This window comes from Saccoglossus kowalevskii, chromosome 5 (assembly GCF_978046115.1).
Source record: "Saccoglossus kowalevskii chromosome 5, keSacKowa6.1, whole genome shotgun sequence".
Taxonomy (NCBI): domain Eukaryota; kingdom Metazoa; phylum Hemichordata; class Enteropneusta; family Harrimaniidae; genus Saccoglossus; species Saccoglossus kowalevskii.
In genome coordinates this window covers 35,256,649-35,328,265 of record NC_140645.1, presented here as the reverse complement: position 1 = coordinate 35,328,265, position 71,617 = coordinate 35,256,649, and the positions used below count along the sequence as shown (strand labels likewise).

The following is a 71,617-nucleotide window of genomic DNA, read 5'->3' as shown; positions in this document are numbered from 1 at the left end:
TATACCCTGTTGACCATAGTGAATGGGCTTCGCCGACTGTCCATGTGCCAAAGCGGAAAGGGAAATTTGTGTGTGCGGTGACTATAAACGCGTAATAAATTTAATTGAGAATGATGGCTACAAGTTACATAATTTTCAGTATTTATTTGCTTAACTTGCACAGAATGGCATTGCACCTAGAGTGTGTTCTGTTCTTGATTTATTGGGGCATTCAATCAGCTGTTTTTGGACTACAAATCAGCTGCGCTTCTGGTTATGGACACAAATAAAGGTCTACTTGTACCAACACGATTGTGTTTTGGGGTGAAAACTGCTCCAGTAATATTTCTAGCAACTATGCAACTATTAAAGGCTTTAATACTGTAACAGCAATTACCAAAACTGAAATGTCAGATTTCATTAAGGATGTAATAAAGCATTATTCTATTTCATTCTACTATGGACAAGATTTTATCCGGTATTCAAAATGTGTTTTGTTACACCGATTATTTTTTGATAGCGATGGACATGCATGGGCAACATATGCGTACGCTTATTGAGGTTTTTAAACGTTTAGACACGTTTAATGTACGACTCAATCGTGAGAAATGTAAATTATTGAAGCCATCAATCAAATATTTGAGACATATACTCACCGCGGATGGTATCAAACCACTTCAAAACAAAGAGGAAGCCATTAAAAACGCACCAAGACCAAAAAATGTATCGGAGTTGAAATCATTCTTAAGATTAGTGAACTACAATGGAAAATTTGTACAAAATCTTAGTTCAAAATTACATCCGCTCTATTCACTGTTACACCATGGAATGGAATGGGATTGGAATGTAAAATGCGAAGAAGCATTCACATATGCTAAAAACATGCTGGTTAGTGGTCATGTATTAGTGCATTACGATCCTTCAAAACCGCTAATATTAAGTGTAGATGCCAGCCCATGTGGGTTAGGTGCCGTTCTGAGTCATAAATTGGATGATAACACAGAAAAACCTATTGCTTATGCATCACGAACCTTGGCAGCGGCCGAGAAAAACTATGCACAAATTGACAAAGAAGGTTTAGCAATTGTGTCTGGAGTAAAGAAATTTCACTTGTATCTTAATGGTAGAGAAATCACACTTATTACCGACCATCAGCAATTGACATTTTTGGACCGGAAGCTGGAATACCCCCTCTCGCTGCCGCGAATGCAGAGGTGGGCTTTGCTTTTGTCAGAATATCAATACAAAATAGTCTATGGATCATAAGAACAAAATGCTAATGCTGATTTACTTAGTAGATTACCGTTGTCTACAGTTATTGCAGACCCAGATAAAAAGAGTGTACATCAATTGACAATAGATGAGTTGCCTGTCACTGCCAAACAAACCGCTGAACAAACGCGAAAAGACATAATATTGCCAAAAGTATTAGATTATACATTGTCTGAATGGCGGAACCATACAGATAACGAGGCCATCAAACCATATTTCGTGAGGCGATATAAACTCACTTTAGAAGATGATTGTATTTCATGGGGCAGACGAGTTATTACTCTGAACACACACACTTGTTGGATGAGCGTCATCCAGGTATGTGTCGTGTGGAAGCGCAGGCACGGTCATTCGTGTGGTGGCCTGGTATCGATCAGGATATTGAAGTTGTTTTAAGAACATGTAACGAATGTATTGAAAATCATAATATTCATAAAAAGGTTCCCCTTATGTTGTGGCCTTGGGCTACGGAACCTCGGCAAAGAATTCATATTGATTTTGCTGAAATAAAAGGTCAATTATTTCTACTGGTGGTAGACAGTCATTCCAAATGGCTAGAATCATTTCCTATGAGTAGTACCACTTCAACTGCAACAATCGATGCACTGCGATCTATATTTGCCAGATATGGATTACCACTCCAACTTGTAAGTGATAACGGACCACAATTTATAACGGAAAAATTCTCAACATTTCTGGAGAAAAATGACTTCAAGCATACGTTATGTCCACCATATGTTCAAACATGTTCAAACTTTTAAAACAATAATGAAAAAATTGTGCACTGCCACGCCGATTGGCAAATGCGTTATTTCATTATAGAAATACCCCTCATACAACAACTGGGAAAACTCCATCAGAATTATTTCTGAAACCCGCTCCTAGAACTCTTCTTTCACTGGTAAAACCTAGCCTACAGCGAAAAGTTGAAAATTAACAAACTGCTAGCAAAGCACAGCATGACGGTAACAAATCAAAAATGCGATATTTTGATCTCTATTAGCCTGTAAAGTAAGAAACATGAGGGAGGGGAAGAAAAATGTATTCCTGGGACAATTGTAAAAATCAAGGGACCATTAACGTATTTAGTAAGAGTACCAGGAAACAATAAACGATTTGTTCATGTTGATCACCTCTTTCCGGATGACTATCAAAATGTCAGGTTTGAACAAACTCAACAGTCAGAACCATATCCTGATCAGCAGTGCTCTATGAGTAGTGAACAAATTATGCCGAATAGTAGGAGGAACACACCAAATAGTGTTGTTTTGCCTGCAAAAACTGAGCAGTTACCAAATAGTCATGAAGTATCTATTTCGCATCCTACTTAAAGTATTCCAAAGGTAAATTTAGACCGGATTCCAAAAACCAGAATACCTGTTGCCACACGTTCAGGCAGAATACTTCGACCTCCAGTTCGATTTGAGCCATGATTTGTTATGGAATGATTGTTAGTTTTTGCAATGTTACATTTCAAGTGTTTTCTATTTTGAATATAACCCTTATGAATGCTTAATTTTTAGCAACTGTCTTTGATGGAATTGATTGCATGTATTGTGTATTAGAAAAAGGTTTTCACTTTGCTATGCGTTTCTTGTACTTTTATTCATTGAGTTAGAGTTACATAATCACGTGCCATGACCATGACCTTATTAGCTAATCACATTACGCCATGTATTTTGTCATGAGCTGATAACGTGTTACGCAATAAAAAGTGGCACTTCACCGCTAACCTACAACCCGTTAACTTGTGTGTCTTCCTCTTTATTCTAATGCGTTAGTTTTAAATTAAGTTTACTTTGTAGCAATGAGCTAAAAAATACACATTCCAATAATATGACACAAATAGACAGGATTAGCCATTTCCACGTGCATTGATGTCACTTCCTGTATTTAGGTCACTTCAAGTTATTTATTGACTATTACATTACCATATCACCATTGTAATGACCAAATGTGTTCGAGCCGTGACTAAGGTCCACTCTAAATGTAATCGGTATAATGCAGCTTTGTAAGTCGCATTCTGTATGTTCCAATCAAATACATACATACGACACTTGCTGTTAATCTTGACGTACACAATTAAATGCAGGTGAGTATTTGTTTTTAATTATCCATCATTTTAATTAGGCTGTGACATTTACTGTGACACAGGGGATTGGTGCCTATAACATGGTATATAATCAAACACGGTTACTATTGAATTTAAGGTCCAACTAAAGTAAAAACGTGTTTTATTACTTGTTATGATCGCATGTCCATATTCTGGTGGCAGAGACATACGCTATTGGATTCTTGAAAATAATACTCCAATCCAGATTTGACACCATCATAGTTTACGCTCTTCCGGGACTACCGACAAGAACATACATTGTGGCTTACATATTCATATAGCGTAAGGCAAAGTCTAATGGCTGCCATGCAATTAGTTATAGGTAAAGTAAAAAAAACTACACGAAATATATAAAAAAGATTTTTGAATAAAAGAAAATTCATTTACTTGGTCATTGTAACCATCAAGAGAGGGGGAAACGAGAACTATCGTAATTGCGATTAAGGTGTCCTCTGTCATTTACTAATCCTAACCATGCAATACACTACTGGTAACAACTGATCAGAGCGTGGCGACAACTCGGCGTAGTCACCAATGATGGTTACAGTGAGTGTAAAGTATTAATATTATCGGTGAGCACTACACGATGTTTACAATAGTGCAACAATGTTAGCATTTTTATTTTGAAAACTGTCTCCATACGTCAGAAAAGCACGGGACCGGCCCGGGACATGCTTTGTTACTAGAGGATCACAAACACATCTACAATACGTTAAAGTTTAGCACAATTTCGATGTCAGTAGATGATGTAATTTGTACATCGTTAGAGAGAAGTGTTCCAAGATGATGTTTTCAATACTCACGATGATAAAAAATTATTACCGGCGGATAAACGGGGAATTTATTGTCAAATGTACACCTTGGTGACAATACTTTATAAACATATGTTACGTTTAAATATGCTCGAGACTAACGCGTAAACACATCCATTTGTCCGATTGAGCTATTAAAACGTTGTACGAATCCCTTGATATAGGTCAATCACTCAACATGGCCAGCATTGTTATATAATTGCACGTGTCAACAACACGTTTTGCGGCATATACTCTATATTCTATGGTAGGGTCAAATGTTTTAGATAATATATATTGACTTAATTTGAATCAATATGCATACAATATAATTTATGAAGCAAATGCACATTCCAGGAGACCTAGGGTGAGTGAACACTGTATAGAATTACACACTTACATAATCTACTATGCAAAACGTTGTTCATAATAGTAATCTATATCAAAGCTTTAGTGAAATGTAAGCATTGTCGTAGATGTGTGATGAGTAAACGCACTATAACTCATTCAGAATTAATTACAATTCAAATCATATGACAATTCTCTCCATGGTCAATGCAATATTAAATCAGTCTGTTAAAAATGTTTTAAAATATCACTGAAATATGTCATGCAATCATTTGTAGCTTCTAAGAACTTAAAAAATATGAATGGTTTGAGCGTGTTGTTGGTATATCATCTTCAAGAGTAAATAAGCGATGGATATTCCAGAATTCAAATATTTTCTTCATGAACTGGCACAAGCAATTGACGTCGGTACGTAATGTGGTAATGTAACTATATAAACAACGTAACATTCAAGCAGTCGGATAACGTTTTCGCACAGTTTCTTAGCACGGACTAAGAGGTTAAATGCCATGGCACGTTCTAAGAAATGATTCGTAAATGTTTAGCTCGGGCTAAGCGCCCAAACACTATTGTATTCAATGTTCATTTTGTTTTAGAAAAAAAATGAACTACCGATAAGACTCTGTGCTACTTCCTGTTATTCTACACTCTCTGAATTTGTTTTGGTATTGTTTTATAACCATAGAACTTACATGTATATCTTCCTAGTTACTGTACTGAGTAATCTTAGTTAAAATGACTGAAGATTTTCTTATATTCGTAACAGAATTGGGAGCCTCTTAGCCCTTTCTAAACACTGGTGTAAACACAATTTGGTCTAACCGATAGGAAAACATGTGACATTAGCTTATTTCATAACCCGTACACTGAAAGCTAATTATTTGAGATATACATACTCATAGTCGCCGTTTATTTGTTCTCTCGATGTGTACATGTAATTATGTTAAATTGTGTTTCATTAAATGCGTATCACAGAAAGCCTTAATAACACTTGAGAGCGACATGTGGTCCAATTAATTAATTATGTCTGCATATTGCATTTACAACCAGCTTATTATTTTGTTTTTCCCGTGTTCAAATAGGCCTTTTCAAGAGTCTGAAGAGACTTTGTCGTGAACCCCACTTATTATCAATGAAAAAAATCGAAGAATTAGAAGACGCCTATGACTTGATTGAAGCTCTTCTTCAATGCGGTGCTATAGGAGAAACAAATTTGTCTCCTCTCTCCGAACTATTTGGCAGATTGAAAAGAGATGACCTTGTTCAGATCGTGAACAAATACGAAAATAGCTGCAGTGGTGGCAATAATGTACCAGGTGAGACATATGACATTGGCATAAAGAAATGCTATTCTCTTCATTTGAAATTGCGATGTTATATTGGATGCACCGTTGAAACTACTGATTGCGACATTAGGAAGTTACGTGCTTTAGAAATGTATCGTTAATTTCCATTTTGCTAATAATATTGTTGATTTTACCACAGTAAAAGTGCGACGAAACAGTTGTTCAGATCTTGAATCTACCGGCAAGACACCATGTACCGGCAAGTATACGACATTGCATAAACAATCTAACTCTTTTATATAATCCTACAATATTTATATTTGACGTCAACAAACACGGAATTTGCATCATCCAAGCCATAAGACATGCAAAGTTCCTATACTCTGAAAGAGTGATACGAAATTAGAACTGTTTCTGCCATAATATCAAATACAAATATTAAATGAAAAGGCAAAGGAGAAAATATAAGTAAGCAAATAAACGAAGAAATTCTGACAGTGAATCTAGCATTCACAAAAGACCTGCAACACAAAACTCTTAATAGAGTTCACATATTAAATATCTTATATTTTAGAAAATACACAGCAACTTGTTGAAGTCATATTTTGCCCATTAATTTTTAATTTACAATAATGCCAATTTAGCTAACGTGCCTTGCTTATTTTTCAGAAATACCAGTGAAAATAGAGTTTGAACATTTGTCTGCCGAACAAAGCACAGAAGATAAGGGTATACAGACAGGGGAATGTGAAGGCACATATACAGAAACCCAAATTTCACCAAACGATAGACCAAACGATAGACAAGCTGTTGAAATTGTGCAAGACATCATCAATATGGTCAAGAGCAAGGGCAATAACGATCATGAATGGAGAGCATTGCTGAATGATCTGTATGAGCTGCACTATTGCTGTACTTATTTGAAGTCAAAGACAGGCTCACTGATCCATATAGTGCGCTGTCGGGGATTGCGATCCATGAGGTTACTTAAATTATTAGCAGAGAGTGGACGACTCTCGAAACAATTGCATGCTATCCTTGTAACAGATGAGATGACATCACAGGCAGCAAGCGTAGGCACTCAAATAGGTATATCGGTTACGATCGACTCGTCAGCGTTTGATAAAGCAGTGAAACATATTCAAGGTATGTGTTTTTTGGGGTCGCAGTATGCTAGAAATACACACGTTCTAATTGGTGGATTGGTATCACAGGCAAGCCCTCTTAATTAGATGATATTTTTGCAGGTGTCAAAAGGTCAATATCACAAATAGACGTAAACAAATATTGTAAGTCGGAAATACCAAATATTTTCCCACATACAAACAAACTCGACATTATTTTCTCCCAGGTTTTCTGACAGGTGTATGAATGTTCCCATGATACTATAAGTGTTCAGGCATCGGCAATCGATGATCAGAACAAATTGGCAATAATTATAGGCGACAATTGCGCAATTATTGTTGGAAGACATACATATGGACAGACATGTCATACACACCCCATGTACTAAATATCTTAGCAGACTTAGCCGTAATGGTTTTTATAAAATGTGTGATTATTCATGTATAAGTAGTGAGGCATATAATATGCAAAATATGCATAACCATGTGTATATCAAACAACTTTCGTTAAAACAGAAAATGACACAATCTGGTAGACGACATATTTATTCAAGAATAGTTTATTCGAAATAATATGTTTGTTTCATTATATTAACTTATTTTCTCCTTAAGCAGCAGAGAGTTCGAACATTTATAGGTGAGACATTAATCATGCGTATTGTCGTCAAATCGTCGATTTCAATATAAAAAAATGCATTATTATAACCATATAATGTATATAATGTTTACATTGTAGATACACTACACTGCGATACATTATTATTGTATTATAATTTCATCACATTATAGTTGTTTTATTGTTCATACAGGCACATCAAAGGTAGCAGCACCACTCAAGGAATACGTAGTTCCACCGTCATTCGGATCATTTGCTGAGAAAATTGGCAGTAGAATTGATGAAAGTAAGATTGTAAGATTGTTGTAGTCCACAACCACTCGTAACAATCATATGTTTGGTGTAGGTTTGTAAAACACACAGTAAGGTTTGATTTGATTTGAAGAAATACCAAGATATCGGTTAAAATTACAATCATCAGTGCAGACGAATTATAGCGTCCATGATCATGTGCTACAGTAAATGATACTAAATTAGATAAATCAAATATATTAACAATGTAAATGCTTAATACACACGACTTGTTATCAGACACACAGACCAATCTATATTGTATAGTGAATACAATACATTTGTAGATAGGGAAGATCATCTGATGTACAACTTTATTGGGAACACTAGTTTTACACAGCCAGTATGCTTATTATTACTAGCTAAATGTTGTTGTTGATAATTGTCGCCTTGGCTCCGTACTATAATGTGTGATTGTTTGAAACAATAAACAATCACAAATGCACAAGTCCACAATGCTGTTTTACAGTTGCTTTCCTGAAAATGAAATCGATGTGCAGCGGTATATTAAACGAGGATGAGCTCCATGCATCGAAAGAGCCGCATGACCTTATTTCAGTACTGAAGAGGAGAGGAGTTATTGGTGAAAGGGATTTGGATTATCTTTGTCATCTATTTGAAGCAATCGAAAGACCAGATCTCGTCACTGACGTAGAATTATGTGATACTCAATGCATCAGAGGTAGGAAAAATCAGTAAACAGCCTATATAATGTAATACAATTTAATTATATGCAATGTGATATAATTTATGTATTTGTATGTTAATATATATTTATATCCATGTGCAGGACAGAAAGGAAAACGAGCCTCTGTAGAAATGGACGTTCCGTTAAAGAGAAAAACTTTAGGTAAACTTCGTGCTGTTAATCCAAAAATTGTCAGCGACATTGATTTTAATCCCACATGTGTTGTATTAACGTTTTGAAAAATGGCATGTAACACATAACATACTTGAAGGCAACTTTAGAAGGAACACCGCATCTTCTTATGTAACTAAGTGTCGTACGTTCGTAGGAATTATGTACAATATGACACCCAGTTGGTGTAAATTTAACATAACACAGGAAAAGTCGGAAACTTACTACTGTAGTGTATATTGCAAGAAACTTATACATGCTTTTACGAATAATGAGTTCATAAATAAGGTCGTGTTGACTATCATCTTGTAGAAGTTGGTAAATATGGAACAGACGAAGAACCTTATATTAATCCTGGAATGGTACCATTCTATACTCTTGCTGTAGAGTTGGACGATGCCATAGATGATGGTAAGTGATACAACTTGTTGTGGTTACTGTTGCTTGGTTGGTACCATGTTTGTGTGGCTTGAAATAGAATCAAATACACAATTGACAGAAATATGTTTTTTTCTAATATTTGTATGCTAGATGACAATTACAATAAACAAGCATTGAATGTCACAGTTATCTCTCATGTCATGTTGCAATTACAGTCAGTGTATATTATGGGGTTCTCATGAAGTGTCAGTTGATTGTACAGCTGATTGGTACGGGCTAGTATTAGTATTATCCACGAACCGAAATCCATGACGCCACTAATATCAATCAGCTCTATATATAAGTGATATCAGATTATTGTATTACATGACGAACTTGTCAAAACTACGCTTACGAATCTTAATATATCTCAATTTCGGTGTGATGTGTACGGGCACCGTTGAAGCCAATGGTTTTAGTACCAGATATATTACCTATTTTAGCAATCTGATGTTGTATTTTTTAAGTTACGAAAACATCTAGCTACAAACACGCCTTAGTTTAGAAACCACGCCCAAATCGAATTTGCTTTTCAATTAATAGTTAATAGAACTTTGAGTAACGGGAAATGTTTTTCGATTTTGTTGAACGTTCATTTTTAGTAAACTGAATCTTTAATTATCAGATGACCGAACTTCGAGTTATGAGCATTATGGATGTGTATTGTTGTTTAACGTTCACATTTTGTAACTCAAACTTTAATCAACAGTTAACTGAACTTCGAGTTACGGGTTAAACCGAACGCAAATCTATGTTTCAATCAATCGAAGTTCGGTCAACTGTTAATTAAACATTGAGATATAATTTGGATGTGTGTTTTTTAAAGTCGGAGTGAATTCTAAAATGTCGGAGTGCTAATTTTTGTAACTCGATGTTTTCGTAACACGATGTTCGTAACTCGGTGTCCGTAACTCGAAAACTTCTTGTAGCAAATGACCTCTTCATCATATGTACAAATTCATCTGCACAAAAATCGCGAAACTGACTATGAGATTATTTAAACTATACGCTTTGCAGAATTATTGACACAAAAATATATAAACATATTCTGATATCTAGCAAAGTAATGAGTAAATTTGAATCTGTAACGTTAAAATTTCCGAATAATGTTGAACCTGAACATAAATGTATGTACTTTTCGTAATGGAATTTTAGCCTTGGTTCTCTGTCAATAACGGGTAAAATATTACAATTTCATTGTCAATATTGTTAATAATTACGTGAATTTTTACTACAAAGTGATCACCAATTGATAGCAAGATAGCAGGAAATATTTCTTGATTCAGAGGTGCAAAGTACCGTTGTAATCAAAAGACAACACGTAGTCAAATCTAGGACACCGCGAATATAACAGTTACTCATATGATTCGCCCGTAGCAGAGCATACAACCCTTGAAAAATACATTGTTTTTATTCACCAAATTCGAATACGTGCTGCGACGACGACCTTCAATTTCATTATTTATACAATGAATTCTTGCTATGCAGATACGCTTACTAATATGAAGTCTACTTGCAATATATCTCCAAGCAATGTAGATGACATTACGTCACCAATAGAGCTGATCCTTGCAATGAAGAATGCTGGCAAACTAGTGGGATACAACATGGATTCCCTGCGGCACATATGTGCAACTATTAATAATACTAAACAGTACTAAACATTACGATGTTTCATATGTACTGTACCATTATATGCAGTGATCATTGTGGACCAGTACTGATGACCAATACTCCACCATTATCGTGCACCATTATGGAAGAGGTATTTCAAGAATGTGTGTTCATTTAAATAGTTTTTTTCCCAATTTGATCAGAACCTTTTGAAAGCCATTTAATCCATTTATACCATCGTATCCCTCCAGGATTTTTTTTACAAAGTGTATTTTCAGTTTTACGTAAATTAAATATTGAAGCCGGTTGGTTGTCTCGTCACAAGTAAAATATCAAAGTGACAATAAAACCACTCGCCATATATTCTAGATATTGTGGGTAATTTGTAACGCGATTATCTAATGGGGCAACCATTGTGTAGGTTTTTATTCATCTCTAACGCTTATTTAGTGATGGCCATTGTAGCGGTGGGCACTCATTGTTACTACCTAAATTTGCATATATCTTTAAATGTTAGCCTTAATGACAGTACGTATTTTGTCCCAGATATTGACATAAAATCACGTAAGTGAAATACATACTACATTTTCCACATCCGATATGAGGAACCATTGAGAATTGCTAATATAAAGAAGCACTCTTTCTAATTATCTTGAAAATGGGAGGAAGAACTCGGTTTCAGAATCAACTTTGTTGAAGATGGTTGGAAATATATATATATATATATGTATATATATATATAGTCACATATTTCTTAGCCGGGCAATAATTATGACGGTCTCAATGTTAAACGCAGTGTTGGACAGTCACAACACATTAACTGTACACAAGTTCGTCACTGCAGAAAAAAAATAATGTTAAGGTTTGTGCAACTGACTACCTCGACCAATCAAATCTGTGTAGTTTGATTTAATGTCAACCGTAACATTAACGTCAACAATAATTTATATTTAGCTCAAAATATTACTATAACAGATTGTTGAGAACCTATATAGGTGCCAATCCACATAAATATTAGTCTAACATCTTCTATTCGTCAACGCATTCGACGCAGTGTTAACTAGGTTTTTTTCTCGTGATAGCTCTGTATTTTGTGTTGGGATATTATAAGACATGATAATAACGTGATTATAATGTAAACAAAAAATGATAACAGTTGTAAAGGAGAACGTCACTTTTTTAGAGCATGAATAAGAGATGAAATTCATCGTGTATGTACATGATGAGGTAAATACACCCAGTCGATTAATAACTCAAGCGATAAATATTTACACGAGTAGAATACAGAAAAAACTGCTTAAAATGATTTACATTCAATATGTCTAAGTAAACTGCGATATTATACACCTTTACGATCACTTGTTAATTTACACATATCCACTCCCGTAATTATTGTGAAAATTGTAAATTCTAAGCCAAGGTTGCTAATTGAATGGTGACTGAAACCATCAAGTACCTTTCTATGTGTGATTCAGGTTTATGATGTTAAGTTTCATCACCAACCACCTCGCAGTCATCTTCGCTAGCCAAGGCCCATTCATTCGGTCATCGCATCACCACTACTGGTAGAGTATTTCCCTCGCAGTTTTGTTTATGAAGGTGCTGGTCATACATTTTTGATATATTGATTTAATTTCCCTATTTTAGCGGATTTACGTGGTTTGAAAATTCTATGCCGGGACAGACTTGAACACGTGGAAGACTTCACACATCCCGCTGTATTAATTCTGTCACTTGCAGAGACTGGAGTTATATTTGATGATGACTTGGATTTCTTACGGGGAATCTTCCTTAGAATGAACAGAACTTATCTTGTTGAAATTATAAACAAACACTATGCAGCACATAAAACAGGTCAGATTTTTTGTATGTGATTATGTGGGTACTGGTGTTGAATATAAGGGAGTCGAATTTTAACAGCACTATGATATAAACGTGGACGTGTAATATCGTACATGTGTCAGGATATGACGAAGTCACACCAGTGCCTGGCAAAGAATTTGCCAGCGATGTTCTGTCACACGCAACGTAATATTACCGTAATTGGTATAGTACAGGTGTGATGGTTCAAATACCAAAATGACAACAGTAACAGAAAACTTCCCTGGCGGCGATGATAAAATACGAACACGGAGCCAACAGATGAGGTTTCAACTGGTACTGGTATTATTATACTCTGCAAACATCAAGTACAATAACGCGGTAAAACTCCACTACTCCAATGACTAGATACTTAAACTCCAATACAATTCAACGAGATCTCCGATCTGATCTCAGTGCTGAACAACTCCCCTATATATACCCACACTATATATACATCAGCATACATAATGAGTCTGGAATTTATTACAAATTTCTAGAATGTTCCATTACCTTCTACAGTGTTCTATTACCAGCTTCTAAAAAATTCCACCCAGACACAGTACGGTTCTAGAACATTCTCAGTCACACGGAAGTGGTAAACAAGTCGTATGCGACATGTTCAAGTAAACAAGCTAATTTGTGCAGATATATTTATACAACTATTCGCATTAGAAAAATATTGTAAACATAGCAATTGGTATAAATATGTTTTTAAGCGAATAATTTGGCATCGCAGCAAATGTGCAAAACAGATAATGAATATCATCATACATATGTCATCGTAACGCCATAAGTTACAGCGTGCCGTAATTTTTCATTATTGCACTAGTTGTTTTCATCCTACAACATTGAATATTTGATGCTGGTTTATATTATAACATCGATGTTAAACTATATCGCATGTGCGAATCCACTATCCCATAATATTACTGCGGTTAACGCAATGAGAAGAAAATAATCGTTGATGTCATGGTTGCTCATGTAATAATGATTTTTATTGTTAGATTGGACACCTGCCATCGTAGGCGATGACACTACAGCGGAAATACCATTCGTTCCCGAACAGGAGGGTAGTGAATATGGTAGATATATAGCTGACTTCTTTGCTCTCGTTGTGAAACTGGCATCTCTCATTGATGATGGTGAGTGCTTATTTTATATATGTCAATTATTAGTGTACCAAATAGAAAAACCTGGTTCTTAATGATTTAATTCAAGAATGGTAACAAGGTAAGTGTCAAAACAAGGTAAGTCTATAAGCTTCTGATACATATGCTGTGTTAATAATGATGAGATTGTTTATGTGTGTCAAATTTCATTAATATATCAATACATATCACGTATTGCCAATCAATGGCTACTACCCTGGTACTAAACATATAATCATGCATGCGATAATACCATGTGCTGCCCATTAAACGCCACTTTCTCATAGGTCGATCGATAGCATGTGCAGCCCTATCATCAGACAGTAACTGGGCAATGATTGAGGTTAATACACAGACACACTTAAAAGATTGTGTTTGACTGATATCTATTGTTTCACCGCACATGCGATGTTCGTTTAAACCAGAAATCTTGGTTAATTTCATTAATTTCGTGGAATTGCATGTCGTATGCTCGCGAACATTCTACGCGTAAATGAAATAGATACGTCTATAATGTACTTACCACACTGTAAACGTTTTTTTTCTCAGACTACCACTGCACGTATATTAAATTTTTTACCTTTCGAATTATTTGAGCCAGGACGTTCTGATGCAATTGCCCGTTTTTTCCTGTCATAAAAACAATAATGAACCTCGCACAATGGTATATTGGGCGAGAGAAGGCGTCTAAAAGGAAGTAAATGTGTGATTCCAATTCAATTCGAATCAAATATGACACTGATGGGGATTCATTATTGTTATTATAAATCAAACAAATTTAATTAATTTTCCTAGTTTTTGTTGTTTATATAAATATACTTGCGATAGAGGTTTTATTATCATGTGGTAATTTAAAGCTATGAAGACATAAGCATTCTGACACACAATAACAGTGTCAGTGCCATGTTTTATTCTCACCAAATTAAGACATTTTCATGTCCACATAGAAGTTTAATTGAACTTGTGAAGTCTTTATTTTAAACTGTAATACATCTATGTATGCATTCATGGTTACTAATAATTTTATAAAATTTTTTTTTTGTTAAAAACGCAAATTACATGCAAATTAAATGCGGGTCATTCCGAAATAGGGAATGTTAATATTGTTTTTTCTTGTTCAGCACAACAAAACTCATCCTACAATTTTCGTTCTGGGAGGGTTGTGGAAAAGGGAAGTCATAGTAGACCTCTCAAGCGTATATATAAGATCGAAATTATTATTGTCAATAAACTCATTGAAAATAGGATATACACATCCTTGTGCAATATTGTTGTTCCAGGACTGTTGATCGGGGCTGCTGCACGCTGGCTGGTTGCCACTGAAACAACGGACATTCAAATCACCACGCAAGTGTGTAAATTTCAGTTTTGAGATGACAAAACAATTACTCGCTGCAAGCTTCTGGGTTTGTGAAGATTCGATCGTCTTCCTCAATTGTCACATCTGAGTGACAAATCTTTATATTCCCCGTGGTTGCATTTAGTAATTGCTTAGTGTGTATCTATTACACAGAATAATTGGTTTTGTGTTTCTATCACCTCTTTTGTATTTCCGTTGGTGTACATTTCAATTTAAATAAGTGAATCCTTTGTTGCTTATAGTGACTATTGTTATGGATGTAGGTAACGATTTAGTATGATGTCACTTCTATTTTACAGAAAACGTCAACATATATGGTATATTTATATTTTCATACATTTTAAATGCATAATATATGCTAATCATTCACACTGTATATTTCAGTAACCTTTGATGGTCTACGGTATTTTTGTAAGAAGTACATGACTGCACAGTTGATTACATATTTCAGACGTCCAGTGGAATTACTTCTTGGGCTTGCAGTAATTCACAAAGTGACACACAAAGCAGTCAAAATTATCCGGGATTTATTCAGCATGATGGAGTGTGAAGAGTTACTGAAATATGTCGAGACGTTCCTGTTTGATTGGCGTAAGTCAGAATATTTTCTCGAATATTTACCATTTTAGTCATGAATGTAAAAGACCACACGTAATTTACGCGTTTACAAATCAAAAACCCAAATTTGTGTGCATAAATTTCAGACAATATTTTAATGATGAAATATTATTCAGATGCACATCGATTTGGAGATTTACTATTATCATTTTAAATAGTACTTGGAAAAGTTTCGTTTGATCATCAAATATAATTATAGTAATTATTATTATATTTGTGCTCATAAAACAAGGCGAATTGATAATGAGGTGAATAAATATTGAGATAATCTCTAACTTTGTGTTGATCATGAAAATATAATGACTAGTTCGGAATAATTGGCACTACGGTAGCAAACGTACACATACATAATTTACACATTATACATACATTTTGGCTATTAAATGATATTTTAAATATAAAAAAACAATTTGTTGATTGACACTAATGATACCGTATTTTATAAACTGAACTCAATTATGCGTGAGTCTGTACAAGTGACGTCATCGGATATGTTATCCATGAGTTGATAATTTAGCCCGTGACACAACAATATTTATATACTTTCATTTGTGCAATGCGGTGGCGTGACGGGCGTGGCGTAGTGGTGGCGACGTAGCGTAGTAATGGTGGTGTAGTGGCATGGCATACTAGTGGTGGCGTAGTGGCGTAGTAGTGGTGGCGTAGTAGTGCCGACGTGGCGTAGTAGTGGTGGTGTAGTGGCATGGCATACTAGTGGTGGCGTAGTGGCGTACTAGTGGTTGCGTAGTAGTGTGGTGAGATGTCATACCATGCCGTACCTTCTTTATTTGTGAAGCCTAGTGAAGTGCGAATGTTCTGAAAAAAATGCACAAAAAACGGTATGTTCATTGCCCAAGATTTGTTCAATCTACCGGAAACTGATAGTGTTGTGATTGTTGAAAATCAAAATCATCTAGTTTGGGACAATTTCGGATACAACATTCAACCTCTTACCTAAACACATGTCTCCCCTATAAGACCAATTACCTTCGGCCTCTCATCCAATCATACATCTCAACTATGTGCCCAATCCCATATGACTAGATGCAAAATAGTAATCTTAGCACATCTTAATTGACCAGTGATAACGATATCTTCCCGCCTAAACTCAGAATATAGTATATAATATAGTGTATATTATATACATATATTCAGAATTCAGTACATAAGTAGATCATTATCATGACTGTATTATTGTTTCAATAAATCTGTTACACTGTCAATACGCTGTTGTGTTTTCTGTATCCTGTCATCACCCATAGAATATTATTCCACATTAGTGATGAAGAGGGACACCAGGCGAGGATATTTTTTGAATTCAAGAAAGGGTTTAAAAGCTATTTTAATTTTAGCCTAGTGACAATACACAGATATTGCCATCATAACTATGTTTTGTCAGAGATGCCATACAATATTTCAATATAATAAAATATATTTTAGTGATATTATATGTAAATAGTTGTCAAAATGTTAGTACAGTAAAAATAACATATATTATAGGAAAGTTTACTGAGACACTTTTCATTTTGAAAATCGAATGCAACTATGCAATTAAAAATAGGATTTCTTCTATATCCATTTCTTATTTTGTTTCTTTCGATATAGAAAACCAGCGTATCCACAGCATAAACATTTCAATGTGTATTCTTCATAAAGAGAACAAAGGTTACGTACGCTCAAAATGTGTCAACAACGTGCACCTTATTCATAAGTTGTTAGAGTGGTATAAAAGTTGACATGTGACATTATACCAACCATCAATAACATTGTTTGACGAACAATAAACCAGTTATGGGACGTTTTATCGAATTAAGATTAATATAACTTCACATATGTGTACTGCGTTTGTAATTGTTTTTTCCTATTTTTATTTCAGCTTCGGACGAAACATACTTTATAGGTAAGATAATTTCATTCTGTTCTAGCAATCATAATATTTCTCATTTATAACACAATTGTAAACTGGAAATAGTCCTCATATAGTTTTCCATAAAATATTATTTTTAATTTTATAATACTAATAGAATGTTCATTATGTGTTCATCTCATGCTCATATATGTCATATACTAAATAAACTTCCATATTCGTGTCTAAATTGAATATACTAATATTATCTTTATTTATGCAAGAGAGGTGCAGTTCTTTTTAAATGCATTAAATACATTACAGACTTAGGTGATACAAATTCTTTTGAATAGCGTATTTTTGACATGTAGTATAACATCAGGATTTATAGAAATTATTGATAATACCAATAGGTCATTATAGTGATATACATGTATGAAAAAACATTAACATTAACCAGTATGCTCTCAACAATAATAATTAGAAATGATCTACTTATTTCTTAATAGAGGGGATTTCCACTGAAACATTTAGAAGATTACACAAATAAATAATTGTCACATAAAATTGTCTAATACTTATTTTAAATAATTTTATTTGTGTTCAGAATATTCGCAATAAACCATCAAATGGTAATCGTAAGCTGCTTACTTCATACATGAAAGTGAGCATGTTATATTAGGAAGCTATGCAAAGTAGTGATATCTGATGTTAACATAACATGGAAATGCATTACACCCCGATATGTCAATACAACCCCCTATAAACTGTAAATTTGCAACATCTGATAGTTTCCAAATCTTGAGACTTTTCTGGAGAACATTGTTCCACAAATAAACGTCTTGTTCTATATTAGAAATATCGACACTCCCAATATAGGGGTTTGATCAAAATTATTTGTTTTTAATTTGTGCAGAATTGTATCTATACGTTGAGAGAGCGCCAGTTTCAAATCCCAGAGCTAACAATATATTGACGCAGAGCATTTTTAAATAATACAGTCTAAACACGAAATATTTCGATTTTTAAATTCAAAAGTGTGTCATGCATTTGTACAAGCTGTTCATATGCGACAAAATGATATATACAATGTAATTCACGTGGTCAGCTGTGCTGATAGTTTAATAACCGAAGTCACTCCCAGATGAGAATAGGCAACCCAAACCCTTCAAATCCGGTATTACAAATAGTTATATCCAATGATCCAGTACAATTATTGCTCAGAAGACGAAGTGTTTGGTTTGATTGTGTGTACATTAGTCCTTTAGAATTAGCAAATATTTCAAATTTTTTATCGACGGCCGAAATTTTACCTTTTCACATCACAAAGACGTCTTAAGGCCAGAGAGCGCGACACAGTCTTTAACATTTGTACATTTGCTGGAGTGTTTTACTTGATATTTAGTTTCATTATTTGTAATAATAATCAAGTGAATTGACGCCTTAGTTGTAGCGATTACAATTTTCAGTAATAAAATGCCCCATACCAGTAGCACCTCTTGACGAATACATGGAAGTTAGACCCGAAAGTCGCGAATTAAAGCGAACTGAAATAAACATGTTATGTGCCAAATATGAAACGTTATTATTTAGTTAGTTTTCATACATGATACATTATCTGAAGATTAAGATATTTTATATGACCATAAATTAAATTGACCTTCTCTAAAATGATCACCAAGATTAAAATTCATCCTTGCATAGTATATCTAATCACATATCCCCAACATTTGTTGTATAAAGCAATTTCTCAAACAAATCGTTCCATCACACTCTTGTAATATATATCCTTCTCCAATTTGAAAATATGCGTGTAATTGTGAAAAATAATTTTACCCGAACAACTTCAGTAACTTGGCAACGCAGGGGATAAATCATGTCAAACACATATAAATAATTTATCATCACATCAACCATATTGAAAGTGTATTGTTAATTTCTTATTTATTTCTCAGTTTTTATCTCTGCCATAATTCTAGTCTATTTGGATATTCCTACAACCGTATTCTATGTACACATTTTATAAAACAGAATTCCAGACGTCAGTACACACTTATGTATCACGTTTCAGAAATTACCAATGGTATTTCACAATCTTTGTGAAAATTTCAATTAGTACCGCTGCTCATAAAGACATTACGCAAAAATCTCACTAGAGTACTTGTTCAGTTTGTCCTTATCTGTAATATGTGATTCGCGGTGACATGTGTTCGTTTTTTCACTTATAATTATAAATTATACGAATAACTATAAGAATTGCCGAAAAGCACCATCATGGCATTTAGTGCAATCAAAGAATAAGGGCTTTTACCAAATACAAACGTGTTAATTGAGCGTTTAGGCACTGCTTTGTATTCTGTGAGAAAATACCCATTATGTTTTAGACCTTTAAGGAAACAATGATGGCAATTTTGTAGCTTCGAGCTAACATGCTTTCATGGAACGAAAAACATATTTAAATCATATTCATATATTTATAAACATGTGATAAGCCACACACCAAATACATCAACCATTCATATAAGCATATTACTATTTAATGTCTCAAATAATATCGCTTTTACTTAATTTGGAATCTTGAGATTTGTTCTTTTGGATTATTATTATTTTGATATTTGTAAACTCGTAAATGTAGAAGAACTAACATACAATGATGCCAGAAGTGTTGAATTCATGAGTAGTTCTAATTACCATTTTTGACATATTGATATAAGACGTTCTGTTGTGGATAAACATTCTGGCATCAACTTTCACAACCAAATTATGCTTTTGTTAATTATATACAGCTTTGCAAAGCGTTAGAGTAAAATGTATTGTTAAACTTTTTATAGTAATTTTCAGTAAATTGGGGGTAGAGCTCCGAAATGGCAGTAAAGATTCTCTACATAAAACATGCAAAATCACCTGAGTGCCCACGAACCTGCATCTACTCCTTAACTATAGAATGCTATTGGAGTGACATAATCTAACTTTCTCTGATACACGAACATATAAAGTTGAAGTTAAGAATAATTAATCTTTGTTTTATTATTCAATCTCACCGTCCGACAACAAATCATATAATTAACTGTATAGTATATAATTTAAATCAACGTCTTTCCATCTTAATTGTGAATGTGGAGAAAATATTCACCTCATAAATAATATTTTTCGTAAATAATGATGAATTGAGTTCTGTATCAATTTACTCATACAATCTTTCTATATTCTTGTCATGTTAAAACACAGAACGTAAATTGAGACAAAACACGCGCCCAATTATACATTTCTCAGCATTATCAATTGCACCATGTCATGTTGAAGTTAAGAAGAAAAAAACATATGATCAACTTCATATGAACATTTTTGCTCTTTATTTAATCCCATATGAAGCGTGTGGGTTTTGGCCATTCTCTGCAAGTTTTGAATGTCAATTATCAGCCATCTCAAGAGCTAAATCACTAGACTAAACAATGTCAATAGAGTGTTACAAATGCATTTAGTAGTGGCAAATCGAATTCTGCATATATATGTTACTAACGCATGTTTTTTGTTCATTTACTGTACCTTTTTAGACTCACCAAGTCTCAAAACCTAATATGACATGCAATAACGTAAATAAGCGAGTTGTATTTTCGTCGTAAAGGCGTGTTGGTTGTTCACTCTCTAGACTACCACAATAATATTTGCTGTTTTACTTAACAAAGGAACTCTTCACTAAGCTCAAAGGAAAGTTCATTGGCTTAAAGTAGGACTCAAATTGTGTACGATTGTTGTAAGCCGAAATTTTGATATGTTAGAATATAACAGTTTTTAAAAACACAAACACTTTTATGCCAGTTTTCATATTCCTTATAGTTAGGAATCAATGCTGATGATTTTTAATCAAGGTAGACCTCAGGATTCAGTATGACCATGTCCACTATACGTTTTGTTACTATGTTATGTATTGAATTACTATGCTAATCTAACTATCAATTTTGTAATTTTATAAACTCAACGGTGTGGTATTGTAGTTTGAATCAACACACCAAATATACTCGACATTATATTCAAGCATCTTTCTAAAAAAAATTACCTTTATTTTACATGTTGTACATGAAGAAGAAGACATTGAAGATGAAGGTATGAAGTATTTAATGTTGCTGGAGCGATATCACGTGTTCCATGCGTGATTACTTCGCATTTATAAGGTTATAAATGAAAAATTATGTGTGTATCCAGAAATGTATCTTATATTCAAGAACGCCAAGTTAATACATATATTTAGTTTATTTAATTTATGAAATACCTCGGCAACCAAGTGCATAGTCACAAGTAGATATCGGGAAACAATATAAGCACTTTTGGATTCTGCATACAAAAAATTCAGCCAATCACAACGCATACATTTTAACCAACCAGATTCCCTCTTTATTGACCTATCACAAACATGTAATATATCTCCTTTCAGCCAAAATTCAAGAACGCGACATTTCCTATAAATTGAGAAATTGTCCTTGTACTCGTCGGATGCTGTTTTATGTTTGTATAATAAGCCTAGTTACTACCCCAAGCCACGGTTATCTGGCCCCCGTTTTTTCTATTCACCCGAATCTCTTCTATACAATTCTACACAGTAAAAATTAGGTCATGGTTACTATAATTAAATTAATTAAATTGTACTCTCGCATTTGTTCATGCTAAAGCACATAAGGTAGATAGAGACAAAATCACTCGTCCAATAATATCTTTCTTAGCATTATCCTATATTTCTATAACAATAATATTCATCGTACCATATTATGTTGACTTAGAGTAGAATTTGTGAACGTCGTATTATGAAGAAATTTGTACCAAACCCCAGTTTGTAAGAAAAGACATTAGTAGGAAAAAAACACAAGATCAACTTGTATGAAATTTTCTCTTTTTAATCCCCAGTGAAACGTTTTTTCCATTCTGTGCACGTTTTGAACATCTGTTATCAGGCAGCTCAATATCTAAATCAATAGAATAGAAAAGCCAATGTCAAAACAGTAGTGTTAAAAATGGATTACGTAGTGGCACATCAAATTATGCACATTGGGTATTCTCTAATGCACTTTTGGTTTATTTAGTGTACTGTTTTGGACTCTAAACCTAATACTACATATAATAATGTATATAATAATGTCTTTTTGGATGTTCACTTTTTGGACTCCCTCCAAAATATTTGCTGTTGTACATAACAAAGGAACTTAACACTAAACTGAAAGGAAAGTGTATTGGTCTAAAGTAGGATTTAGGTCGTGTTATAATCCAAATCCCCCTTTGAAAGAGGTGTAAGCAGAAATGGTCATATCTTAGAATATAACTTTGTAAAAACACAAACACATGTAACAACACATTTTTGCAGATTTTCATATCCTTTACAGTATATAGTATTAGAACACATTCTTAGAAGAATTTAATTCGACGCTATTTTAGTCGTGTCTCAAGTTCAGTAGCAATATGGTCATGACCACTACACGTCTTGTTACTTTGTCATGCATTGAATTACTATGCTAATCTAAATATCAATTTTGTAATTTGATAAACTCAAGGGTGTGTTTTAGTAGCTTGAATCAACACACCAAATAAACTCGACATTATATTCAAGCATCTTTCTAAAAAAAATTACCTTTATTTTACATGTTGTACATGAAGCAGAAGACAGTGAAGATGAAGGTATGAAATATTTAATGCTGTGGAAGCGATATCACGTGTTTCATGTGTGATTACTTGGCAGTTATGAGGTTATAAATAAAAATTATAAAGGCATATTAAAGACTCGAATTAACTTATTGTTTCCAATTTACTTATTCGGCGATTATGCTATTGAGATCATGTCAGCGCTTAGTTCATAGTCTCCGATATTTATTTTACATGTTGTACATGAAGAAGAAGACGGTGAAGATGAAGGTATGAAATATTTAATGTTGTGGAAACGATATCACGTGTTTCATGTGTGATTACTTGGCATTTATAAGGTTATAAATAAAAAATTATAAAGGCATATTAAAGACTCGAATTAACTTATTGTTTCCAATTTACTTATTCGGCGATTATGCTAGTGAGTTCATGTCAACGCTTAGTTCATATTCTCCGATATATTACTTAAAGCGGGCCCGTCGTCGCGCTGCGCATGTCCAGAGTTTTTATTTACAAACACCTTTTGTTACCCACAATGCACCTCGCTATTTTTTTTCTAATTCAAAATGGCGGCAAACTACGATTTAGCGATGATTGAGGAAGCACTGCGAACAGTTGAAAACGTTGATGAACCAAGGTCCTGCAAATGCAAAGGTGCGTGTATGCGGAAACACGGACGTGGAGCTTGTCCTTGCAAGACATGGGACGAATTGTGCAACGATGCATGTAGTTGTGGTAAACACCGGCCATGCATGAATAAGGCATCGGTAAGCGAAACTTTATATTTTTTTTCACTCCATGTAAATTTTACATTTGTTTTTGTACATTTTAGGTGGATCATGTATTCATAATCACGTACCTCAAATGAGACAAACATGTAATAGTTATCAGGTATTGTGATTAGCAACTGTACACAAAATATGATAATACAGTCATTGCGGTAAATCACCACCTAGCCAAATACAGTTCTGTAGCTCACGATTCCTGGTCTTCGGGTTCCAAGGGTGGGTGGGTCGCACAGTATTCGGAACACAGTTATCACAGCACACGCAGGGTTATCCACTGCCTAGCATGCGTATAATAATAGCCATTTTAATGATTGTGTGATTTAGTGATTGTATTTGTTATTTAGCATACTGTTTTATATGTTTTGCTTGTACCTTGTGACCATTTCCTTTTTATAAAATAAAAATAAACAAATAAAACAGATGTCAAAATCATTACAAGCAAGAATTTATAACTTAAAAAAGATGCTGCTAATGCAAACCTAACACAGTAGTTGGAATGGCTTGTGTGTTTTGTTTATTGACAGTCATTGGCCTTGTAAATGATAGTCCAGGAAGTTATATAATCAAATGCACATACTATGTGTCTCTTCTTGATATTCCATGACACTGTATTTATCCAATTATATTGATCATGTGAATACTTGTAAGCTTGCTTTGTTTATTTTGGAATTCTATTACATGCTGCTAATATTTTATTGCCTGAATGTCACACTGAGTTAGAGTAGTAGTGTTTATTGACACAACTATGCTCTTGTGGCTAAATAATATGATCTTGTACTCTTTTGTAGTATTTGTTGAGAACATCTTCGGAAAGAAATATTGATTGATAGTGATTGATCCCACCGAAATACTGTACACCCACAAAACAAATTTTACCTCGCCTATTTATCAAAAATAGTTATGGTACCCCCCCCACCAATATTTTGTGTGGGGTACAAAAGGAAGTCTTTCTTTAAATTCATCCTGTAAATTGTTTGTATCATTTTCTTGGATTTTAGTTTCCAGTGCCCCAACATTTTGATTCATAGATTATAACTGATTTGTTTAATATGTTAAATAATCTCAATTTTAGGTCTATATATCTAATACTCTAGAGAGATTATTTTAAATGTGAATTGATTTGTCTGTTTTTGTAGCCAGATGTGACATTACATTTTTGAAACTTGCCATATGATTTTATTACTATTCCAAGATATGTATAAATGTAAATTTAGACTTGTTACATGCCTCAACTGTATGAAGTTTGATGTTCGCCACTATGTTGTTTTATATAAATTTAGATTAAAATTGGACCATTCAGGACTAGTCATGAAAATATATTTTTCTCTTTATTCAACATACCATTATAGTCACCTAATATGACAAACACCCACATCATGTACAATTACCAAGGGCAATAATTTAGACATATACCCTTTGTGTACACCTCTGAAATTTAGTTTATTGGTTTGTGGGGATATTTAGGGTGAAAATAAAATCATAAAATAAAAGTATATACAATATGGATTAGATGATATGCTGAATGTGATTTTTGTTCAACTATGTTTACAGTAGAGATTTTTAATTTATGCTATGAAGCATAATTTACCTACATTTCAATATGTTTTTCCCATGAATATATCATTTATTGCAATAATAACCTTTTCAGTTTATTTTTTACCTAATTCAATATTTTTTGTGGCTGTAAACTAATAAAAATATTATTTCCAACCATTATGTTATCCTTGTTTTTTAGGATTCTACATCTGAAGACTCAGATGGGGCTGAAGATGCAGTAGCAGTGAACACTCGCATCCCTCAGAGAAAACGACGACTAGTGGTGCAGAGACAGGTGCGGCACAGTGAGGAGGATAAACAAAGAGACCACAAAAGAAAAATGCAGGTAAAGATTCTCCACAATTGGTGTCTAATGACCAAATATTATTCCCAATTTGATAGCGCTTAAACATATTTTGTGACCTGGAGACAACAAACCGGAAGCTAGGACATATTTTGAATGTTCCAAACGCACAGAGTTGCAGTGCTGAACATCAATGTTTCCAACTCTCAACGCAAAAATTCCCCTGAAATAAAACTGCCACCTTCTTTCAACTAACTTGTACCAGCCTCTGACAATTTGCACACTATTCTGCCTAAGCAAGAATAACGAGCATGCAAATTATCTTTGGCTATAGCATAATATTTTTATATTTTTTGGGAGTTGAAAAACTGTCATATTACATACACATACCATCTCTATTTCAGTCTGTTTTTTCTGAAAATCTTTTTTAACTAAAAATTCACGTTTCTCAGCTGTCTTAAATAGTTCTTCCAGCTGCCCTTGTTTGTAGCCACCCACACTCACTCCACTATCTTTAAAAAGCTTTTTCAAATATGTCACTGACTTCCGGGTTGCATGTCGACCGGTGTTCATTGACGTTTTATATTTTTATCCTACCCTCGCCTGTTGCTATGTAGGTTACGCATGTGCAAATAGAATTACACCGCGTCTGACAATAATTCAGGAATAGGGATTTGTGCTCATAAATGTTATTCTTTTTTTAAATCGCCCCTTTTCAGAAGTGTATTAAGACCTAAGTGCAGAATTAAAACCACCTATTTCCATTTTGTATGAGCAGTACTTGAATTTGTTATTCAACCCTCCCCCAATACAAAAACTATGTTTACTGTGTGCGTGTTTCAATTACCCATGTCATTTTAGTAAGACTGAAGTCAGTGGTATGATTGTTGTTTACAGTTGCAAATATGAAATTTCTTATTTTTCAGGAATTTGTTAGTGGTCTACCAAGAAAAAGGCTTGAGCATATAACATTAGAGTTGTTCAGACGTCAACCAGGTGCGTGTGCTGACTTGGTCTTACAAGAAGGCTCAGACCCAACCATCAGTAATCCACCTCCAGATCCACAACCTGTTCCCAAGTCTAATGAGACTACCCCACCATGGTGCAAGTGTGGACAATGCATAAATTTGCCAACTCAGATTGAGAACAAATGTTGTGTTGTCAGACAAGGCCAAGAGTGTCTTACTAGTACTTGGTTATTCCAACATTTAGTATTAGATGGTGATGTCCTTGAAGTAACAATGAGAGTTGTGGCTGATGTATATGTTGAGAATCCTCATAGAGACAATGCACGTTTTCGTCACTATGCATATAGGCAATTTATTTCTTGGCAACATGGACGTTTGGGGAAAGGTAACCGTCGTGTTGTACCATCATGCTGTGTTTGGGCAATAAGGCGAAAGTTTCCTAGCCCCAATAATGTATATGTTGGCTTTAAAGAAGGTGCAATACAGGATTGATCATGTCTGGTCTTGATTTATATTATAAATACTATTCAGTTAGTCACATTGAATAATGCACTTTGTAACAACTGTATATATAAATAAGAGAATAAAAGTAATTAGCAGCTAGATTCCAAACAGAATTTATATGATAGTTTAATCTCAATAGCCATACTGTAAACCGCTTTAATTTTGCTTGCTATACATTTTTACGAAAACCTGAAAATCATGTTTAAAACAGTATCATCGTTTAAACCTGACGACGTTCAAAGCTTTGGCAGGCATTTTGAAATTGCAAAACGTTGCACAGATACAAATACCAGTATGAGAGAGTCAATACAAAAATTATGTGGCTTTAAATTCCATGCAACTTTCACAAAATTCAATCGCCGCTGATGTGCCTCAAATAAAAAAAATCATGAAATTTTCTAGCCGCCGAATTGTAACGGTTTACAGTATTCTCTGGTCACATTGGGTTTTAAACTTAGATATTAGCAATAATAGAGTTCCCTTTGATCTATGTGGTCAGATGACTAACATGGCCTTTCAAACTGCCAAATTTGTTCAGCTGCTGTAGTCATACTTCTATGTAGTGTACAATATAGAAAAATAAATAAACTTTTCACATTCAGTCTTCTTGGTTGGCATTCGATGTTATTCATGGTTTTCTTACTACAGCACTTCTGGGGAACCAGAATTGTAATTGCATATTACAGAGTATGACATGGTAGGAGTGTGTACAAATCTTTTGCTGAGCAGTCAATACAGGAGAAGGGACAGAAACATGCACACTGCATACACAATATGCTATTGACCTTTAAAAGGAAAGTCAAGGCTAACAACATAATACTCATGTAAATAAACATGTAAATAAATATTTTCAGTTGGGTTTCCATGACAACTATTTTAGAAGCACCAATACATATATACTACCATGTTCTAAACTTTCAGCCAATTTGAAGTTTTAAATTATAGATGAAATCATTTTCTCAATTTCTGAAAACAGATTCTATGATGTCAGACTTTACCCATAATCCTTTGCTTAAGAATCAAGATGGCTGACTACATAATACTGATGAAAAGTTGAATATCTAGAGAATGAAAAAATTGCATTCTCCTACATTTATAGAGCGTTTTCCTGAAGGGTCATTATGTTGTTTGGCTTGACTTTTCCTTTAACAAGGTTATGATGAATATCATTTGAAAGTGCATTTATTGATAGAAAGTATTTATTATTAAATGCTGGAATCACGAATATTCAGTCTTGACCCACTTTGTCTATTGTGATTATTTATACACACACTTTCTATCATACTAAACTGGTCACCATATTTAACAACTGTTTCTGGCCTTTACGCTGTAGTATGCACGAGCATAGGCAAGCCAAAACAGGTTTTGATTGTATACAGCGCCATCAGTGGCTGTTCCTGGCCCCATGCGTCAAGTAGTCTGTAATAGGGAAAAGGAAACAAATTTTGAGAAAACTTGTCAGCCTGAAACTAGTTGCAGATGGTAAAATTAATGTGAGAAATAAAAGCAAACAAATACAGACTTTTCCTGCACGTTTTATTATAAAGCAGAAAACCCTCCATACATCAATAACACGGTTAATCTTATAAATTATGTTGTTCAAGGTCTATTGGTATTTGTTGATTGTATTATAGGGTCATAAGCAGTGTTTAGTGAACCTATATTTTTATTATGATTTAGCTGTTAGCTTTTAATGTACTAGTGAGGCGCATATGAAATTTGGCCGGTTCCAAAAATATTGCTGCACATGTTACTCAGTACAGCCACAGGAAAAATCGTGCCATGGTTGTACTTAGAAACATGTACAGCAAGATTTGTTTGTACTCAGTCATTGTTAATAAGGACTTCATTAGTACAATATACAACTGACCCATAACAAAAATACACAAAACTTATAAATACAGGGATCAACAAGGGGTTTCCAAGAAAGTGGGAATGTTACGTTTAAAAAACCTGCTCCGGTTTGAAATAAAAATTTCAAGATTTTTACTGAAACTCTGGGTGGTTTCTGGTTTCTTGTATCAAAACCCAAACTTGTTAATGACCCAGGGCTGATTTGCAGCAGAATCCAGTACTAATATTAACAAGTAACCTGTTGAATGCTGTGTGGGTAATATTTTTATATTGATTTTTGTTGCATTTGCAGCAAATAGTTACCAAACAATGAGAAATCTATAGGATTGGATATACCTCTCAGCTGGCTTCACATGCATAGTTCAAGACTGCCTAACCGGTGCTTATACCAGGATTTAGTTGCAGCACTGTGGTCTGTGGTTACAGCTTCATTTTCCGAGTAATCACAAGAAATTGACATTACAATAGAAAATAAAAGACTGGCACTCCCATACAATTAATAGCAAGTGAAATTCCTGGAATTGAAACATAGATTTTGAAGTCACTGGTGTAGGCATTGAATAACTTCAAGTTGGCATAAAGACGAGGTAGTTTATTTAATCAGTGCTGAACTAGAGGTTGAAATTATAATTAAGTTCGTTGTCATATAATTTGTTTATTTAAATTTCTCCTGAATTCAAATAGAATACACTGGTGAAAGGATGTTTTTGAGGTGTGGTTACATTGTGTATGGAGTGGTAGGGTTGGGTGTCATATAATTTTTTCATTTTCAACTCTCATGAAATCACACAGAATTTCACTTAATTTATTTTCGATGAAAAGTTTTCAAGCATACGGTGTGAATCAAATTTTCACTGTGCTGTGTCAAGTCTCAATAGAGTATGAGGGAAATGGCATTTTCACTGGAATTTATTTTAGCGGAAAAATGTTCACAGTGAAAGGAAGTATTCCACATTATTATATATATACTGCAGTTTATTTTGATTCGTCCCTGAAATCAAAATCGGTACTTCCACACCCCATATGCAAATGAGGTCTGAGAGCGAATAAAGTAGTCCGTTCAAGAGTAGCGTTTTTCGAAACATAGCAGAAATAAACAATATTTAGAAGTACGATACTTTACGTTTGGGTACATGAATATATTTGCCAAGTGAAATGAAATTTGAACAACAGTAATGGTACTTCTAAGCAGTAACTTATTTTGACTAAGACTTGCATATCACCCATGCAATGATGTGTTTGGTATTTTCACGGTCAATATGCAAATGAACATGGTATTGGCGATTCGCTCCACTTGGATTGCCCTTAAAATCACTTTAATTTTGTGTATCTGTGTGTGTGTGTGATTTCTAGTGTTTTCACGTATTAATTCTTCTGTGATTTGTTTGGCTTGGCCGATTTCGCTCAAACTTAGCAGGTAGGTCACACCTTCACCCTAGTTATCAGGAAATGTATCTCCTACAAATTTTGGATACAACACCTCAGACATAGCTCATTTTGCTCAGCTTGAGTGTGGGCACAAGGTTACTATTGGTAAAACCTGAAAACAAATTCTGACCACCGTTTCCATGGAAACAGCCAACAACTGAATTTTTTAATACCTTCACGCCAAATGTATCACACCCTACATTTCTATGATTAAAAAGCATGCACGTAGCTCATTCTAATCCGCTTGAGTGTGGGCAACAATTTACTGAGATTTGTTTTGGCTTGGCTAATTTTGTTTATAATTGACAGGCAGGTCGTACCGTCACTAATTAGCAAAACAATCCTGGTCCACAGCTACCATGGCAACAGCCAAAAACTGTTTTTTGAATACTTTCGACCCCAAATTTATTACCTCCCACTAGTCTTGTATTCATGCCTTTTATTTTGGCTACGTTGCACACCGGTAAGAGATCACCGACGCCAACATTGTTACACTGTATCAACGTAATCCCGACGCAACTTTGAACTTTGAATGAACTGTAAATGCTGCCTGCAATCTAGAAAATACTATCGGTTGGAAATAATAAATTTAAGGGATTGTTCAGTTACTCTGGCCTGGGGGGGGGGGGGGTCGGCAGATTCCATTTTGTCAGCAGTAAATCTTAGTTGACCCACCCCTATCAACAACAAAAAGTGGGCGACCCCCTAACATTATATTTTAAAACATGCTGACCCCCCCCCCCCGAAAAACAAAGAAACATTTAACAGTTTTGGCTCTGACATGATTACAAAATGTATGATGTGCATTGAAAATATCGTGGTTTGCCGTATTTTTTAGTGTTTGCATTTAATAGACCAGTCACCTTAGGAGGGGAGGGGAAGCATAAAGCCAAAAAACGACTACAGAAAAGGCTGCAGGAAGTAGGGAAATCTATGCTGCTAAAGATAGTAAATAAAAACAAAGCTGTGGAGTACTCACTTGATAAACGCCCTTATAAGATAGGAAAAGAGGATTTGAATCTAGGCGGTTTGAAAACTAATTTGGATTTAATATATCTTTCATATCTTATAGACCAGGAAAGCTTTACACCTGAAGCACAGTCTGTGCTTATGAAAACAAAGGACACTTTGATTTTTGTATAAATTTGTGTTGGATTTTGGTATTTTACAGAGCAAAATATGCATATTTAAAAGTTAAAAAAACAAAAAAAACTATTTATTTATATACATGAATTCATTTAACTTTTTTGATTTGCTGAACAAAAACTGTCACTGCTCTTTGTACTAATTGCTGTGTTTTTCCGTCTCCAGCTACAATTGGATAAATCCAGTAAATATCTTATACAATGGTGACTTCAGACTTTAAATAAAATAATCTGATATCACATGGACTTGGGATGTGTTCAAAACTTAACTGTATAATTGCATGGGGCTCTGCCGCATTGCATAATCTGTTAGTTATTTGTCAACTTCAACCCCAAAATATTTAGCCTATAACATTTTTTGCATCAACAAATTTATAGGCAATATGGGTAATAGTTATTATTAAGAACACATTTGTACGATTAACTTTTTAATCTATTGTTCTGAAATAAAATTTAAAAAAATATATGCATAAGCGCGTGTGTGAATTGTGGAAAACAGGGTGACCCCCCCCCCCCAATCGCAAAATCAAAATCAGGGTATCCCCCCTACTGATCCACCCCCAGGCCGAAGTAACTGACCAATCCCTAACAACAGCATACGTCCTAGCAATAAAATAAAATGACTTCCAAGGACTGAATGTTTTTTTTCGAACTTTGTATACGGTGCCCGGTTTTAGTTATAAACCGACGTTAACTTCACGTTCATGTCCTACCATGGCAACAGCCGAAAACATATTGCTAGTTTTTTTTTAGTGGAGTGGATCGCCAACCGGCTTGTTTTCATTGGCAAAATCGTTCAGCAACATGTTTGGCATATTAGGTGTACATCACATGGACTACTACGATTGAGAGAACTTCATGTATGTTGAATGAGTTTTATAAACCCCGAAGGGCTCTTGGAAGATCCACCCGCAGTAAAATTAGCGATTGCCATGGAGGCGCAACCATCAACATCAAAATCCCAGGAGGTTTCTGCTGGCGACGTTACCCAGTTCCAAATAAAGATCACCAACGCCAAATAAGCAACATTTTAACCGGTAATCAAGATTAATTCAATCCACGGCTAACAAGCAACATCACAAGTGAAGTCGTAGCGTGAAGCTCAGCACTACTGCTGACAACTGCAGTCATGCTTGCGTGCCTTCACCATTGTATTCAAACGAATCACGTGGTGTGCCGTTCTCTTTCAAACCCGGGATTCGATCAATAGGGGAGTTTCAGTAAATAAACACATTGCAAATCATGCAAATTCAACATTTTCAAACAAGTATACTAAAACAGAAATGCTCAGCGATGCAAAAGAAGGATAGATGTTACTTTTCATTATACACATCTCTGTTGATACAATCCCTCACATATTCTATTCCCAGTTATACCTGCGTAAATGGATTAGCCTCTTTTGATGTTGACATTCAGACTAAAATCACGTGACAGGCTGTTAACATTGGCTGTTGCATACACTTTCGCCGGTCTGGAAAATGTGTTTAGTTAGCTCTCATTCAAGTAACAATGCAGATTTCCCAGTGGGAGTGAAACTATTCGACTCTCCCATTAAAAAATAGGGGTGTTTTGAGCAAAAAAACGAATAACCCTGGAGTGCACACAACACACTGAATTTCGGAACAAATCTTGCATTATTTACAGCAGCAGAATACCACAGAAATATCAGACGAAACATGGAAACACTATATATATATATTTCGGCCTGAACCCTCTCTATTGCAATTCCAGGAATTACCCCCCATATGTGCAACCATTTTCCACCTTGGTACCACCCAAGCCTGAAAACAAAATCTTAATACCACGCTGAAGCGTTTGGTAATAACACTAAAGTAATTAGATTCTGTTAAATACCTGGTTAGATGTAGTACAATCTGATGTAGATGATCTTGAAAATCTACTCAGGTGTTGTGAAACAAGATCTGACAAGCTTGGTGGGTCCAAAAGAGATCATCTCCTGTGGATTTGGCGTGGATCATTTTCAGCAAATGATATTTGCCGAGACATATGCCCTTCAACAGTGGATCTCATCCTGAATATAAGTTCTTGTAGCTCAGTAATATAAGTATATTGTTTTGGAACCAATACAGCTGACGGGTAGAATCTTTTTGACTGTTTTGAATAGTTGATTTTGAACCTAGATACAACAAGCAGCCTGTCGGCTGAGATAGCTCCGCTGTTAGCAATGCACATTTAAATTAAAGAACAGAAGATATCATTAGAAAATGAACAATATGTATAGTACATTGTATCAAAGCAACGGACCTTGCTGTTTTCAACAAGAATTCAAAAATATCACTTTTCATTCACCAAAAATGACAAAAATAATCATCAAAATTAAGTAATTGAAGATATCACCTCGAAATTAACAAGGTCCACATGTAATACCTATATATGTAATATAAAAGCAATCAGACTTGTCGAAAATATCACTTTTTACCAAAAATGACAAAAATATTCACCAAAATTAAAGATATCATTACAAAATGAACAAATCTGAGAGAGGTTCACATGTAGTACCTATGTATGTAATATCAAAGCAATTGGACTTGAGGTTTTCAACAAGAAGTTGAAAATATCACTTTTTACCAAAAATTACCAAAATATTCATCAAAATTAGAGAATTAAAGATATCATTACAAAATGAACAAATCTGAGACAGGTCCACTTGTAGTACCTATGTATGTAATATCAAAGCAATTGGACTTGCGGTTTTTAACAAGAAGTTGAAAATATCACTTTTTACCAAAAATGACAAAAATATTCACCAAAATTAGAGAACTAAAGATATCATTACAAAATGAACAAATCTAAGAGAGGTCTACCCAAGGTACATATACACCAAGTATCAAAGCATTCAGGCTTGTAGTTTTCAAGTCGAAAAAGTAAAACATTGAGACGGACGACGGACGGCGACGGACAATCACTCATATGATAAGCTCCGCTCGACAAAGTCGACAGCGAAGCTAAAAAACATGTCCAGTCATACAAAGTATGGAAGCAAGAAATAACAACAGTTTTCTAAAGTAAAACTTTGCTGCCATTCCCAAATTCCACCCATGACCACTTTGACCAAAAATTAATAGTAGTTTCGATTTGTATAAGTAGCGTCACCAACATAAAAATGGGATACCAAAAAACGTTATCATTCAACCCATCTATCCAAAATATCCTGGACACGCTATTGAATTACAAAGTTTAGTAAAGAAAGTATTTTTTACACATGAAAAATTTATCAGATTCTGATCAATGAATGAGATCTGCTTTTTGTTCAGTGGAAATCAATTCATTAATACAAGATCAAATTTTGTCACTGGCAGTGTTTTGTTACGTACTTTGGTTGTCCATCTTCACTAACAGCTTGTTCACGTCCAGCATGCATGTTAAAGTCTATGGCAGCGAGCTGGGTCCTAGCTTTATATCCAACAAATCTGAAAGAACCATACATGGAACATTTATTATTAGATTTTATTGAGAGTAGCTTGATAAGTCACAAGTTTTTCTACTACAAAGTTGCATATGATATTATACTTTCGTGTACGAGTGTCGTTTGGGAGCATACATCAACATGTGGCTATGAAAAGATTCCAAGAAACCAGTATGTCTGATGATGTAAACCAAAAAATACATATTTTAATTAATCATATAAAATAGCAGAAATGAAAATGTGTAACAAGTTCATGTACACTATGTTTAAAATCCTGCGCTGAAAGATAGTCATAAAATACAATGATATTGTCCACCTGAAGTTAGTGTAGTACCCAAGATTTTTCAACAGGCGCTTATGCTCTCCAATATTTCTAAGGGCCAAATGAGCAGGTGATCCTTTTTCGAGCCAAGGCCTACACTGGTTTTCTACAGACAGGAGTTCATGAACACATCCACCATATGTACCATCAACATTCAATAACCACTCATGTTCATTAACCACATGATGCAGAATGCCAAACCAAATTGCCTGCAAAAGATCAACATGATATTTGTACCCATGTAATTATAATTATTATAAGCATACTGCATCTAAAATTTCAAATAAATTACTCCTGGGTCTAAATTCTCTAGTATATTAGAAGAATAAACAACACTCTAGTGGTCAACTAAAACACATAAACTAAATATAACATATACCTTCATTTTCCTCTCATCTAACTGCAGTTGCCCACACAAGTAGTTCTCTACAATTCTTTGATTTTGATGCCTGAAAACAAAATGCTAATTTGTTGATCATGCTTATCACTGTCTCCTGCTATTGATACAAGCAAGCAGTAACTAGTCTACATTTTCGCCAAGTTCTTTTTAATGATGAAGTGCGCAGACTGTGGTGCAACACGAAGTATTCGTTTATGCCAAGGAGACTTGCATTTGTGCCGATCATGTGAATCTAAACATTTCCCTCGTCTCGAGAAGTCAGGCAAAGGTGAAGACAAAGGCAAGATGGCGGACAACAGTGATGAGTTACCACATACCAGCATAGAAGACAGACTTGATTCATTATGCAAAAAGGTAGACAAATTATCAAGTATGCAAACTACACTGTGTGAAGTACAAAAGTCCGTGAACTTCATGAACTCTTTCTTCGAAGAATTTAAAAAAGAGATGAATGCATTACGCAATGAAAACAAATCACTGCGAGAACAACTTATCACAACAGAGCGTAAGCTGAACGGGGCTCAGAATGAAATTGAATCCCTGCAACAGTACACCAGACGCAACAACCTAATAATCCAGGGAATACCTGAAAAAAAAGATGAAATCACTGACGACATAGTCGTCCAAGTAGCCGAAGCCGTAGGAGTGCATGTTTCTGAACATGACATCGACATCAGCCATCGACTTCCACGTAATCGCGAGCAAGCAACATAAAATATAATCGTTCGTTTCACACGTCGAACAGTTCGCAATCAAATGTACAAGAACAAGAAAAATGATCTAGGAATCGCGGGACTACGAGACACAAACAACAAAATATACATAAATGAACAACTAACTGAAAAGGGCAAGAAACTTTTTCACGAAGCCAACATTAAAAGGAAAGCAGCCAAATGGAAGTATCTATGGACTGATAATGGAAAGATATTAGCGCGAAAAGAGTCGGGATCGCGCGCTGTGAAAATCTCGTCCTTGCAAGATGTCCAACGTATAAATTAACCTACTAAGGTAACTTCAGTCATAATGCCTTTGTCCGCTAATGAATACAAATTACTCCAAATGTAATTATACTTGCAACTCCTATTCTCCCGAAAATTTCAATTCATTAAAATTTCAAAATACCTGCTCTTTTCTACATCTCAACATTCGATCCCTCTCAAAACATTACGATGATTTTGTTACATTTCTCAATATATTAAATAACAATTTCCTTTTTTTAGCACTTAGTGAAACATGGTTAAATTCACATTCAAACCCTGTCCTTTTTAACTTGCCAAATTATAATTTAATCACTTGCAATAGAGAAAGTTCCCAGGGTGGGGGTGTATCTTTATACATTCACAGCTCTCTGTCATTCAATCACATTAATAATATTCAAATTAAACATTGTGAATCGATCTTTGTGGAATCCATTGTCAATAACAATAGACTCGTCATGGGTGTTAACTACCGAAAACCTAACACCTCTTATCATGCATACATTGACAGTTTAGAAGCATGCCTATCCCAGGTGTCAGCTAGTGGTAAAAAGTGTATCATCCTCGGTGACGTCAACCTTGACACGGCACATAATACCACACCTGTTTCTAACTATCTCACCCTACTCAATGCTTATAATTTCTCCCAGATAATCGACACTGCGACTCGCGTTTTTCAACAATCCAGCACAACAATAGACCATTTAGTAACAAATATCACTGATCACTTTATTGAAAGTGGCACGATCCTAACGGAAATTAGTGATCATTATCCAATTGTTGGTATCCTTAAAAATTTAAAATATGTTTTCAGTCAAAAAAACGATATTTACAAATACGACTTCCAAAACTTAAATTCAGAAGCCTTCGTTGCCGATTTAAGCACTACTTCATGCCGATCTGTTTATGACTGCTCTGATCCGAATACTACCTATGCCGAATTTTATGTCAAATTTAATAATGTTTCTATAAAGCATCTTAAACGGAAAAAAGTTCGGGAAAAAAATTCTCTAAAAAACCTTGGCTAACTAGAGGACTATTGAAGTCAATCAGCACAAAACACAAATTATTTATTAAAATGAAAAATAACCCTAAAGATCTCCAAAATGCACACGAATATAAACAATATAGAAACGTCTTGACTAAGTTGCTAAAGTCGGCTAAAAAGTCTTATTACTCAAATAAATGTGTTGTTACCCGCGGGAACACAAATAAAACATGGCAGGTTATAAATGAGGTTCTAAATAAAACAAAAACAAAGTCAGCCCCGCATGAATTAAATTCATCCAACGACAAACTCTTAACGAAAAGTTCTGATATCGGTGAAGAATTTAATAAATATTTCACAAATATTGGCCCGAGCCTTGCCGCTAGTGTAACGAACACGTGTGACTTTCGACAATATCTAACCGGGAGTCAAATTAACTCGTTATTTTTCCACCCAGTAAGTGAGTCCGAAGTTTTCAATCAAATCAAATCCCTTAATCCCAATAAATCAGCAGGACATGACGAAATACACCCTAAAACATTAATTCATTCAGCTAAAATTATTGCCCGACCCATTGCTCACATTATCAATTGTTCGTTAAGCCAAGGTGTTTTTCCTGATGACTTAAAAATTGCTAAGATTACACCCATTTACAAAAAAGGTACCCCAACAGAGGCCAGTAACTATCGCCCTATTTCAATCCTACCAATCCTTAGCAAAATATTTGAATCTATTGTGAATAAACAATTTATAAGTTTCCTTGAAAAAAATCACATACTATCAAACACGCAATTTGGTTTTCGCCAAAAACATAAGACTAAACTCGCCCTAGCTGACCTGGTCACCAACATCGCAGATAACATGGACACTGGCTGCATTACTTTCGGAATTTTTATCGACCTGAAAAAAGCATTTGATACAATTAATCACAAAATCTTATTCCACAAACTTGAACATTATGGTATCAGAGGTCTTCCGTTACAATGGTTTGAAAACTACCTTTCCAACCGACAACAATCAGTCAATATTGATAACACACTATCTTCTTTCAAATAAATAAAGTGTGGTGTTCCACAAGGATCGATTTTAGGCCCTATTTTATTTCTAGTTTATATCAATGATATTACAAATTCCAGCGATGTTTTCGATTTTTGTCTTTTTGCAGACGACACAACTCTGTTTAAATCTGTCAAAGACAACACAATCTATTTCTCTGACATTAATGACGAATTCCAGAAAGTCTGTGAATGGTGTAATGCTAACCAACTAACTATTAACACACAAAAAACAAACTACATGATTATAAAGTCACCACAAAGAACAGTTACTACAGATGGCAGTTTAATCATTAATGGGTCGTTCGTTCCACAAAGTATTTGGGCGTGACAATTGACTGTAATTTAACGTGGAAACCTCATATAGATTTTCTAACTAAATTAATCTCCAGAAAAGTGGGTATTATCTCACAGATTCGGCATTATGTCCCAAGATCAATTCTTCTTCTTCTGTATAATTCTTTAATACTTCCCCATATTTCTTACTGTTTAGAGATTTGGGGAAACACATACTCGTCTTTCCTTGAACCAATCTCGCGCCTCCAGAAAAAAGTCGTACGTCTCATCACATTCTCCGACATGCATGCTCACACTGCCCCCTTGTTTAAAAAACTTGGAATATTAGATGTTTACAAGTTATGTAAACTTCAAACATGTCTATTTGTGTTTGATCTAAAAAATTGTCGTTTTGCACATACAATAAATCATTATCTGGACCCAATACCCCACAATTATGCAACACGTTTAGCAATGGCTGATAGTTTTTATATCCCCAAAATGAATCTAACGTTATGCCAAAAAACAATTAAATTTACTGCAACACGCCATTGGAATTCCCTTCCTATATGTATATGTGTGTGTATGTATATGCATATATATATATATTTTTGTTTATTGTTACTATTCTAACTTTGTATGATTACGTTGTTCTCCAAGTAATTGATAAAAATGCTTCAATCAGTTTATTTTCTTTCATCTCTTCTGTTAATTTAAGATTTTGAATCTATTCAATTATTTAAATGTACAACTATGTACCTGTATATGACTTATTAATATTATTATTTATTGTTTATTTTGTTCATTCTTTATTAGGGTCATGGACTAGACTAGTCCATGACTATAAACAACTATAAACACTATAAACAATTTATAAAAAATATCTAAAAATATATATATATCTAAAATTCAAATTATAGACTTATTTACATAATTTTATTTACTCATCTGTTTATATATCACATTTATTTGAATATTATTATATGTATATAGTGAAATAAACTTCATTCATTCATTCATTCATTCATCAGATGGAAATAATTACATGAAAACGGAAAAATAGAAAAGCTTAGAAGTTGGCTGGTGGGGATTAAGTCAATGAAAAACTATACACATGAAACATGTTGTGTACAGGGCCATTGCAAAATATAGCAATATTATGTGATATCATTTGTGTACTTCATCAACATTTGTAACCCACCTCTAGAACCTTTTTAATGATATTTTGTCCACCATGCCACAGGTCCCATGAATGTTTTATATCTGTGTACTTATCACAGTTGCCTGAAAAGAAGAAGACCATAAGCATAATGATTGGTAGATCATTTAACTTGCAAATTGGTATGATTCATGATTTCTTGATTCACCTCCACATTGCTCACATAACTGCAACATTATCAAAATTGTTAAAGCTGATTGCCATAAAAAAGGATGTTCACTGAACACAAGAAGTTCACATGACTAAAGCAAGTCCTTTCGCAATGTGTTCCAGTTTGCTTGGATGGCAGGTGCAGCATAAATTTTCTAAACACGCAAAAAAGTAGTTTCTGAAATGCGAATATACCATCATAACGTGGTTGAGATTGCCGTCTGCCATTTCTATGAGTGTCAGAACAAACCCATTCAATTGTGAGAGCAGTTCCAACCAGAGAATGGCTGTAGGTGAGTTTTTTTTCACATTCGTTACGACAGCACACATCTCCATGAAGCTTTTTCACCAGGTTAACAATTGTATAAGCTATACACTTAGGAGCTTTTATCATATCAACAGCATCAACAGATGAATCGTCACCACCATCATCATCATCATCATCTTGAGTGACTCCATTGTCTTCAGTACCATGACAATCAAAATTAAGAACAACATCCTCAACAGAACAGTTTTGGATATTTCTGTAAATAAATTATATATAATACATTGAAAGCATCGAGATCATATGGAGCAAGCACATACTGTATTCATTATTAACACTTCACGGTCAAGCTACACTTCGTTACTGTCAATGAATGAGCAAATATGGAAGAGAACCACACCGCTAATTCTAAGTAGCAGTATTGTGAGAAGTAAAAAAATCACTTTTGACCTCAATTTTGCCAAAAACACAAAACAATTGAGATACAGATAGATGCACAAACATTGCCACAACAATAAGTATTGCAAACCTGATATTGCTAGCTGGTATCTCATTGTCACATTCATCACCATCTTCTTCGTCACTTGCAGTTAGCGTTTCTTCAGGATCAATCCTATGGTAATAGGTGAAAATATATATTCAGAAAGCTGACAAGTAAATGCATTCAGCACTGGCAACAACAAAAATGGACCAGAGACGACAACCCCTTCAGCGTGTTTGTCAGAATAATGACTTTTAATAATTGTGTGCTGAACTTCATTCAGCAATCAATATCAAATATATTGCCACACTGGATTGTAAAAAATGTTACATCTGCTGATTAATCATGTGTATTGATGATAAATAAAAATTGTACTAGCATTACACTTACATGACTTCACAATGCCTAGGGCGTACAGGAGTAGACGAAGCAACTGGAACAGGTTCTACAACTGTGAAAAAAGGATAGCAATGGAATTTATCAATATAAGCATGTACAGTACCAAGTATATATGGGGCCCTGTATGAGATTTTTATGGAGTGTGCTTTATATTTAGTGTTAAAACTAAAATATATTCAGCTCAGAAAAAAAAAACATTGCTCAATTTTACAAAAAAGCATTTCATAATTGAAATCATATGAGAAGCTTAGCATATCTATAAGACACACAATAAATTTAACCAGGTCTATGGTAATAAACTTGGTTTATTCTATAAACAGGGCACTGATAAATCAACAAGTTAAATGTCAATCAGAGTCACATTGATATGGCTTATAAGTAAATAGTGGTTATTCTGATTTATTAAAAACAGATAGTAGCTGAACTACAGATTTTAATGTTTCTTTTCAATTTCATATCAAATAATAACAAAACATACACACATTGCTATTACCAAGGGTATATGTATGTAAAATATCAATATTTTAAATATATAAGTAAATGAAACAATGAAAAATAAACAACAATTATCTAATAAACAAATGATTTCAAAAACAATTTATACCTAGTAGTTTATAACATTTAAAACTCAACAACACATTGATTAAAAACTGAAAACAATTTAAATTTTTACTAACTACATAGAAACAATTTTACATATTAGAAAAAATAACAGGGGGAAACATATAATGAATATAAGTATTAGAATTTATTGACATTATAGGAATTTCAAAATCAAAATTTGACAAAAACTCAGTTGCAGAAAAACAACCCTATACTTTGTAAATAGAAATACCTGAATCTTTGACCTTAATAGGTGATAACACTATGAGAACAAATACATAATATTGAATGAATGACTCATTTGTATTTATCGGTAAATTATTTTAATTGGTAAAAGTATATTTCAATGTTGCGAAACAGAGTGAATAATATACAGGGAAATGCAGTCCTTATTCTTTTACTGCACTATATATATACATGTATGTCGAATTGTTAGAAGAAAAAAAACACTCAGCGCAAAACATTTGTTAGTACATGTGGTATTCTGGGGTGAACCCGTAGCAAAAGCACGCACACAGAGTACAATGACAAGACACAAACACGACCAAGGCTTATAGAATACTGACCACATTTTATTGAATTACATTTCTTTTATAGCAGCGCATGCCAGATGTACTGGCATACCAGGTGTACATTAATTAGCATATCAATAGTGTGTACAAATCACTACAACTCTCTTCACCTTTAAATAGTAAGCTCTACAACAAATTATGATTAACCAGTATTCAATTGTTTATATGCAATACATGAATAACTATACTTTTACAAATACAAATTACAATTGTTAGTACATACAATACTTGTCTAAATATATACTTTTTTTAATTACTTTTATTTATTATTCAATTTTTTTAGATAAGAACAATTGTTTTTATTTATTTTATTTAATCTATACATTTAATAAGTAATCTAATAAATATAAATAATCTGGTCTAATATTCGGTTTTCTTCTTCGTGTTGACCTTCTAAGTGGTCGTGCTTGCTGTGTGTTTTGTTGCGTAATCTGTGCATCTTGCACTTCAATATTTGGTGCATTGTTTTCCGCAGGGAGTTTTTGGTTATTAATTTCATTCATAATTCTTTCTAACTCTTCATCTTCATTATACTCGTCCATATCAAGATTATCTACATTTGGACCATGTTAACTTTTAAAGAAGGATTTATCATCGAGTAATTTGTTTATTATGTGCGTTGCTGGTAGTCACCATACTACCTTTGGAACGCACAACACGGAATATATCTTTCTTGTACCTTGGTTCATATTTTGTTCGTTTCGTATTTTTCACAAACACTCTCTCCCCATCAGGAAATGATGTTTGCTTCACTCTAGCATGTTTATCGTGAAACATTTTATTTTTATTCATGCTACGATTATGTCTCAACATTATACTCTGATCACCTTTAGATAATTTCGTATCGAGATCAAAAGAAAGAAGTTTATTTTTAATTTTTCGATTGAAAATAACTTCTGCTGGACTTTTTCCAGTTGACGGATGGGGAGTCGAATGGTAGTTCAACAAAAATTTTCGGATTTCAATTTTCCAATTTTTTCGTTTTACTAATGAGCAACGAATTATTTTTTTTATTTAATTTAAGTTTTTCATAAAGTGTTCTGCCAACCCATTCGCTCTAGCGAATTCGGGGGTGATGTTTTGATGTTTAAAACCAGAAACCTTTGAATATGTCTTGAATTCTTTTGAATTAAACGGAGGTCCGTTGTCACTTTTAAGTTTATCGGGGTATCCATAAGAAGTGAACATGCGATCAAGCTTTGGTATAACCGCTGCCGAACTTGTTGAAATGACGAGCTCTACTTCTGGAAACCGCGAATACTCGTCTATAACTACAATTAAATATTCACCGGACGGCAGAGGGCCATACATATCCGTTGCTAGGGATGACCATACTGTTTTAGGTAGTTTCGTTGGTTTTAATGGTTCCTTGACCTTGGTGTCAATATTAAGTTGACATGCACAACAATTAGACACTGCAGATTCAACGAGAGAATCCATTGCAGGGAACCAAATTTTCTCTCTTACAAGGGCCTTTGTTTTGGATGACCCCTAAATGACCTTCATGTGCAGTCGAAATAATTTGATGCTGTAGTGAAGACGGGACTACAATTTTAGTACCTCTTAGAAGTATTCCGTCTGCGAAACATAATTCATCCTTAATTTGTTTATATACATTCAGAGCATCTTTATTCACATTTTCATTGATGTTCTTGTGCCAAATATTATATTTTAAACACTGCACAACAAACATTAATTTTGGATCATTTTGGGTTGCTAGCTGTATTTCCGCTAAACTAACGGCACGAGGTTTGGCATGTTGTTGCACAAAAGAAATATAGTTATTTGCTTTAGTTACGTTATGTAGCTTAGAATGATTCGGATGGCGCGACATTTGATCACTTGGATTGTTGTCACCCTGTATATATTGAACATTGAAACTAAATCTTTGAGATTTTATCACCCATCTTTCAATTCGTGCTGACATTTTATGCAATTGTTGACGTTTAAATATTCTAACGAGTGGTTTGTGATCGGTTTGCACTACAAATGTTGGTGAACCGTCCAGATACAAACGATGGTAATCTAAACCCCTACATATTGCCAACGCTTCTCTTTCTAGCTGACTATAGCGAGTTTCAGTGTCAGTTAGTGCTCTACTGGCACAACTAATAAGGGTGTTACTTTGACGTAGAATCGCGCCAATACCAACAGGGCTTGCGTCTACAGTCAAAGTAGTCTCCTTATTTATGTCAAAATATCCTAAAGAAATGTCAGAACAGATAGCGTTTTTAATGGCATTAAACGAAGCTTCTTGAATATCACTCCAAACAAATTGTACACCCGTCTTTGTAAGACGTCTAATTGGCTCAGATATAGTACTAAATTGGGGCACCATCATGGAAGGCAAACCCAACATTCGCAAAAATGAACGTACCTCAGAGGCATTTTCCGGACGTTTCAACTCGCGGATAGTTTTGATTCGTTTCTCATCGCAACTCATCCCATTTTTATTAAACTTAAATCCAAAGAAGACTATACCGCGAACCGAAAATTTGCATTTTGATAAACCCAGAGTCAAACCACAAGCCAATAAACGAGACAGGCAGCTTCGTAGCGCTTTGTCGTGCGAATTTTGATCGTTGCCATGAATAATGATATCATCTGAAATAGTTTCTACACCTGGAATATTTTGCAAGGCCAATGACATTTCATTCTGGCAAATTTCAGCTGCCGAATTAATACCAAAGGGAAGTCGTTTGTATCGTCCAAGCCCAACATGTGTCCTGGTTGTCGTAATGTTACGTGATTGTTTATCAAGTTCAAATAGGAGATAATGTTTATTCGCATCTAATTTACTAAAAACAGTGGAACCATGAAGTTTTGTACGTATCTCTTGTTCGACAAACTCAACAGCGGAGATAATAAATATCTCAAGAAAATTGCCATTTTAATGGATGTTTTAGTGGAAAAAGTAATTTTATGACATTATTTATGAAATGTTTTACTGAAGTTTGAGCAATATCCACATTTTGCACGGTTTGGCTAGTAAGCGAGCAATTTGTGCCATGCAATGTATTGTGGGAGATAATATTTTAATTTAATGGGGAAAATAAAAGGCACATATTTATTCATGAGAAGTCGTGCTGTTCCCCAAAAAACTTCATTGTATGCGTGAAATAGAAACAAGTTTCTCTTAAAACTCTGGCCATCTAGTCTATTTGTTTTTATTTCAAATGCAATCATCATGTTTATCAATGACTTTTTGTATCAGAAATAATTTTCTAAAACTGTATTGATCAACTTTGATTAATATATGCCGGAAATTTAAATTTGATCTGTAAAATACACCTTCCCCAATTCTCCCAATATCCTCACTCCTCAAGCAGAACGCACCACAGAACTGTTCTATATGTAATATTTGCACCCAAAGTAATTAAGTAAAGGGACAACACATGTATTTATATCGCTACACACTGCAATGTTGTGATATAGTTTTATATAAGATCACATTTAGCCTAACAGATCAAATAAATTCCTGTTTTTTTTACCTTAGATACTAAACCACACAGTATAAACACCATGCCATATCTAACTCTGATTATTACTCTGATTTAATAAATAAATAAATTTATAAATTATATTTCAATTTGAATAACCAATTTTCATGGTGAAAGTATTTTTAGAAATTCTACTTAATGGAAAATAACCAAAAGCTACAAAAACTATTTTTTCATAATTACTATTCGCCAGTTTTTCCCCTAGATTTATTATACTATACTTGTCTTTTTTCAGGTCATGATTTGGCTGAATTTTTAAAAGATGCATACAGTAATATAACTAGACAAGTGACATGATGGTCGAAATAGGTCCGTTGTCCAACAAGAAACTTGTGGTAGCAAGGTCGAACACGCACATACATAAGACAAAATGTGGTTAACTCACAAAAAAGTAGCGTAGTTATAGCTGTTGAGACAATGTCAACATAATTTCAGTGAATAAATAATGTACACCTCAAATATCAAATCAATGGGGTTAGTGTTCAAGAACAATTCGAATTTTTTTTCACCCAAAATTACAAAAATATTTGGCAAAAATTGAGAATTGATCATATTAGCACAAAATGAACTAATCTGATGAAAGTCCAGCAAAGGTGCTTAAATTTAAAATATCAAAGCAATCAGGCTGGTAGCTCTAAAGAAAAAGGTGAAAATATCATTTTTTTAACAAATATATTCGCCAAAAATGCAATTGTTGAAGGATGACAACTGACAATCAACTATGCGATCAGCTTCGCTCTGCTATCTACAATGACAGCGGAGTTAAAAAAGGGGGCCTTATTACCAGTACCAGTGTAGTACAATAATCATGATTATCAATGAGCAAGGTTGCAATTGTTACACTATGTTTTACATTATAAAAGCAGTAAATGAGTAAGATTAACACACATCACATCACCTTTGACCTTGCATCTTGACAAATACTTTTGACAGTTACATTAATACACGCTATTTCTTGCAAGCCATGGTAAACATACATATCTTATCAACGCATATAAACTTTTATACACCCAAGTTACAAAACCATAATTTGTATTATTCTGATATTCTAGTTTGACCACAGTTTCACCTGTGTATTGATTTTTTAAGTGAACGACTCGATCAACCACATTAAAACAGGAAATGAGTACATACCTAAAATCTGTTTCAACAGCAATAGTAATTTCGCTCAAAGTGGCATTTTAGAATTTTAAAAATGGACATAATTAAAAAGATAATTTGGGAAACAAAATGTGTTTAAAAATAATTATTGAAAATATAAAGTGTGCATTAAGCCAGTGTATACAATTCCATGGTTACAAAATTCAGAATGATTTCATGTCTTACTGTACTGTATGTGAGAAAAGGCAAAATAGAATATTTTTTTCTAAATCCAGATACTCCCACCAACCACGAGGTGACATCACACATTATAAAACTACATAGGAACCGATGGTTATTAGGCTGACAAAATGGATGCAATTCACTACAACAACAACAGTTTTCTCAAAAACTAGGCTGGTGACAACATTCTGTGTATACTCCTACAAGTATCGATGATGTTAAAAAATGGAAAACTTTTTGTATTCAAAAGCGTTACATAATTAATAACACAAGTACGAATTAATGTTTTTGAGAGAAATTTTCATAAAAATATACTCATACAACCAAGACACACTACCTAGTTTGAGAAATAGATTTCCTGAAAACATTGGATATTTTGAAAGATACATTGAGGCTTTTAATACTGTTGTAGCCAGACAGCGTGGGCCAGTGGAATGGAGGGCCAATCATGTCTTACATCTTAAAAACTGGTTAAAATGTAACAACGAATAGCAAGGATTCTTAGACATACATATGTGTCATGTATTAAAATATGTAAAAAATAAAAGCTGAAATATATTTTCACAGATTGGTTGTTTGTTAAAAACACAACTTTTATTTTGCCCCATAAACTTCATAGTCGAGGTCAAGAAAACTTTAGTTTGCCTGTTCAATATTTGTGATCACATCTAAAGATAATGTTCCTAATACTTTTCTGAAACTGTATTGATCATCTAAAAATATATGAATTTTGAATTTTAAATTGATCTGTAAAAATAACCTTCCATTCTGTCAATGTCTTGATTCAAGTAGAAAGCCTCACAGAATCATTATTCATGTAATCTTTGCACCCAAAGTCATAAAGTAAAGGGACAACACAGGTATTTATATAGCCATACAGTGAAGTCCTGTCACAAACAACTGTGTACGTAGCATAGCATACCATGCAGGCGCTGGAATGCTATCTAAGGTCAAATTTAATCTAACGGGGGTCAAATAACTTCTTGTCCTTCACCGCACCGCAAACTACACGGTGTGAACACGAAGTCATATCTAGTTCATGCTCTGAAAATTATTGAGGAGTTAAATTTGAAGAATAACCAATTTTCATGGGGGAGATAATTTTTATAACTTCCACCTGACCCTTTCACCGCCAGACTTCTCGCCTAAATTTTTCCTTATATTTTTTAATATATCTGGAAATGAACTCTATTTTTTGAGCCAACAGACAGAATTTTGTCTGTCCAAAATTTAGCTATTTTTGTCCCAATTATCTGAAGGAAATTAGAGACTAGACTATATACAGGAGTATTTTTTTGAATTTGTTATAAAATTTGAACTGGTGGTGAAAGGTTAAAGGAAAACACCAAAAAGCTACAAAAACAAATCAAATTGCTATTTGTTATTTGCTATTTGTTTTAAAGTCATGTCGCTGATTTGCCTGGATTTTTATAAGCTGTATATAATATTGCTAGAAAAACATTGAAAGAAATAATCAAAGACAGCGAAAATGTGAATTCTTTTCCAGATTTTATTTTTGCTAATTTTGCAATTAGTTAAATAAGTAAATTAAATTTAGTGAATACATGTATGCAAAATGAAATATTGAATGTATAGTTTTTATGTCAGCAACTAGAATATTTCAAACCTAGTGCATACATTATAACTCCTGCATGAGAACCAATGATTATTAGGCTGGTAAATAGATGCCATTCACTAACATAAACAAAGTTTTTTCCAACAAATAGACTGGTGACAACAAGCGTTTTATTTCAAATTAACATTATGGGCATACTCTTATAATATCGATTACATGAAAAAATTGAATACTTTTTTTTCAAAAGTGTTACATAATTATTAATTTTTAAACACCAAGTTTGAAAGAAGGATTTCCTGAAAACATTGGATAACTTGAAGGATAAATTAAGACTTTTAATACTTTTTTTCTGCCAGACAGGGTGGGCCAATGGAATGGAGGGCCAAGAAAACTGGTTAATATCTAAACATTACATCTGTTGATTACCTTAGACAATTGTGTCTAATAGGAGTACTACTAGTATGTTATGATTCAACAGAATATATAATAATGTCCGGGTCAGGGTCAGAGACATCATCAAGCCAGGACAGGAATTTGCCTGGTCAAAGACAAAGAAGAAGACTGTGGTGACTGATATAATCAAGCTAAATTAAATTAACAAAAAATTCTATTAGATCTGATAGGATATTTTGTAAAATATCCAGTGGTTTGTGACATATCTAAGTTATGTCCACATTGTATTATTAAGTATGACAACATATTTTTTTTATATTAATAATTTTATCTGATTTTTCCTATAGGTAACTGAACAACTGAACAAATGATTAGCATGGATTCTCAGACATACATATCTGTCATGTATTAGAATATGTAAAATACAAAACCTGAAATATATTTTCACAGACTGGTTAGTGTTTGTGAAATGTTAAATACAAAAATCATGTTTTATTTTGACTTCATAGTCGGGGTCAAGGAAACTTTGGTTGATCACATCTAAACATCTAATACTTTTCTGAAGCTGTATTGATCAACTAAAAAATATATGAGAGAAATTTTGAAATTTAAATTGATCTGCTTCTAAATCAAGTAGAACACTCCACAGAACAGTCATATATGTAATCTTTGCACCCAAAGTCGTAAAGTAAAAGAACAACACAGGTATTTGTATCACCACACACTGCAGTCATGTCACAAACAATTGTGTACCGTTGTATACTTCTACTATCCTGTGCATGCAAGTGATATAATGCTATCTAAGGTCAAATTTTATCTAACAGGGATCTAACAAATGTTTGTCTTTTACTAATCACAACAACCTACATGATATGAATAAATCTAGTCTAACTCTAATATTTATTGAGAAGCTAGTCAGTCAAACTTTATTATTTTAAGTTACATTTGTTAATGGGGACATTTTCTCATAAAGGAATACAATTTGTTTTCAAAATAAAGTTGTATCATTGTAAATGACATTTAAATTTTGAAAAAAAGTATAAACTATTTTTCTTTGGGGAAATAATTTTATAATTTCTACTTAATTAAATAACCCAAAAACTACAAAATTACACGTTTTTCTTAAGCTCACTAATAATTTTTTTTTGAACTGACACAAGTCTGGAGTCCTTGTCAACATTAACTTGTTAATAGTGAAGGACATTTAAAAATATTTGTGTTTAAAAAAAGGAAATTATTCTCAGACTATGACAAACGTTTGTCTTTGTAAATTATTTCACCTTACCTCATTTGTAGGGTGTAGATATTTTTAGATGCAATGTTTTTCTTCAAATCCATATTTTTTATCATATAGAATTACAGGGTTATTATAAATGTTATTCATTTTTATATTCTTTGCCATTTTTTTCACAATGTATTCAGTTTTGACGCTCGAATAATACTACTCACTTGATGGCTTAATCTTTTTAGAGATCAATCATGAAATTTTTGAATACAATTTGTATTGCACAATTTTGTTTAGTGTTGTATTCTGTAAATGGGTGAGTGCTTGTTTTTCTTACGAGAAATAAATAAAAATAAAATCATTCACCCACCTGTATTATTAAAAGATAAACTGTTAGTGTTTGTTCATAGGTTGGAACATGTATTTTCATGACAAACTTGTGAGGGTATTGCACTCAAAATATTCTCCATCTTTACCAACGTTGTAATTAATCTGCACTAATCAAATTGGACTAAACAGATAAAAATGTAATGAACCAAGGGGTTTCAGTTCTGTAGGTTTAAATCTACTGTAACTCATTCCAAGTTTGTTTGTCTTTGAATCATACCTGTGAAAAAATAATAGTCATTAGATTGCTATTTGCTGTCTGCTATCAGTATGTGACTAAACTCCAGAATTAGAAGGCACTCCAAAAGCTCAAACAGCTGCAAAGTACTAATTGTTACTAATTCCTCCACTGTGCTAATCTGACAAAACAAATTTATCATATTGAACTGAATCTTCCTGTTGTGTTTAATCTATACTCAACAGCAATTATTCATACAAATTACACAACAAACATAAAATGCGGTATACGGTAGTTGCAGCACCCATGAGTCACACGCGTTTATTACAACGTTTATTTATTCCCCCTTACATATGTAAATATATACAAAATTGATGCCAAACCCCCATCGTGAATACATCGACCGCCCAGGAAAAAACAGATATAAAAACCCGTCAAGGGAGAAAAACATCTGTAAACCTGTACCCGACGCAATGTGAGATGTACAAGGGGTGAACGTCAGGCGTCATCCATATAAAGAAAACTTTACATGCATGTATTAAAATAAAAAAATACATCGTGAGCTGTTTGCAACCGAGACTGAATACAATAGAATGATCTTCTTACTATATACTCATGAGCACCTGGCTACTTAGCCACTAACCAATCGGAGAAGATGAAATGGCACCTGAATAATTTACATACGAATAGATAGCAATTATCTGCTAATCTACGAAACGCAGATAATTTATCATTCCCTATATGACTATGTTGAAGAATTTATCAAAGTTGCTGTCTACATAGCAACCAAATCCGGCTCTTTCCAGTGCGGAACTATTTTCAACAAAGGTTGCAGCATGTTGATCATTACATGTATGCAGGAAAAGCTATATTTACTTATGTCATCACAAAAATACCACAAAATCTATGCACTTCATGCACACTTCGTGTGGTAATCTGATAATAACCTCATAATAGTATTATATATCACATTAGACTAGAAGGTGCAACGATGATATTCTCTTTCATGGAATTCTTACCTGAGCTCTTTTGTTTTTTAATAACCCCCACGAAAATAAATATTAGTTGAGCAAGGGCTTGCAAAACGGGAGAGTTGCCTAAGTTTTACAACTACAAGGGTATTATAATTGTATGAAATGACTCGTGGTGGCATGGAGGCGTTTTAACAGACAATAGTTCAAGTCACTTTTGCTGCTGATGGGACTATTACTAGCTAGTACCTTTGTAACCATGCATCACTAACATAAATACTTACACTTTTGCTTTTGATGTTTTGTTTAGATCACGTCCAAACATACCAGCGTCAATAAAGACCTGGTAGAAAATTGGAATGATGATAAACGTAGCCGGGAACACAGCTGTTGACAATGCAATGTTGATAAGAAGCGGCCAATTCATCGTTGATACAGCAATTCGTTACAATTCCAGCACAAACAACGGTTACCTTAAACGAACGTAAAATATTCCAAAACTCGAACGATTTTAACGAAATATACAAACGAACACGTCGTCTTGTTTGATTTCTGTTGTAATCAGCTGTTCGTGACCTGTCCAGGGTCAAACTTGTAACGCATGACTGGTGACCTCTGACCTCAATTGCTTTACACGTGTACGGGAGAGAACGACAAGCTAGTGGAGAGTAGCATAAAAACAGCATGTATTGCAATCGTATCGTAATTTGGATGTTGATTGGTATAAAGTTAAGAAATAAATAAGAAATGCAATTTAAATGCAGTTCAATTTAAACAGTATATAGTTAAATTCAATAAAATTATGGTTTGGGTAAATGAATATACAGGCGTACAGAACCAAGACCCGAAGTCTGAAAATTTGCAGTTTTTTCCTTTTGTCTTCATGTACATAGTGTAAAAAGCTAACGTATTGTTTCGTTAGCGCTGGTTTGGCTGTAAGTAATATTACAGATTGTTCTGAAGTTTTTACAAGAGGCGTGTCTTCGCCCTTGGAAGAACCCATTACAGTTTGGTGATGATCAGGATCACTATCTGAAACCAGCAATGTTTTGAAGGATATTTTAAATATGTGTATATAACCCCATAACAAACAGAGTGTTTTGCAAATGATTACATAATAATACAGAATTCGTATGTCGTACAACGTGTTGGAATCTTGATATCAAATGAAATGTTTGCTCACAGGCTTCTGCATTAATTCCACCGAATATTTGATTATAATCTAAGTACGTACTTATTTCACTAACAAATTGTGCTGCCTTAGTAGTGTCACGCCAATTTATGACAGTTAGTCATCAACCACATTTAGATGCGCGTTCACGTCTTTTTAACGTGTCTTTCGTTAAACGTGTGTAACTTGTGATAAAGCGACCTTTTATTCCATAATACCGAATAACTTCTCCAATTCATGGAATCAATTTATTTTTTATTAGTAAAGTATGTCCCAAGTTCAAGTGAATTTGATGTTATCATAGACGGTCTGTTAATGAAATTTGTTACTAGTATGCAGCTGTATAAATATGATTAATATTCCAAGTTAGAATTTGGTTATCCCAAATTATTATATTGTTATTGTATTGCGAATGGTAAATGCGTGTTGGGAAAAGCTGCTTTAGGAAGCAACTCTATTTTAAGTGAACATATTGGGTGCGTACGTTGTGGTGAAATATACGTTATCCTACAAATATAATGTTCATAAATTGATCAAGCGTACCACACGTATTTAGACTTATAGTACAACTAGTTCTTCACGATCACAACCCTGTAACAAACAATATCGCCACACGTTTTGTTTTGAGCGCAATATATGTTGATGACATGAAATGTACGTTACCATGGGAGCAGATAAAAAGATAAAACAGAGCAATTAATTTGTATTAAGCTAATTCATGCCGTCTGTCTTTTAATGTAGGCAGCCAAACAATATTTTAAGAATCTCACTGTGTGATGTTATTTAGGCTAATTTGTGTGGTTATTACAATTGCAATATTTTACAAACCACTCAATATAAGCCACTAATCCGGCCGCCCACATGACTAGTATGACAATTGCATTCAATTGTCTATGTCAGTATGTGGTAACTTTTATATACAATATTATATTATTGTTGTTATATTCTTACACCTGGAGTTAGCATTCCAACGCATTGTGATGACATGATGATTGTACAAGCAGCTCTATTTTATTTTCACTGCGTTATTGTTTATTATTACATCAATGTTTACAGACAAAAGTACAGGAGTAACATACATTCTTCAGTCCTATTTTTAAACAATTATCCCTCTATCTGTAGTATGAGAAGATTAAAGTCACTGTTAATTTACTTCTTTTTCAAATGCGAGAAAAGATGAATCATTACCATTTTAGTATCTGTTTTTAGTCGAAACTGAAATTAATCATAATGAAACACACAGGTGAATATAAGGCACTTATCCTCATATTGTTACTCATTACGTAATGCTCACGGGGTAATCGTATATGGTATTTAGTTGACCTACACTAGGTGCATGCTGCCTGCTTATTTCACAGCGCCCTGACTAGTCATGATTGTAACTGATAAGTTAATTATTAACTTTTAACCCATCTCGTTTTACAGTGGTCCTGTGACGTCAATATTTCCTGCTCACTAAATGCCGTTTTCAATATGAACGTGGACCGCCTAACCTAAGGTAAACCAACTATTTTATTTACATGTTATATGAGTAGAATATGGTTGTTACAATGTCAGAAACATGAAAATGTGTTCTGTGGTATAACTTTATATGAACATACCATGTAAACGTTTTGTCAGTTGTACCTTAGGACTTTGCACTTCCTGGTATTATTAAGGTAGACTTTCCCTTTAATATACAGATGTCTTATACTGTCGGTCAAATAAGACATATGTTGACAAGCCATGAAACACCTACATTTCAATAATATAATGTTCAAATAAATTCATTCAAATTTCACTGAGTTTGAAACCTTCAAATAACAACTCGATTTACAAACAGTCTGCAAGAATTACACAGCAACAGTTCACTCTGTACTCTCATGAATTCGCATAAATACTATTCTAATCGTACTTTTACAGCTTCGCACTTTTGCCTTTCCATAAAAAAAAATTCAACCTGAAAGGAGTATATCCTAATAACCGATTGAACAACATTTTTCAAATTTTGTATTAATGCCCACGTAACCTGGAGTCATTCATCATCTTACACACGTTCGACTTACCCACTTATTTAAGAATTTTGCCACTGCGTTCGTTGTTTAGCTGGTTGGATTCATGTGCAAATGAAATGTACAAATATGTATTTAAACAAACTCAAGCAAACGGATTTGTGGTCTCTTTTGGTTACAGTGTAAAGCAAAGATTGACACAAGAGGAAGAAAAGAGTAATTGTTAATTCAAAATGCTACAAGTGTTAAGGGCATACCTTAATATTATTTAGTAATGCCAGGTTGGCTTAATGAGCCCACGGGAGGCCATGATATATCTGTCTAAATTACTGAATCATTACATAGTGCGCGCTGACAAAGCTGCAATTTTAATAATTTTGACCAGCGGATAGTTTGCAAAAATCAAGCTTTTTTTTATTAGATCTATTCAATCTACCACTCAAACACAAACTTTTTCAGCATGTAAATGGTTAACATGGCACTGCTGCATAACTCTTTAATGCATATACCGCTTATTTACACGCATATCTAAAATCTATTCTTTTTTCAGAGTACCAGTTCGAGTAATATTTCATAATAGAAATTTGAGAAGATGGCAGGGATTTCACCATTCACTGCTTTCGCAGATAAAATTGGGAAAAAAGTTGGGGAAGGTAATACAGAATTTTACATTATTTTCTAATACCAGTATTGTAGATAAAGGGAAAGATCGTTTTATTGTTTGTTTGTTTTCTGTGAACAACTTTAATTATCCGATTACTTTCAAACTTTGATTATATGAGTTTATGCCTTTCTTTATACAGATCTATTCAAACGTCTCCGAAATCTGTGTTGTGACTTTTTATTGGAGAAGAAGCGAGAGACACTAGAAGATGCATCTGACTGGATTGTAGCTCTGCAAGAACATGGCAAGATAACTGACTCGAACTTGTCTTTTCTCAGCGAATTATTCAAAATCGTGGAAAGAGATGACCTTATTGATCTTGTTCAAAATTATGAGGATAAATGCCTAGCCGGTTCGTATAGACTCCTTTCATGTTGATGGAAACCTAAATACATGCAGGCGTGTTATTATACAGGCTAATTTGAAGCCAAGTTGCCAATTTCTATTGATATAACAAATCAAGCAATTCAATCCAACCAATCGTGATAAATCACAAACATTCAAATTAGTCAACGGCAATTAATTTGTGGTCCAAACTTTTTATATTATGATCACGAATAATAATAATGCATTATTGTATACTGTACACTTATTAGAACATAATTTCAAATAACAATATGTCATGAGTATATGTAAACCCGTAGGTCTGATACAATTGTATTTGATCGACGATCAAAGTTGACGTTATTATGTACTTTTAGATGCTCATGGTTTGCGACAATACGCTGGCAATTTTTATAATTAAACAAAATAACGTTATAATGCACTATATTATAATTGATGACTACTACGTTGAATACACGGCTATACTTGTATTATCTACAATATGTCTAACTACTACATTGCTTACACGGCTATACTTGTATTATCTACAATATGTCTAACTACTACATTGCTTACACGGCTATACTGATATTATCTACAATATGTCTAACTACTACATTGCATACACGGCTATACTGATATTATCTACAATATATCTAACTACCACATTGCTTACACGGCTGTACTGATATTATCTACAATATATCTAACTACCACATTGCTTACACGGCTGTACTGATATTATCTACAATATGTCTAAGTTCTACATTGCTTACACGGCTATACTGATATTATCTACAATATGTCTAACTACTACATTGCTTACACGGCGGCACTGATATTATCTACAATATGTCTAACTACTACATTGCTTACAGGGCTGTACTGATATTATCTACAATATGTTTAACTACTACAGTGCTTACACGGCTGTACTGATATTATCTACAATATGTCTAAGTACTACAGTGCTTACACGGCTATACTGATATTATCTACAATATGTCTAACTACTACATTGCTTACACGGCTGCACTGATATTATCTACAATATGTCTAACTACTACATTGCTTACACGGCTCTACTGATATTATCTACAATATGTCTAACTACTACATTGCTTACACAGCTATACTGATATTATCTACAATATGTCTAACTACTACAGTGCTTACATGGCTATACTGATATTATCTACAATATGTCTAACTACTACATTGCTTACACGGCTGCACTGATATTATCTACAATATGTCTAACTACTACATTGCTTACACAGCTATACTGATATTATCTACAATATGTCTAACTACTACATTGCTTACATGGCTATACTGATATTATCTACAATATGTCTAACTACTACATTGCTTACACGGCTGCACTGATATTATCTACAATATGTCTAACTACTGCATTGCTTACACGGCTATACTGATATTATCTACAATATGTCTAACTACTGCATTGCTTACACGGCTATACTGATATTATCTACAATATATCTAACTACTACATTGCATACACGGCTATACTTGTATTATCTGCACTATGTCTGACTACTACATTGCTTACACGGCTATACTGATATTATTTATCTACAATAAGTCTAACTACTACAGTGCTTACACGGCTGTACTGATATTATCTACAATATGTCTAACTACTACATTGCTTACATGACTATACTGATATTATCTACAATAAGTCTAACTACTACGGTGCTTACACGGCTGTACTGGTATTATCTACACTATGTCTAACTACTACATTGCATACACGGCTATACTTGTATTATCTACACTATGTCTGACTACCACATAGCATAGACGGCTATACTGATATTTTCTACATTATGTCTAACTACTACATTGCATACACGGCTATACTGATATTATCTACACTATGTCTGACGAGTACATTGCATAAACAGCTATACTGATATTATCTGCAGTATGTCTAACTACTACATTGCATACACGGCTATACTTGTATTATCTACACTATGTCTGACTACTACATTGCATACACGGCTATACTGATATTATCTACACTATGTCTGACTACTATATTGCATGCACGGCTATACTGATATTATCTACAATATGTCTAGCTACTACATTGCTTAAACGGCTATACTGATATTATCTACAATATGTCTAACTACTACATTGCTTAAACGGCTATACTGATATTATCTACAAAATGTCTAATTACTACATTGCATACACGGCTATACTGATATTATCTACAATATGTCTAACTACTACATTGCTTACACGTTTATACTGAGATTATCTACAATATGTCTAACTACTACATTGCATACACGGCTATACTTATATTATATACAATATGTCTAACTACTACATTGCATACACGGCTATACTGATATTATCTACACTATGTCTAACTACTACATTGCATACACGGCTATACTTGTATTATCAACACTATGTCTGACTACTACATTGCATACACGGCTATACTGATATTATCTACACTATGCCTGACTACTACATTGCTTACACGGCTATACTGATATTATCTACAATATGTCTAACTACTACATTGCTTACACGGCTATACTGATATTATCTACAATATGTCTAACTACTACATTGCTTACACGGCTGCACTGATATTATCTACAATATGTCTAAGTACTACATTGCTTACACGGCTATACTGATATTATCTACACAATGTCTAACTACTACATTGCTCTTACGGCTATACTGATATTATCTACAATATATCTAACTACTACATTGCATACACGGCTATACTGATATTATCTACACTATGCCTGACTACTACATTGCTTACACGGCTATACTGATATTATCTACAATATGTCTAACTACTACATTGCTTACACGGCTATACTGATATTATCTACAATATGTCTAACTACTACATTGCTTACACGGCTGCACTGATATTATCTACAATATGTCTAAGTACTACATTGCTTACACGGCTATACTGATGTTATCTACACAATGTCTAACTACTACATTGCTTATACGGCTATACTGATATTATCTACAATATATCTAACTACTACATTGCATACACGGCTATCCTTGTATTATCTACACTATGTCTGGCTACTACATTGCTTACACGGCTATACTGATATTATCTACCATATGTCTAAGTACTAAATTGCTTACACGGCTGTACTGATCTTATCTACAATATGTCTAAGTACTACATTGCTTACACGGCTGTACTGATATTATCTACAATATGTCTAACTATTACATTGCATACACGGCTATACTGATATTATCTACCATATGTCTAAGTACTACATTGCTTACACGGCTGTACTGATATTATCTACAATATGTCTAAGTGCTACATTGCTTACATTGCTGTACTGATATTATCTACAATATGTCTAACTACAACATTGCTTACACGGCTATACTGACATTATCTACAATATGTCTAACTACAAAATTGCTTACACGGCTATACAGATATTATCTACAATATGTCTAACCACTACATTGCTTACACGGCTATACTGATATTATCTAAAATATATCTAACTACTACATTGTATACACGGCTATACTTGTATTATCTACACTATGTCTGACTACTACATTGCTTACACGGCTATACTGATATTATCTACAATATGTCTAACTACTACATTGCTTACACGGCTGTACTGATATTATCTACAATATGTCTAACTACTACATTGCATACACGGCTATACTTGTATTATCTACACTATGTCTGACTACCACATAGCATACACGGCTATACTGATATTATCTACATTATGTCTAACTACTACATTGCATACACGGCTATACTGATATTATCTACAATATGTCTAACTACTACATTGCTTACACGTTTATACTGATATTATCCACAATATGTCTAACTAATACATTGCATACACGGCTATACTGATATTATCTACAATATGTCTAACTACTACATTGCTTACACGGCTATACTGATATTATCTACAATATATCTAACTACTACATTGCATACACGGCTATACTTGTATTATCTACACTATGTCTGGATACTACATTGCTTACACGGCTATACTGATATTATCTACAATATGTCTAAGTACTACATTGCTTACACGGCTGTACTGATCTTATCTACAATATGTCTAATTACTACATTGCTTACAAGGCTGTACTGATATTATCTACAATATGTCTAACTATTACATTGCATACACGGCTATACTGATATTATCTACAATTTATCTAAGTACTACATTGCTTACACGGCTATACTGATATTATCTACAATATGTCTAAGTACTACATTGCTTACACGGCAACTCCGATATTATTTACAATATGTCAAACTACTACATTGCTTACACGGCTGTACTGATATTATCTACAATATGTCTAACTATTACATTGCATACACGGCTATACTGATATTATCTACAATTTATCTAAGTACTACATTGCTTACACGGCTATACTGATATTATCTACAATATGTCTAAGTACTACATTGCTTACACGGCTGTACTGATATTATCTACAATATGTATAAGTGCTACATTGCTTACACGGCTGTACTGATATTATCTACAATATGTCTAACTACAACATTGCTTACACGGCTATACTGATATTATCTACAATATGTCTAACTACAACATTGCATACACGGCTATACTGATATTATCTACAATATGTCTAACCACTACATTGCTTACACGGCTATACTGATATTATCTACAATATATCTAACTACTACATTGCATACACGGCTATAATTGTATTATCTACACTATGTCTGACTACTACATTGCTTACACGGCTATACTGATATTACCTACAATATGTCTAACTACTACATTGCTTACACGGCTGTACTGATATTATCTACAGTATGTCTAACTACTACATTGCATACACGGCTATACTTGTATTATCTACACTATGTCTGACTACCACATAGCATACACGGCTATACTGATATTATCTACATTATGTCTAACTACTACATTGCATACACGGCTATACTGATATGATATTATCTACAATATGTCTTACTACTACATTCCATACACGGCTATACTGATATTATCTACAATATGTCTAACTACTACATTGCTTACACGTTTATACTGATATTATCTACAATATGTCTAACTAATACATTGCATACACGGCTATACTGATATTATATACAATATGTCTAACTACTACATTGCATACACGGCTATACTGATATTATCTACACTATGTTTGACGAGTACATTGCATAAACGGCTATACTGATATTATCTACAATAAGTCTAACTACTACATTGCATACAAGGCTATACTTGTATTATCTACACTATGTCTGATTACTACATTGCATACACGGCTATACTGATATTATCTACACTATGTCTGACTACTACATTGCATGCACGGCTATACTGATATTATCTACAAAATGTCTAACTACTACATTGCTTACACGGCTGCACTGATATTATCTACAATATGTCTAACTACTACATTGCTTACACGGCTATACTGATATTATCTACAATATGTCTAACTACTACATTGCTTACACGGCTATACTGATATTATCTACAATATATCTAACTACTACATTGCATACACGGCTATACTTGTATTATCTGCACTATGTCTGACTACTACATTGCTTACACGGCTATACTGATATTATCTACAATATGTCTAACTACTACAATATAAACGGCTATACTGATATTATCCAAAACATGTCGAACTACTACATTGCATACACGGCTATACTGATATTATCTACAATATGTCTAATTACTACATTGCATACACGGCTATACTTGTAATATCTACACTATGTCTGACTACTACATTGCATACACGGCTATACTGATATTATCTACACTATGTCTGACTACTACATTGCATGCACGGCTATACTGATATTATCTACAATATGTCTAACTACTACAGTGCTTACACGACTATACTGATGTTATCTGCAATATGTCTAACTACTCCATTGCTTACACGGCTATACTGATATTATCTACAATATGTCTAACTACTACAATATAAACGGCTATACTGATATTATCCAAAATATGTCTAACTACTACATTGCATACACGGCTATACTGATATTATCTACAATATGTCTAATTACTACATTGCATACACGGCTATACTTGTAATATCTACACTATGTCTGACTACTACATTGCATACACGGCTATACTGATATTATCTACACTATGTCTGACTACTACATTGCATGCACGGCTATACTGATATTATCTACAATATGTCTAACTACTACAGTGCTTACACGACTATAGTGATATTATCTACAATATGTCTAACTACTACATTGCATACACGGCTATACTGATATTATCTACAATATGTCTAACTACTACATTGCTTAAACGGCTATATTGATATTATCTACGATATGTCTAACTTCTACAGTGCTTACACGGCTATATTGTCATTATGTACAATATGTCTAACTACTCCATTGCTTACACGGCTATACTGATATTATCTACAATATATCTAACTACTACATTGCATACACGGCTATACTTGTATTATCTACACTATGTCTTGCTACTACATTGCTTACACGGCTATACTGATATTATCTACAATATGTCTAAGTACTACATTGCTTACACGGCTGTACTGATCTTATCTACAATATGTCTAAGTACTACATTGCTTACACGACTATACTGATATTATCTACCATATGTCTAACTACTACATTGCTTACACGGCTGTACTGATATTCTCTACAATATGTCTAACTAGTCCATTGCTTACACGGCTATACTGATATTATCTACAATATGTCCAACTACTACAATATAAACGGCTATACTGATATTATCCAAAATATGTCTAACTACTACAGTGCATAGACGGCTATACTGATATTATCTGCGATATGTCTAACTACTAGATTGCATACACGGCCATACTTGTATTATCTACACTATGTCTGACTACTACATTGCATTCACGGCTATACTGATATTATCTACACTATGTCTGACTACTACATTGCATACACGGCTATACTGATATTATCTACGATATGTCTAACTACTACATTGCATGCACGGCTATACTGATATTATCTACAATATGTCTAACTACTACATTGCATACACGGCTATACTGATATTATCTACAATATGTCTAACTACTACATTGCTTACAGGGCTGTACTGATATTATCTACAATATGTTTAACTACTACAGTGCTTACACGGCTGTACTGGTATTATCTACAATATGTCTAAGTACTACAGTGCTTACACGGCTATACTGATATTATCTACAATATGTCTAACTACTACATTGCTTACACGGCTGCACTGATATTATCTACAATATGTCTAACTACTACATTGCTTACACGGCTCTACTGATATTATCTACAATATGTCTAACTACTACATTGCTTACACAGCTATACTGATATTATCTACAATATGTCTAACTACTACAGTGCTTACATGGCTATACTGATATTATCTACAATATGTCTAACTACTACATTGCTTACACGGCTGCACTGATATTATCTACAATATGTCTAACTACTACATTGCTTACACAGCTATACTGATATTATCTACAATATGTCTAACTACTACAGTGCTTACATGGCTATACTGATATTATCTACAATATGTCTAACTACTACATTGCTTACACGGCTGCACTGATATTATCTACAATATGTCTAACTACTACATTGCTTACACGGCTATACTGATATTATCTACATTATGTCTAACTACTGCATTGCTTACACGGCTATACTGATATTATCTACAATATATCTAACTACTACATTGCATACACGGCTATACTTGTATTATCTGCACTATGTCTGACTACTACATTGCTTACACGGCTATACTGATATTATTTATCTACAATAAGTCTAACTACTACAGTGCTTACACGGCTGTACTGATATTATCTACAATATGTCTAACTACTACATTGCTTACATGACTATACTGATATTATCTACAATAAGTCTAACTACTACGGTGCTTACACGGCTGTACTGGTATTATCTACACTATGTCTAACTACTACATTGCATACACGGCTATACTTGTATTATCTACACTATGTCTGACTACCATATAGCATAGACGGCTATACTGATATTTTCTACATTATGTCTAACTACTACATTGCATACACGGCTATACTGATATTATCTACACTATGTCTGACGAGTACATTGCATAAACAGCTATACTGATATTATCTGCAGTATGTCTAACTACTACATTGCATACACGGCTATACTTGTATTATCTACACTATGTCTGACTACTACATTGCATACACGGCTATACTGATATTATCTACACTATGTCTGACTACTATATTGCATGCACGGCTATACTGATATTATCTACAATATGTCTAACTACTACATTGCTTAAACGGCTATACTGATATTATCTACAATATGTCTAACTACTACATTGCTTAAACGGCTATACTGATATTATCTACAAAATGTCTAATTACTACATTGCATACACGGCTATACTGATATTATCTACAATATGTCTAACTACTACATTGCTTACACGTTTATACTGATATTATCTACAATATGTCTAACTACTACATTGCATACACGGCTATACTTATATTATATACAATATGTCTAACTACTACATTGCATACACGGCTATACTGATATTATCTACACTATGTCTGACTAGTACATTGCATAAACGGCTATACTGATATTATCTACAATATGTCTAACTACTACATTGCATACACGGCTATACTTGTATTATCAACACTATGTCTGACTACTACATTGCATACACGGCTATACTGATATTATCTACACTATGCCTGACTACTACATTGCTTACACGGCTATACTGATATTATCTACAATATGTCTAACTACTACATTGCTTACACGGCTATACTGATATTATCTACAATATGTCTAACTACTACATTGCTTACACGGCTGCACTGATATTTTCTACAATATGTCTAAGTACTACATTGCTTACACGGCTATACTGATATTATCTACACAATGTCTAACTACTACATTGCTTATACGGCTATACTGATATTATCTACAATATATCTAACTACTACATTGCATACACGGCTATACTGATATTATCTACACTATGCCTGACTACTACATTGCTTACACGGCTATACTGATACTATCTACAATATGTCTAACTACTACATTGCTTACACGGCTATACTGATATCATCTACAATATGTCTAACTACTACATTGCTTACACGGCTGCACTGATATTATCTACAATATGTCTAAGTACTACATTGCTTACACGGCTATACTGATATTATCTACACAATGTCTAACTACTACATTGCTTATACGGCTATACTGATATTATCTACAATATATCTAACTACTACATTGCATACACGGCTATCCTTGTATTATCTACACTATGTCTGGCTACTACATTGCTTACACGGCTATACTGATATTATCTACCATATGTCTAAGTACTAAATTGCTTACACGGCTGTACTGATCTTATCTACAATATGTCTAAGTACTACATTGCTTACACGGCTGTACTGATATTATCTACAATATGTCTAACTATTACATTGCATACACGGCTATACTGATATTATCTACCATATGTCTAAGTACTACATTGCTTACACGGCTGTACTGATATTATCTACAATATGTCTAAGTGCTACATTGCTTACACTGCTGTACTGATATTATCTACAATATGTCTAACTACAACATTGCTTACACGGCTATAATGACGTTATCTACAATATGTCTAACTACAAAATTGCTTACACGGCTATACAGATATTATCTACAATATGTCTAACCACTACATTGCTTACACGGCTATACTGATATTATCTAAAATATATCTAACTACTACATTGTATACACGGCTATACTTGTATTATCTACACTATGTCTGACTACTACATTGCTTACACGGCTATACTGATATTATCTACAATATGTCTAACTACTACATTGCTTACACGGCTGTACTGATATTATCTACAATATGTCTAACTACTACATTGCATACACGGCTATACTTGTATTATCTACACTATGTCTGACTACCACATAGCATACACGGCTATACTGATATTATCTACATTATGTCTAACTACTACATTGCATACACGGCTATACTGATATTATCTACAATATGTCTAACTACTACATTGCTTACACGTTTATACTGATATTATCCACAATATGTCTAACTAATACATTGCATACACGGCTATACTGATATTATCTACAATATGTCTAACTACTACATTGCTTATACGGCTATACTGATATTATCTACAATATATCTAACTACTACATTGCATACACGGCTATACGTGTATTATCTACACTATGTCTGGATACTACATTGCTTACACGGCTATACTGATATTATCTACAATATGTCTAAGTACTACATTGCTTACACGGCTGTACTGATCTTATCTACAATATGTCTAATTACTACATTGCTTACACGGCTGTACTGATATTATCTACAATATGTCTAACTATTACATTGCATACACGGCTATACTGATATTATCTACAATTTATCTAAGTACTACATTGCTTACACGGCTATACTGATATTATCTACAATATGTCTAAGTACTACATTGCTTACACGGCTGTACTGATATTATCTACAATATGTATAAGTGCTACATTGCTTACACGGCTGTACTGATATTATCTACAATATGTCTAACTACAACATTGCTTACACGGCTATACTGATATTATCTACAATATGTCTAACTACAACATTGCATACACGGCTATACTGATATTATCTACAATATGTCTAACCACTACATTGCTTACACGGCTATACTGATATTATCTACAATATATCTAACTACTACATTGCATACACGGCTATAATTGTATTATCTACACTATGTCTGACTACTACATTGCTTACACGGCTATACTGATATTACCTACAATATGTCTAACTACTACATTGCTTACACGGCTGTACTGATATTATCTACAGTATGTCTAACTACTACATTGCATACACGGCTATACTTGTATTATCTACACTATGTCTGACTACCACATAGCATACACGGCTATACTGATATTATCTACATTATGTCTAACTACTACATTGCATACACGGCTATACTGATATGATATTATCTACAATATGTCTTACTACTACATTCCATACACGGCTATACTGATATTATCTACAATATGTCTAACTACTACATTGCTTACACGTTTATACTGATATTATCTACAATATGTCTAACTAATACATTGCATACACGGCTATACTGATATTATATACAATATGTCTAACTACTACATTGCATACACGGCTATACTGATATTATCTACACTATGTCTGACGAGTACATTGCATAAACGGCTATACTGATATTATCTACAATAAGTCTAACTACTACATTGCATACAAGGCTATACTTGTATTATCTACACTATGTCTGATTACTACATTGCATACACGGCTATACTGATATTATCTACACTATGTCTGACTACTACATTGCATGCACGGCTATACTGATATTATCTACAAAATGTCTAACTACTACATTGCTTACACGGCTGCACTGATATTATCTACAATATGTCTAACTACTACATTGCTTACACGGCTATACTGATATTATCTACAATATGTCTAACTACTACATTGCTTACACGGCTATACTGATATTATCCAGAATATATCTAACTACTACATTGCATACACGGCTATACTTGTATTATCTGCACTATGTCTGACTACTACATTGCTTACACGGCTATACTGATATTATCTACAATATGTCTAACTACTACAATATAAACGGCTATACTGATATTATCCAAAACATGTCGAACTACTACATTGCATACACGGCTATACTGATCTTATCTACAATATGTCTAATTACTACATTGCATACACGGCTATACTTGTAATATCTACACTATGTCTGACTACTACATTGCATACACGGCTATACTGATATTATCTACACTATGTCTGACTACTACATTGCATGCACGGCTATACTGATATTATCTACAATATGTCTAACTACTACAGTGCTTACACGACTATACTGATGTTATCTGCAATATGTCTAACTACTCCATTGCTTACACGGCTATACTGATATTATCTACAATATGTCTAACTACTACAATATAAACGGCTATACTGATATTATCCAAAATATATCTAACTACTACATTGCATACACGGCTATACTGATATTATCTACAATATGTCTAATTACTACATTGCATACACGGCTATACTTGTAATATCTACACTATGTCTGACTACTACATTGCATACACGGCTATACTGATATTATCTACACTATGTCTGACTACTACATTGCATGCACGGCTATACTGATATTATCTACAATATGTCTAACTACTACAGTGCTTACACGACTATAGTGATATTATCTACAATATGTCTAACTACTACATTGCATACACGGCTATACTGATATTATCTACAATATGTCTAACTACTACATTGCTTAAACGGCTATATTGATATTATCTACGATATGTCTAACTTCTACAGTGCTTACACGGCTATATTGTCATTATGTACAATATGTCTAACTACTCCATTGCTTACACGGCTATACTGATATTATCTACAATATATCTAACTACTACATTGCATACACGGCTATACTTGTATTATCTACACTATGTCTTGCTACTACATTGCTTACACGGCTATACTGATATTATCTACAATATGTCTAAGTACTACATTGCTTACACGGCTGTACTGATCTTATCTACAATATGTCTAAGTACTACATTGCTTACACGACTATACTGATATTATCTACCATATGTCTAACTACTACATTGCTTACACTGCTGTACTGATATTCTCTACAATATGTCTAACTAGTCCATTGCTTACACGGCTATACTGATATTATCTACAATATGTCCAACTACTACAATATAAACGCTATACTGATATTATCCAAAATATGTCTAACTACTACAGTGCATAGACGGCTATACTGATATTATCTGCGATATGTCTAACTACTACATTGCATACACGGCCATACTTGTATTATCTACACTATGTCTGACTACTACATTGCATTCACGGCTATACTGATATTATCTACACTATGTCTGACTACTACATTGCATACACGGCTATACTGATATTATCTACGATATGTCTAACTACTACATTGCATGCACGGCTATACTGATATTATCTACAATATGTCTAACTACTACATTGCATACACGGCTATACTGATATTATCTACAATATGTCTAACTACTACATTGCATACACGGCTATACTGATATTATCTACAATATGTCTAACTACTGCATTGCATACACGGCTATACTGATATTATCTAATATATGTCTAACTACTACATTGCATACACGGCTATACTGATATTATCTACAATAAGTCTGGCTACTACATTACATACACGGCTATACTGATATTATCTACGATATGTCTAACTACTACATTGCATACACGGCCATACCTGTATTATCTACACTATGTCTGAATACTTCATTGCATACATGGCTATACTGATAATATCTACAATAAGTCAAACTACTACATTGCATACACGGCTATGCTGATATTATCTACAATATGTCTACCTACTACAATGCATACACGGCTATCCTGATATTATCTACGATATGTCTAACTACTCCATTGCTTACACGGCTATACTGATATTACCTACAATATGTATAACTACTACATTGCATACATGGCTATACTGATAATCTACCATATGTCTAACTACTATATTGCTTACAAGGCTATACTGATATTATCTGCAATATGTCTAACTACTACATTACTTACACGGCTATACTGATATTATCTACAGTATTTCTAACTACTACATTGCATACACGGCCATACTTGTATTATCTACACTATGTCTGACTACTACATTGCATTCACGGCTATACTGATATTATCTACACTATGTCTGACTACTACATTGCATACACGGCTATACTGATATTATCTACGATATGTCTAACTACTACATTGCATGCACGGCTATACTGATATTATCTACAATATGTCTAACTACTACATTGCATACACGGCTATACTGATATTATCTACAATATGTCTAACTACTACATTGCATACACGGCTATACTTGTATTATCTACAATATGTCTAACTACTACATTGCTTAAAGGGCTATACTGATATTATCTACAATATGTTTAAGTATTACATTGCTTACACGGCTATACTGATATTATCTACAATATTTCTAACTGCTACATTGCTTAAACGGTTATACTGATATTATCTACAATATGTCTAACTACTACATTGCATACACGGCTATACTGATATTATCTACAATATGTCTAACTACTACATTGCATCCACGGCTATACTGATATTATCTACAATATGTCTAACTACTGCATTGCATACACGGCTATACTGATATTATCTACAATATGTCTAACTACTACATTGCATACACGGCTATACTGATATCATATACATTATGTCTAACGACTACATTACATACACGTCTCTACTGATATTATCTACACTATGTCTGACTACTACATTGCATACACGGCTATACTGATATTATCTACAATATGTCTGGCTACTACATTACATACACGGCTATACTGATATTATCTACAATATGTCTAACTACTACATTGCTTACACGGCTATACTGATATTATCTACAATATTTCTAACTGCTACATTGCTTAAACGGTTATACTGATATCTACAATATGTCTAACTACAAAATTGCATACACGGCTATACAGATATTATCTACAATATGTCTAACCACTACATTGCTTACACGGCTATACTGATATTATCTACAATATATCTAACTACTACATTGTATACACGGCTATACTTGTATTATCTACACTATGTCTGACTACTACATTGCTTACA

General features: G+C 33.8%; 1 protein-coding gene, 2 long non-coding RNA genes and 1 pseudogene across 4 annotated transcripts; 2 read left to right on the top strand and 2 right to left on the bottom strand.

The window, feature by feature from the left end:
- Window positions 1-16,380: 16,380 nt before the first annotated feature.
- LOC144354804 (uncharacterized) lies at window positions 16,381-40,414 on the bottom strand (annotated as a pseudogene). The gene is made up of 7 exons (XR_014929578.1): window positions 40,350-40,414; window positions 35,832-35,901; window positions 35,447-35,661; window positions 35,239-35,307; window positions 35,039-35,134; window positions 33,558-33,840; window positions 16,381-16,518 (listed from the first exon to the last, which is right to left on the bottom strand). The product of XR_014929578.1 is annotated as an uncharacterized LOC144354804 (transcript).
- LOC144354712 (uncharacterized) lies at window positions 23,846-25,841 on the top strand. The gene is made up of 2 exons (XR_013421014.2): window positions 23,846-23,943; window positions 25,700-25,841. It is a non-coding gene; the product is annotated as an uncharacterized LOC144354712 (long non-coding RNA).
- LOC144355622 (P2X purinoceptor 7-like) lies at window positions 26,710-27,264 on the top strand. The gene has a single exon (XM_078010697.2). The coding sequence runs from the start codon at window positions 26,710-26,712 to the stop codon at window positions 27,262-27,264; it is 555 nt and encodes a 184-aa protein (XP_077866823.2).
- Window positions 28,460-30,079, bottom strand: LOC146746100 (uncharacterized). Its single transcript, XR_014929579.1, has 2 exons — window positions 29,467-30,079; window positions 28,460-28,695 (listed from the first exon to the last, which is right to left on the bottom strand). It is a non-coding gene; the product is annotated as an uncharacterized LOC146746100 (long non-coding RNA).
- Window positions 40,415-71,617: the final 31,203 nt, after the last annotated feature.

Bases quoted from the DNA above. Each gene is read 5' to 3' on its own strand.
- LOC144355622 (XM_078010697.2), top strand. From the start codon at position 26,710: ATGAAATTTCTTATTTTTCAGGAATTTGTTAGTGGTCTACCAAGAAAA.